This window comes from Tauraco erythrolophus, chromosome 1 (genome assembly GCF_009769465.1).
Source record: "Tauraco erythrolophus isolate bTauEry1 chromosome 1, bTauEry1.pri, whole genome shotgun sequence".
In the NCBI taxonomy this organism is placed as follows: Eukaryota; Metazoa; Chordata; class Aves; order Musophagiformes; family Musophagidae; genus Tauraco; species Tauraco erythrolophus.
In genome coordinates, this window is record NC_141465.1 from 62,571,976 (window position 1) to 62,642,685 (window position 70,710).

A 70,710-nucleotide genomic window follows, 5' to 3' on the forward strand; every position below is an offset into this window, starting at 1 on the left:
GGGGAGCATCTTGTTACTAACATCTTTATGATCTTATATGGAAAATCTATTATTATTGCAACTAAGGAATTACATCTTAGGACATGGGCCTCTGCACAGTATATCCAGTCCAAAAAGAAGTCGTTTTATCTATTTTATGCTTATCTAATCTCTCCTTCTCATGTTCTAAATGACAGGGTGTTAGTTTTACTGGCTAAGATCACATTTCTCAAACGTTTTTGTGATCACCTTCTAAAAAAAATCAGTACGGCAATATGATTGCAAAACAACAACCACTTTCCGATCTTCTGGGATGATGAGATTGATCATCATCTCTCATCTAGGAAAAGTGTAAAAGTGAGCAAATTTAAGTGTCAGTAACTATCAGCAAACAGTACTCACTCATATTAAGGAACTCTAAGTAGAAACTTCGTGCAGTCGTAATAAAATTCTTAGGATTTGACATAGCCCCAGCATGTAGTGAAACGTAAAAAAAAACCCAACCCTTATCTTCATAGATGGATATCGAAACACTGGTATCTGCTGGCATGACTATCTTATTTATTCAGATTAATAGATCAGTCAGGTTTGAAGAGGGGGGAACCCAAACTCTTCCTCTCTTGAGATAGCACAGCATTCTCTCAAGCATATACTCACATAGTTCAGCAAAAAATACAACCAAATCTTAACACCTAAATATAGCTGTTTCCCTTCCTCCAATAAAGTTTCATATTGTTATTTTCTTTCCTTTTTTTTTCAGTTAAAGCAATAAACTTTTAAATATACGCCCTTTAAAATAAAAGCATATTGTCAGTGAAGTCGATGGAACTTGCAGGATTTTGTTTACTGAGATGGGCCATCTCACACAATAATACAAGAGCTGGGAGAGGAAGCTATCTAGACTGATTTCTTCCCACTAAACAACGTTAAGAGTGATGAAAAACCTGTGCAAGCATTTGTGAAATAGATTTAATAAAATTTAGCATTCAGCAGGGAAAAACGGTAATTAAATGAGCATTAAACTTGAACTCTAACTCTACAGATGGTGCGCAGAGTCCTCACAAGTCATTGCGAATATAACATTATAAGTCCTTGAAACAAGAATTCCTAGAAGTAAAAAGAAAATAAATCTAATTTGTTTCATATTCAGTGAATACAGAAATACATTCTGATGTTTCCATGTGCAAAATTTTAAGATTTTGATTCTGAAAGCACTTTCAGTGGGCTTCCCAGTCTCTTGACAGTCAGTCCAGATCATTTGAAGGGTTAGATTTTGTTGTACAAAAGTGCTGTAATGCTTTTTGAAGTGAAAGGCAAGTTTTACACTCCTATCACTTAGGAAAATCAGACAGAAAAGGTCTTTCCCACTAGACAAACCGCAAGGCAGTTTTTCTGCAAGGCAAACTACAAGGCACATCTTTTCATTTTACTGAAACAAGGAGTCTGGTGCAATAAAGACAGAGAGAAAGATGAAAGAATAAGAAAAAGTTACTGTCCGACTTACTTCTGGTATCACCTTCTCAATAAAATAAAAAGGTACTGTCTGCTAAAATAGCACCAAAACACTGGAGAGAGGAAGGGTACTAATGGTGATTCCAGCACCTCTATCTCAGTACACTTCATGTAGTGCAGAATCAGACGTTAGCTGAGGAAGAAGCCTCTCTACCAAAGAGTAGTTGTTTCTACAGTATTTTTTCAACCCCTCGTAACTTGTCTTCAAGCAACTTAAAAATGAAGGAAGGACTATTCTAGTAGTATTCTGCTTTAAATCCAACAGGAACTTACACCTAGATCATGTTCATCAATTCCCCATGTATCTATTTTAAAAGCCTGATTCTGTGATTCTGCTGATGTTACATCCCAACGTTCACATTAATATTCTTGCTTTTTACTCTCAAGCCGTATTATACATTATTTTTTCTTTCATTCTGGTTTCAATTAATTTTTCTTAATCTTTCTATAGTTAGCTGGGAGCGAAATTATTTCATCATTCACGAATATTTCAGACATTTCTACTATTCCATCTTTTTCTTGATATAACTCCTAGTTCTTGACATAAGATTTATCAGAACTTTAGTATTTGGACATTAAAGCACTCACCCGGACAAAGTTAATCAAATGTAAATCACTTATACAAAGCAGTCAGATCCAGATTCAGATCTTCCTCCATCTCAGGAGAGCCTTATCAAACAGGCTATTTTATTCACCACTGTATCACTACACTACACAAACTGATAAATTCTTTCCACTTAAGCTTCTACAACATAACACAGACTGCCAAAGTTACAGGGTTTTTTGCACATTTTTTTTTAATGAAAACAATCCCAAACCATTTAGTAATAAATAAATATGTATGTCTGGAGCAACCCTAGTTCTACCCCACTTAGCCAGAAAAGTATAACAACCAGCTGGATGAGGGAAAAGGTTATGAATTATATTAGTATTGTGAGCAACTCAAAAATGGAAAATAACTGGGCAGGAAAAAAATTGAGTTCATTTGCACTCCAAAACTACATTGATTTAATTGAGAAAGATTTAGCTTAAACTAGCTGAAGATTTTAAGCAAAGTATTTATAACTGGCTCACATATTTCATTTTTAATCCTTACTTAAACTCATTGTTCCCTAGGAATGTGCAAAAGCAGATCTGCCACATAAGGCCAGCCAGGAGAAGAATAACAACCAAAAAAAAAAACGCAAAAACCCACCAAGGAAACAAGAAAGGAGTTGAATTCATAATCTAATTTGTAGAAGATTAGTCTTGATTTGTATTTAGGCCAGAAGTTTACTGATTAGAAAGGAATTTTATCACCTTTAAAGGGAGTGATACCAATAGAGAAAGCACCAACAGTTGTTAGTGTAGTGACTACATGGTCAATCCCTCTTTTTCTTTATACAGTATCAAAACCAGAAGAAAGTGTTATGGTAATTAGAAGTAAATTAAACCGTTCCAAATGATACAATGCTTATTTCAACAAATTTAAGAGCTACGCTCTACTCAGACAAAGGAGGAGTAGACACGGTTTCTATCAGAGGAATGAAGACTCCCTGTACTTGCTATCAAGGACTGGCCATAGCTACAAATCACCATCTTGCACAACTGTGTTTTCCTACTAAGGGCACCAGAACCAGCTCACCAACCCACGGATTCAGTCAGCTCAGTGACTGTCTCCTATTCTTAGGACCTGTGTAGTTAGAGGAGCCTTTGATAACATCGAGTGCCAAAGGTTATAACCTCAGTTAACAAAGTATTAACAAAATCCATCTTAGAAGTACATAACAACCTCAAAAGCAGAAATTAATTTCCTGCAAGTCATGAATTGAGACTTTTTCCCCCTCAACTGGCAATTTATTTTTTTTAAACGTGTGCTGCCATCAGTCTAGGAAAAAGTGTGATGCAACAGGCATGCAGCTACCAAATATGAAGCTAAGATGAGACTGAAATTGAACAGGGGAGTTGCTGCATATTGTGGAGGCTCCATTTCACTGTTAAAGGGAAGCTGGGCTTGCTCCTCCTCAGGAGGAGACAAGAATGCATTGAAGACATTTAGAATGCATTTATGTTTCTTGTATAAAATGCATATATAGAGAGAGTAAAAACTATTCTGAAAAGTACTAGAAAGGCTGATAGTTTAAGAGCTTTTATGTAGGGAAGATGAAAAATATTTACATCTAGACCTGCACAAAAAAGGTGGCAAGTCAAGATTTTCTGTAGCATTATTTCTATTAGTGTTTTAACAATTTATGACTATAGCATCCCGGTGCAAGTAGTTGCTATTAACCATATAGTTTTGATACAGCTCAATAAAACAAAATAAAAGGAGTATCATCAAAAGATTACGGTCTTGAATCTTCTTGTACTTTTCTTAGAGCAATGTAATTCCATGGAATTCAGTCAATAGGTTCAACAAGAAATATCAGAGCTCATCCTTTTATTTTTTTTTTTCTTTTTTCCCCTCAGCGTTTGGAACTTAAATGTTGTTGAACCACTTACCCTTCCAGGGACCAGTCAGAGACCAATCAGGAGATCAATGATGGGAATGTTTCAGCTGATGATATTCTTAATGTAGAGCTTAACTGATACGTGATTGTACGATTCTGGCGTCGAAGCTCCTGTATAGCATGTTCCCTAAATAAACATTAATTAGTGAGACTAACCACTTTCAAAATTGTCAAAATAATCTCATAGTCATTATCATCTTTTTTCCTATTTAAGATTGTCAGCTTTTTTTTTTATTATTTACAAGATGTGGGCATTCATCATATACTTCTCTGAAAGACAGATTACTGACTCACTGTGTAGTACTCCCTTACTCAGACTTAGTTCTACATATCTATTGTCTCTATTTGCCCTAAAAGACAGAAGCTAGCCATGGTTGCTGCAGGTTAAACTCTAGAAATTGTAAAAATCTCCAGGGAGGAAGAGCCTAATTTTAAGGTTATTTCGCAAGCCTATAACATAAGGACGATCACTAAAATTAGCAATGATATTAACGTAAGAACAGCATTGCTTGTGGCATTTTTGTGCTGTTTGAGTTGGCAAGGCCAGTGGACTAGAGTCTACCTGAAGTGCCCTGAAACCGATGGATATTTAAGGGATGCTGGAGTTCCCAGTGGGAAGGCTGTAAAATCGTCGTCTGGTCATTTTGACTGGAGGGGAGCACCGGGAGACAGCGAGTCCTCCACTAGCTAGCAACATCCCACATCCTTGTGCCTGGGAAGGCGTCATACGGCTGTAAAGACTACAGAACCAGACTTATCTACATGGACTTCTGGTCTTACCAGCATTACTGCTTTAAGGGCTTTACTACACACGTCTTTAATGGTCAAGATGTTTGGTGGCAATGGCAGGAGGTTAGAGCACAGCTGCCTGCACGTCTCACAGGTAACATCGCCCTGTGGAACACCAAGTTTAGGTATGAATGTAACAAAACCATGACCAATTGGGAAAAGTAATATGGGCAAGTTTTTTATTTGGGAGGAGAGTAGGGCAGAGAAAGCAAGGTACAAGAGCAGCGAAAGGAGGGTCCAAGAAATAGAAAGAGATTAAAAAAGATATGCAAGTCATGCGAATGGGGCTGTCCCCAGGTACCTGACAGACAGTCCCCATGCTTAGTCACCACAGCCAGACCAGGACAAAAATCAAACCTGCTGTTTCCACTTAAGTTCAAACTGCTTCCGCAGTCAGGAGGATGGGAGGGATGGGGAGGTGCTTTTCCTGACTGGTAAAGAAAAACCCAGACAGATGGATTAGTCCTCCTAATATCACTGTGTTGGTGCTCATTCAAGGCCTGACGGCATTGGCACTTTCCACCTCCTAATTTCAGGCATTATTTCATTCTGCACCAAGGCAGTAAATCAATATGAGTAGCTAAGTCAGTGTTAGAACAAGGATATCATCTTCCCACTTCTTTAAACTGACAACAAAAAAAAACAGTCAATACTCAAGTCTGCTGCTTCCATTATATACTATTATGACTGACATTAATGATACTATTTTTCCTCTCCGGCTAATTTTCTGCTTTTCACTTGCCAGTACCAGAAAAATAGATCGGCTGTAAGAAGCCAACTTGGAGTTTTAATCTCTTTCTCTACAAGCAAGAGAGATACTTGCTCTTGTAAAGCATGACTTTCTGAGGAAAAACAGAAAAAAATAGAATTCTTCTAACTTTGGCAAGACATTGAAGAGACAATGTTTTGATTTTATGAAAAGCAAAAAAAAAAAAAGAAAAAGATCTAGCCTTTCAAAGACAGCTAAATCTAATGTGAGCCTCAGATTTTTGTATAAGACATTTCAGTCTTTGCTAAGATTTCTGCATACTGTTTTTGCAACTGACTTGCAGACTGCATAACAGGACCTAGCTTTGTTCTCTCCAAAACAATTCAGGTAATTATGTTTGTAATTCTCTTGAAGAGAAATTCTCTTTAAGAATGAAAACTCGCAATCTTTACCTCAGCATAGGCTCACCCTAATGTCTGTTTTGCTAACCAATTGTAAACTAAGTGTTGATCTTATTGCAACTATAAACAACTACATAAGTAACAAGTTAACCTTAACTAGGAAAGAGATGAAGTATGGAGGCTGATTAAACTTTCTGACAATTAACTTTAAGAAGAAACACTTGCAGTCCCTACCAGGGAGCAGGAGCACCCATACACCATGAAGATCAAATTTGTTTTAAATAAAGGTACTCCTGTGTTAGCATAAAGCCTGGCTCATTCTATGTAGCTGAAGAAGCACAAATGATGCCACTTTTTAAACTTTCTTGCACATCTAACCCAAAAGTTTAGCAGGTTTTGCCATGACTTCAGGATAAAGAGAATTCAATCTGAAATTGAAACATACACTGAGACGTTTAAGAAATCCATCTTTAAAAGACCTAACTTCACGTATAGAGATGCCCCCTCCAAAACTCTTATCCTTACTTATGAGAGAACAAAGTATCAACAAAGTAATTACTACAATCAAACAAGACACTTGATTCTCAAACCTGTGCTATAATCACATCACTCTGCTGCTTTTAGCTGCCTCTTTTACATACCCAAAATAATGCCTGACACTGTAATATTTTATTCTCAGTATATCCATGAAATAGAGTACAGTTGTTTCACGTATAAGAAAACTATTTAAGACACCAAGACTATGAAGATGAACTAACTCATGAAGCAGGCCAGGGACCGCTCTCTGGTACTGTGGCCAAATCACATGAAACATCTTGTATATATTGTTAAACTTCTTCTGCAGGAAAAAAAAAAAAAAGAAAAAAAATTACTTGGCCATACTGCCATTTGGGAACCACCCCTAGCACCTTCTGTGGCCCAAGCAGTACTTGGAAGTGTGGGTTGGTATGGGCTAAAATCGTTCCAGAGTGTGTACTTAACTGCATGGACAAGTATACAGTTGTGTGGACCCTCAAGTCGATGTTCTGACCTGGTTTAGTTCACCAGTACAGGTGTAGCCAAAAGGCAGCCATTCATACCGCAGAACTAGTAGTCTATAAATCACTTGTCTAGTCACCTAGACTCTCACTACGGATCAAGACAGGCATCACTACAAATAAGTGAAGACAGACGAGCATCTTCAGGAAAGTGATCCATCCCATCCTAAAACAGGCAATTCTAGAGGGCGGTTTATCTTACTGTGACATTCCATTGGCTATAAGGGGAACCTAGACAACTAATTTAGACAGCATATGTAACAGCTACACAGACTGAATTCAGTGACATGAATAGCGTCCGGACACACAAGAGATGTACAGCGGAGCAAAACCAAACTTTGCTGTTTATCCTACTAATTAGCCTAAGTCTTAGCACTATATTGCATTTCACCCTAATTAGATGCAGGAAGTGCAATACAAAAACATATACTTGCCTTTCAAAGCGCTCAGTCCCCAGCTGTCTTTTGGTTATATCCAGTTCCAGCTCTAGCTGAGCTGCTCTATTTCTGAGCTGAGTAAAATCTTGACTCTGCACAGCACTGTAAAGTCCACATATTTTAATTAGCTAGCCACTATAATCCTCCAAGTATGTCACAAAATGCAGTTATCCAAAATGAAAAGGGCAGCTATACCATGCAACTGAGATTAAGAACATTTTTTTTGGAGTAAAATATAGCACACTACATGGAAAAGTCTATTAGGGTATAGCTGAGCAATCAGAAACAAGTTTTTGGTATCTTCTGCTATTAAAGTAACCAAAGTACATTGGTCATTTGAAACTACAGCTAGATATAAAACCATCTGTGTGTATACACACTTGCAAAGAATGAAAATCCTGCAATGTTCTCCTGGTCATTTACTCACAGTTTACTTTCTGCTAAAGAAAGTTGTGCCTTGAAAAACTGAATTTCAGAGTCTTTTTCTTGCTTTTCTATCTGTGACTGAAATTCTTTCTCACAATTGGACGCAAGCAAAGATTCCAGGTTTTTCATAGATGCTCTTTCATTTCCCAGTTGTTTTCTCAGCAGCTCTATTTCAAAATGGGATGACTCACACTCTCTCTGCAGCTAAACAAAGATTTTGAAGTTTCAGGTGTACGTCTGTTAAGCTTACTGGCTATTATGGTAACTTTCTTTTTTTTAAAAAAAAACAACACCACAACAACAGAGAAAAAGGAGAAAGGAAGTCTGGGATCAATGACCAAATTTGCTCTCGCTTCAAGATGGATGTTTAGTGTTATATTTTCCCTCAGTCAAAATCCTATGTCAGATTTATAAATTCATCCAATGTATATATCTGAACATAAATGTACTTGAACAAATGACAAAATGCTATGAAATATATGGATCAAAGGACACAGGCTGCAGACAGAAACATTGAAGAGAAGGAAGCTTTACATTTTGTTGAGGCAAGAAACTACTGATTAACCATTCACATGCAGGAAATGACACCTGATATAACAAATCAATATCTGCATCTCCAGCAGAGTGGGATTACACTTATTTTATTTAAAGGATCATCAAGAATAAATTTGGAGGGAAAGAAAATGAATAAAATCCAAAACAAGTGATTACGCATCTGTATATCTTAGGGGAACCTAAAAAAGAAGAATATCCATAAAACCTAAAAAGGGAACAATGGACACACCTGGAACATAAATACACAAAAAGAAAAAAAAAATCCCAGAGAACAGCGAGTAAGGAAAATCTGTGCTGAGTCTACAGAGACACAGAAAACTGCCTGGTTTAATCTTAGTGTAAGCAAGCTAAATGCTATTTTTCCTTCATCTTTTGTATATGTATTTTATGTCTAGCCGAATCCACTTGGTGCACTGCCAACACTTTTATCTGTAATTTACTCATATCTAGCTTACATTAAGCACAATAACACTCACCCAAAGGTCATGTTAAATCTACGAACTGAGACATCTCAACAAACACCCTACCTCTCTAGCACATTCCTCAATTTTCAAAGGATAAGCACTTGTGTTTTAAACCAGGAAGATACTGAGAGAACTCAGGCCATGGGCCATCAGGTAGAGGGGAAGAAAAAAGGTATTTTTCACTTTCCAAAGCAAAACTCAAATTATTTGGCTTTGCAAAACTCAAATTATTTGCCTTTACAAAACTAAAGTAAAAGGTTTCTTCAGTCTGAAAGATCCAATTTTCCACTAACTGTCAACCAAAAATCTAGTTCCCTTGCCTATAACAGTTTTGATATTCTGCTTTTATTTCAGAACAAAAGAATACTGAAAACTGTACACAGCATAGTTATAGGAAAATAAACAGCATTAGAAACACTGAAAAAACAATATTATTCAGCATCAGGTTTAGTTTCCACTTCTCAATATATACACTGCAATCTAGTAATGCGGATTCCTGCACTGAATACTACGTAAAATAAGAGCCCTATCTGAAGGTTATACATGGCTGATGAAAGACTACTGGTTGAAAGTTTTGAAAAAATTAGTGAAAATGTCCCAACTTCAGACTGTTCTCCTACTCTCCAACTGCATTTCTGCATTTCTCTCCTGAAACTGTTGCGGCTCTCCACAGTCCCAGCAAGCCCCTTCATCGGAAAATTTCACAGAAGGATCCAGGAAGGCTTAGTCATATCAGATCTCACAAAAGCTTCATACGCTGGAAATCTTCCCTATAGAAAGCATCATAGAGGATTCCACAAGCATACAAAAGAGATCACACCCATTTGGCTGGAAAAATAAACAACTGTCAAAGAGCTGTACCCATGGCGTCTGGAAAAGGCACAAAGGTCAAAAGAGAATGCTGGAAGCCTGTAAAGAACAAGAAATTATCTCAGCTGGAGCAGAGAACAGAACATAATATTTCAGTATAATTCTATCAGGACAGTGATAGAATTATACTGAAAATCTGAATAATCTGAATATGTATGAACAATTTTTCAGAGTTTATCCAAGATGAGTTTTTAAAATGTGCCTATCAAACATTGATTTTGTAGGTTTTGTAAAAATCAAGGTCAATAGAAATTGATTTTCAAGAGAAATTAAGGAGAGGTTATTAAAGATATTGATACTTCCTAAAACATTCAAGCATTTTAAAATCCATGTCAAGTTTCTTTGCTAATAAACTACTCCAGCTATTCTGCTTTCTTAGCAACTAGATGTAAAATCCAAGACATCTTTCAAGAATACAACCAGTAGTTTTAAGTCCTGACTTTTCAGTATTCATAGTAAAACCTTGCAAAGCAGTGAGCTTTTCAAATAGCATACAGCATTCACCCTCTGAGGAGTAAGCCCTGAGGACTGCCAAATTAAACATTCAAAAAATTGAAACACTAATCATGATAGGATTATTTGGATCATTCTAGAATCCAAGTAGATTTAGATCCCTAAACTATAATGTTAACATAAACTTGTTTTTCTGATATATTTCACATACCCTTTCTACCTTCTCTGCTGTGTAAGTTAACTGCTGATTAATCATTCTTTGACTGCATCTAGTTTAATGCAAAGTTCTTGTGTGGATGAGATTTGCAAGTATAGAGACTCTCAATTTTTGTTTTCTCTCCTTCCATTTTCACAAGAGACTTGCTTAAGGCAGAAATCTGAGACTTGTATGCTGCTTCTGTTGTTAAATGCTACAGTAAAGCAATATCAGATCATCAAAATTCTACTGTAAAGAAAATTTAAAACGGCTTCCAAAATCATACAAAAATATCTCTGTGTAATTGTGGTGAATTTTAGGCGCAGTCATTTATTCAGGAATAAACTTTACAGTTATTTCTTCAAATAACTCCCAGATATTAAACTAGAAGACTTCTTGCTTCTGACAGCAAATCAGCTACTGACATTTTAAACTCTATTCCTAGAATTCTCCTCTGCAGAGCTAATAAGGTTCAAAATTCTGCCATGGGCCCCATTCCATTTTCAAATTAGATCCTCTTATTTTAGCAATAAAATGTATTCTTGCATGTAGATGATCAGAGAATGCTGAGATACTGTCAGTCATATTTATACTGCTGTCATCTGTAAACTCAGGCATGACTAAGAGATGACAGAAGTCACACTAAAGAGAAGTCCACAAGCCAGCAGCAGCAGTTCTGACTAAAGGCATTCAGAATTTTGTATATTTTAGATGACCATAGCCTAGGTTTTTCCTTTTTGAAAAATGCCTGTACTTTGCCCTGTGACACCTGACTTGTATTTCTGGTCACTTTTAACTCCTTAATTTTCAGTAGGTGGCAGAATGAGCCTGCGAAGTTGTTAACAAAAGCAAAAGGGAGAGAGAAAGCACTGTGGCTTCCTTATAGATTGCTTAGGAATGAGATCAAAAGAGATGATTGTAGGGGGAGCACATCACATGAATTCTAGCTTTGTCTTGCCTAAAAAAAAGCACAAAGAACACAGGGCACTGCTAAGCACGTTAAGGTTTTTGAATAAAAACTTTGTGTTTTAAATTGCCTTACATGTAACTGCTATGAACCGAACACAATATCTATCTGGAATTCTGAATCAATTTGTTGACACAGTTTTCATGAAGAGGCCTGTTTGTTGCAATACTTACTAGCAAGCATGTGGGAAGGAATTAGAAGGATGAAATCTCTATGCATTTGAGGCTGACCGGACAAACTAGGACCATGTATCAGTTTTATTATATTCCAAAAATGTCAAAATCTGCACACAATCTTTCTGTGCTGTTTTGCTACTGTTACATTCTCATCCATTTCCTGAACAGCAGCAGCTCAGTTCCTCCTGAGTATCTAACTCCTCAGTAGCCTATGTGATACTCAGGAAGCAAAGATGATCTGCAACAAAAAACGTAACAACCCAAAACCAGAAGATAGTTTGCATGTTCGTAACATATTTTCAAAGCCATGCTGTGCATGCCCCTTTAAGTTCTCAGATTTCCAAGTGGGAAGAGGATCTTTGGGAAACCTAAAGCAGTGGAAAGAAGGTTGAAAAGCTAGACAAGAAAAGCAGGAACAGGGACGTGACAGGTGACAAAGCTCTAAGTATGTTTCAGGTATGCTGTGGAGTTGTGTGTGACATTACGCCTTCAGTCATTCCAAACATCAGAGTATTTTATAACTTTTTTTTCCTTGAAATATGCTATTATTTTTTAAGTTTTTTTTTTTTCCAGGTGTGACTAGCGGAACTTTAGTCATGTTATTAAATAAACTCAAACTCCATACAGTCCATTGTAGCAAGTATCTCTAAAATATGAGAAGTGGCATCAAGCATAAATTTAAACAGCTGCAGGCTTAAAATACTACCAGACCATTTCAAGGTGAACTATGGAAAGAATGATTTCAACTTACTTGCTCCATCTCTGTTTCAAGGGATTCCATTCTCTCTTTCAACCTGTGGTTCTCAGACTCAGCACTGATCAGTGCCTGTCTAACAGAGCTACAATCTGCTTCTGCTTGATGGCATTTTGCTTCCCAACTTTCTCCTTGTTCACGGGCTTTGTGGTAATTCTCCAAAAGCTCAGAGTTCTCTCTCTCCTAAGACATAAAGCTTGTTTGTTTAATAATTTACAGTAAGCTTCACAAAATAGGGATATCTGTACACCTACAGGTATGACATGGATATTCTATTTCCATGGAAAACTTTGCCATTTAGCCAAAGCATTGAGAGACTTGCCATGAACCAGTGTTTTGTTCAAGATGGCTGTATTTTAATGCTCAAAGATGTCAGGTAAAAATGGCTGAATTAACATCAAAAATACGAGGTACAGCAATATATGCAGAAATATTTTTTTACTATTAATCCCATATGGTAATAAAGACAAAAGAGTCCTAAGCCTCTGTATTATTCACTATCTGAATCCTTTAAGTTTAATAAATACAGACACACACACATATATATAAAAAACAAAGTGAAATGTACTTCCTTCCTTGTGCACTGTAAAAAAAGGTAAGAAAATATGTTCAAACTATTAAAAACATGTTAGTAGAATGCAAATAAGTTTCAGCTAGGAAGAAAATTCTTCCACAGAAATATGTTTAAAATTTCATTTTAGTTAAAACAACAGCTTTTATTAACAGGTTTAATCCATATACTCACTTTAGACTTCAGTACACCCTTCAGCCTGATAATATCTGTGTTCGAATACTGGGCTTTCAACTTCATACCATCAAGTTCATTCCGGTACTTTTCTAGTTTTTTATAGTACCTATTAAGAAAGATTTGTTTCATAAGGTTAAAGTATACTGTTTGTATCTTTACAAAAAAATAGAACTAGTGTGTATCTAGCACCTATTGCTTTATTAACTCTATTTAAAGTCTATATAAAATCTAAAACATGGATATTTCTATCAATAAAATTTGCATGTCAAAAACATTTACCTTCTTTGACTTACAGATAATGCTAAATCTCCTTAAAAAGAAGAAAAATGTCAATAAGAATGTAGCAGCTAAGAAGAAAAGACAGATGGTTTATTTAGCAGCTAAGTGGTCATAACAAAATACCTTGCCCACTTAAGGAGCAGGGCTCAGTCAGTTCCCTTTTTTTTACATACTACAGTCTCTTAAAGGCCAACACTTGAAAAAGCAGAAGAGCTGAAAATGGAATTAACAAATTAAGTTTGTCTTCTAATCAAGAGAAATAAAGTCACAAGCATTAGAGAATGCACACAGTTCTGGCAACTATTGCTTGAGAAACAGAACAGAAAAAGAAAAAAAAACTGTAGTAAGGCTGTTTTGAACTGCCCTGTTCAGAAACACTTCCTTCCTTACAAATTTCTAAGAGAACACTCAGCTGCAAGAACCAGTATGGGGTGGGGAAAGTAGGCCATGGAAACTCCTGTTCCTATTGTGAAAGGCTGTGAATTGCTGAGAAAGGTTCTGTGAACTTTTTCAGTAAGCTCAACTGAAGAAAACAAAATGCTACTGTAAGTACTTTGAATAGCACCTAAATTATGGAAGGCCACAGAGGAACCATTACATATTATAGAAGCAAGCCCTTTAAAAAGTAGGTGATCCTGTGAGGCTAAGATTTTTTGCCAATCCAGGCATGCAAAGGAAACCATGAAGCTTTCAAAAGCAACACAAGGCTTTCCTTTGTACCAGTCTGACCCACATCATATCAACTGTGATTGCGAGAGAAGGGAAAGAACAGTGATCCCTGGAGTAGCACTTTCAGCTCATCCGTTTCCAGTGACACTCCGCTACCTCCCTTTTTGGGGTTAAAGCTACTAGGACCTCAGCTTTTCTAGCCTATTCAAGGAGGTGCTAAAGAGAAGATGAACGTGTTTGAGAGAAGAGTTACTTGGCATGGGAGTTATCTCACCTAATTTTTGCAGCACAGAATTAGGCACCTTTTAAACTAACTATGCTAGCTTCTTCCTCTATAATGGAGAAAGCAGCTAAAACAAATCCCTTTCAAAACTAGGATGGATGAATCTTCTGGAGAACTTTTCTAACTTAAAAGGGAACCTTAATAACTTAAAACTTTTATATAGCTAAAATTAAGTTAAGTTAATCTGCCTCAAAACTGGGTACTGCTTATAGAGGAAGAGAAGCCAGGTGAGCAGAAAGTACTTTCAAGAACAAGATAACTAAGCCAGAAGTAGAATACATCAGGAAGAAAGTATCAGAAAACCTAAATGAAGGCAAGAGTTGAACAAAGAAGAAAAACCAGAACATACAGTTATGATCGTCACTACTACCGTCTTAAGCCTAATTTCTACTGCTTGGAACACATGCATGCATGTGTGTCTGCAGGAGACAACACTTTAAACTATAGAATAAACTAAACACCAGTACCATACATTAATGTGGTATTGTAACCAAATATTATCCATCTTTTATCCCAAAAGTCACTTTAGGAATGTAAATAATACAATACTACTAATAAAGCTTTGAAACTTATTAAAACACCCTACTGTGTTATATTATTAACAAGTTAAATTCATAAGCTTGCAAGTGCTCCGGGCCAGTCGCAGCACAGTATAAGAACAGTCGCTGCCTCCTGCATAGTACTTTTCCATATAAGCAATAGTTATAACTGCCACAGGGTTTTCACACGAAGATCAGAAAAACATTAATTAGCTGTTCCTCAAGATAAACACCAAACCATTATATAAGAATAGCCGGTCCTCTTCATACAAGTGAGCTGAGCAATAAGAGACAATCAGAGTTCGAAGGTGAGCTTAAAAACTAGTTTGCAGATTTACTTCAGCTGAGGGCCAAACAATTCTAAGCATTACTTGAAAAATACAGTTTTCCTTTTTAGTCAAGAGTTCTCTGTACAAATATACCTGATTTTCTTGCTTAATATTAGAAAGACGCTCTTGTAACCTGTCATTCTCGTGAGCTAAAGATTCTCTGCTCTTGTTAGTCTGTGCAAGTTCCTTGTTGGTTTCTTGTAGCTGTTCATGCAAACTGGTGATATCTTTCTCACAGATACAGAGTGCTTCAGCAGATTTTCTATGCAGCAAATAATAAATACTTCAGGTATGACAATACTGCCCAACCTAATACAAACAATAGCTTTTCCAGTGGATAAGTTTACAAGTCATGAAACAAAGCTGTAACATTTTAATATTTAGTAGAGTAAAAAAAAAAAACATTAGCACATCTTATGATTCAATTTTTGAATTAATGCTATAAATTAATCAAATTTAATAGTGATATTGACATTTTATCCTTACTTGGTGGAACGCTCCAACTCAGAAATAAGAATCTTGAAATCTGAAATTACTTTCTCCTTGAAAAGAAATACAAGATTAAAATAACCTCTCACCGCTCCTCAATATAAATGGAAAAATAATTAAATAAGATTATCCGTATTTTCCTTTTATTCAGCTAGCTAATTAATTTAACTATTTAATGCAAAATGGACTGTAGTTTTCCAAGTTTCATCCTGTACTGTTTAGAGCCGAAAATTCTCATAATCTGATTTGGCAAATAAAGGAACAATATTATTATCTTTTGCAGAATATAACTTCAATTACATTTTTTAACTCTTTGTGGTTCTAAAGGTAGCATTTGGTTCATACTCCTAAAACCAAATGAAGTCTTCTGTCTATTAAGTAAGTTATCACAGCTTTTCTACTAAACTACCAGTGTGGTAGTTTGTAACTGATAAAACGAATTACGTCACTGTATTTCCCTAAAGAAGGTAGAACAAAGTATATCACTTTACGCCCTTGTCTTTGGATACAGATATTAAAAGAAGCATAGATAGGCTAAAGAAATGTCTTCCACTGGAGACACAAGTGAGGTAGAGACAGCCATTTCTTCTCTAAAATGGACATCATTTACAATTTATAGTTTTTTTAAAATGCAAAGTCAGTGCTTGTGGCAAGATTATTATAGCCTGTCCTGCAATGTATTTTCGTTAAGATTTTGTTAAAAATCAGTGCAAATTCTTGACTTAATGATCGCAACAGTTAAAAAGTACCTTTTTTAGTTTATCCTAAATCAATATCCAGAACTTAAGCTGAAGTGAAAAACATTTCAGAACTAAGAACTAAGCAGCTTTGTTATATAGTTTGAAATCATAGTGGGCAATAAACTGATGCAATTTTCATAGGTAATCTAGTACCTTAAGGTGAAAATAATATAATCTTTCAAGGACAACAAAGGCAGTATTATTTGGTGCCTGCATCTCTAACATCAGTGGACCCCAAGGAAGAATTTAGGCTAAATTTTATATAAACAAAATATTGGCTAATTTACTCTTCTCCACTTCAGCAAAGTACTTAAAGTCTCCTCTCTTGATAAGCATAAACCATACGAAACACCGAACATGAGATGCTCACATTGCTCAAACCAACTGCTGTTGAAGTCAACATGAGTTTTATTGTTGCCTTGAAATCAGAGCAGAACTAGGTCAGCACTGAGCACTGTTGCAGATATCAATGTAAGATAGCTGTGATGACCCAAAAGATCCTTTCCCTGTTTATCTTTTGTGACTCTGTGACTATTCACATGTTAGAACATACTTTAATTGCCAGGCTTTCCTCAAAAGTAGCAATCTTCTCTCTTGCTTGTTCCACATAGTCTTGCAAAGTTGCCTTCTCTTTATCAAGTTGTGCAATCGTTTCTTTCAAAGCACAGATCTCCTCTTGTTGTACAAGACTTTGTCTTGAAAAGTGATCTGGACACAAGCAGAAAGGTCTCATTTTCATTAACTCAAACCATTTGAAATAAAAATTCTTCTAAAGCATAAAAGCATAAAACAATATGGCAAAAGCTCCCCTTCATGAAAACACTAAAGCGTATACCTTTTGAAATATATAAATGATCTAATACTTACAGAACTGCACTCTTCCATAGATCAAGGCCTTAAGTTACATGTCTCAAAACAAGTCTACCATTAAACAGCAAATGTTTAGACCATTAAAAATAAATAATTAAGGCTAAAACAGAATTACAATAGATAGAAGCAATATGTAGGCTGTAGTGTGTAATAACTGATGAAATAAATAGATTAATATCCTGATATTAGCCAGTTTTTCTGAAATATTTTTTATTCATTTAAATGAACTTTATGTAAAAGTGAATAAGGAGTAATTCATTTATAAAATTCAACACTATTTAAAACCTGCAAAGATAGTAATGAAAAAAGCAATCCACTCACTACAAAATCAAATTTTAAAAGATGTCTCTCCCTGTCTTCATTCAGCTAATAAGGTGTTACACACTACATTTACCTTTAAATGGTCAGAGAATCAATCCTTGTATCATCTACACACATGGCATTCGCAGAGGAGAAACACAGAAACTCTTCTTACAGTGAACCTTACAACTCATAAAACCATGCAGGCTGCAAATTACTCTTTAAATCAGTGTAATTGGTCTTATTCAATGATACTTGTTAACCACTTGGAGATAAAACGTCCAAAGTAAAATGATCTGTAGCTCAGTCTTTCAGGGACATCATAGCATATATTCACATCCTATTTTTTCCACAGAACTTCCCCCTATTTCAAAACACAAGACAAAAGGCGCTCAAATTTCCACCCCATATTTTTGCATGCATTGCTCTGGAACCTGCTAAGACAGTGTCCAAACCTGTCTCTAAAGCAAATTCTGATGGAGCAACTAATTCTGGAAACCATTTCCAGGCACATTAAGGACAAGAAAGTCATCAGTAGTATCCAGCATGGCTTCACCCAGGGAAAATCACGCTTGACCAACCTAACAAACTTCTATGATTAAATGACTGGCCTGGTAAATGAGGGAGAGCAGTGGATGTTGTCCACCTTCAGTTCAATAAGGCCTTCAGCACTCTCATAAGATACTCGTAGAAGGGCTGTTGACATAGGATTGAAAACCATCTGAACAGCCAGGCTGAGGGTGGTGATCAGTGGCGTCAAGTCTAGTCGGAGGCTGGTAACTTGTGGTGTGCCCCAGTGGTTAATATGGCGTCCAGTCCTGGTTTACATCTTCATCAATGATCTGGATGATGGGGCATAGTGTATCCTCGGGAATTTTGCTGATGACACAAAATTGAGAGGAGTGAGTGATACATCAGAGGGTTGTGCTGCCATCCAGAGGGACCTTGACAGGTTGGAGAAGGGGGCTGACAGGAATATCATGAAGTTCAATGAAGGGAAGTGCAAAGTCCTGCACCCAGGGATGAACAACCACAGGCACCAGTACACACTGGAGGCCACCTAGCTGGAAAGCAACTTGGCAGGAAAGCTGGAGGTCCTAGTGGATGCCACATTGAACATGAGCCGCTAAAGTGTCCTTGCTGCAAAGAAGGCCAACAGTATCCCGGCTGCATTAGGGAAAGTATTGCCAGCTAGTTGAAAGAAGTGATCTTTCCCCTCTACTCAGCTCTGATGAGACACATCTGGAGTGCTGGGCTCAGTTCTGGTCTCCCCAGTATGAGAGAGACATAGACGTATTGGAGAGAATCTAGCAAAGGGCCACAAAGATGATGGAGGGACTGGAGCATCTCTCTTATGAGGAAAAGCTGAGAGAGCTGAGATTGCTTAGCCTGGAGAAGAGAAGGCTCAGGGGGGATCTTATAAATTTATGTAAATACTTGAAGGGAGGGTGCAAAGAGAATAGAGCCAGGCTCTTTTCAGTGGTGCCCAGTGACAGGACAGAGGCAATGGGCACAAACTGAAACACAGGAGGTTCCCTCTGAACATCAGGAAACCTTTTTTTTTACTGTGATGGTAACTGACCACTGGAACAGGTTGCCCAGGGAGATTACAGAGTCTTATTCCTTGTAGATATTCGAAAGTTATCTAGACATAGTCCTGGGAAACTGGCTCTAGGTGGCCCTGCTTGAGAAAGGAGGTTAGACAAGATAATCTTTAGAAGTGTCTTCCAGCCTTAACCATTCTGTGATTGTAAGCAAGGGTGTGTTATCACCATTTTACAGAGAAGGAACTGATGCACCAAGACGACTTTAAAATGTTTTCTGATTATTTTGGATGCCTAAACTATGACCTAAATTTTCAGGATAGAAAGTATTACATGTTAAAAAAAAAAAAAAAAAAAAAAAACCCATGATTTATTGTCACAGCTGTGCATGCTCAACATTTCTGAAAATTAACCAAAGTCTCAAATCAGGCACTCTGAAAATAGGACATGTGTATAGTTAGTGAGCAATTCTGAAGAGTTTGGCTGTGCATCACCCCAAAATTCTAACCTACAGACAGCAACAGTATAAAATACTGCATAACAATATCTAACAGTCTAAATAGCACACGCTTTCTCTTTCTGCAATTACCTGCTTTATTGACTGCATTTTCAGCCAAGGAGAACATCTGATCTAGTGAAGCTTGCTTCACTAGACAACACTGATGTACTCCCTACAGAACTCTGCAAAAGTTGGCGCAAAGGCTCCAACAGAAAAACAACACATGATAGTGTAGTTAAAAAGAATACCGTAAGTTAAATAAAAACACAACCTGGGGTTTATTTATTAAGTACTAAAGACAACCTTAGGACTGGCATTCCCAGCTTCCTAGTGTTTGTCTCTGAAATAGGTTACTTAACTTGTGTGAAACACAAAAAGCACAATTTGGATTCCCACCATGTGGCACATGACATAGAAAACAAACCACTGGGGGACTACACTGCTATTCTCTCTGCAAACAGGCACTGGAAAGAGACACTTTGCCAAGTTTACATTATTTTGCTGACAAGAGAAAGTAACACAAGACTTGGAAATCCCAAGTTCCATTTCAGACTCAAAAAATAAAAGGTTTTCTAGTGGGTACACACACTTTCTTCCCATCTTCTTCAATTCTACCTCTCCAAGAAGATACCATTAGCTGCTCACCCTTTCTCTTCACTTTCCTCAGCCTCAAGCCTTGAGGTTTCTCATCCTAGACTCATTCTTTACCAGTCCTAAAACCACATTTTCCATCTCAATCTCCTTTTACTTCCAATCTTTCTTGTGCTTTCAGTTTTATAGTCCAAGTCCAAAATATTCTGTGTGTACAGCTGCTAAGGTTCTACTCACAGCGCATGTCCAATAGCTCCAAGTTCTACCCACAATCGCCAAACTAGTCATCCACTTTTAAGGATCTTTCCAGTCTCTTTAACCACTTCATACTAGCTCTCCCCACACCTACACTGTAGTTCCTCTCCTTCAGCATCTTCCACTGTTATCCCTGTGGTGACAGGATAATAGCACAATACGGACAGTCTCCATTAATTTCAAAATTCTTTGCCTGGACTTGCCTCGCAGTAACGAAAAATTCTAATGAATATAGATTGGATCATACTTCAGTCAGATGATATGAGACCTCAGATGCCAAATTCTGAAAAGTCTCTATTCAGCTTTAATGCACTGATTTTTTTTTCTTTTTTTAAAAGCTTAAAATATGCTTAATTTGGACATATTTCCTGGGAATGATCAAAAGCATGCCACAACACAGATTGATGTGCCTATCAAACATTAAGTCCCTACTTTACTGTAAAAGTGGCATAGGACTTGTAAAACAAAATTATGGATTTTAATGTGGACAAAATATCTTTTTCTCTAGACTACTCAGGAGTGGCTTAAACACTTTAACCAAAGCATTAAAAAAAAAAAAAAATCAAGTTCACTTTGAATGAAATGCTTATCCATTTGAATGACATTATCATCTTGAATGAAATGCTTAAATCCAAATAACCAGAGAGTGAAATTTGTAAGTAACAGAAAAAAAGATATTTTAATAGCATAAGGCAGCTCTAATATTAGATGTCATTAGCTATAGGTTAGCTTTATTTTCTCTTCACAAATTCAGCAGTGCATTTGAGAACAGATTATATCAACTGCACCTACAGAAAATAATAAAAGACTTCTAACACAATACAGTTTTAATTTTGGAAGTGAGAACATATTCCTTGGCACTACAGGAATAATAATTCCTGTATCTACCTACTTTACTCCCACAATATAAAAATGGTGCAACATACATATAGGATATGTACTATATAGGATATTTTCCTGGTTCTATCATTGCCTTATGATGCTGACAGGTGCTACCACCACCTTAGTGGAGCATAAATATAACTAATATGCTTGGACACTGCACACTGGTACTGACACACATTGTTCAGCTGACAGTACATACTGTCACTGAAACTTACTTGCAAGAGCTTTATTACGTAATTTTAAAATGCAAAAACCTTCCAATAATGAAATAAAACAGATGTTTTGCACTTGAAATGTTAGAACTGTCAAAAGTATATTTACTTGCATTCAGCACTTTTTCTTTCAACCCATAAGGGGGAAAAAAAAAAAAGGATAAAAGCAGTGATATAACAATTAACCTATTGACTTTTATTACAAAAACCGTATCTGTCACTCACCAACTTTTTCATCCAAAAGCTTAATTTTCTCTTGGGTAAGTTGCATTTCATATTTTTTCTTAACAAGACTTTGCTGAGTCTCTGAAAGACTCTGTTCTGTCTTTTCATTCAATAAACTGGAAAAGCAGAAACATTAAACCGGAGAATTCAGAAGCTATATATTAATTTTTTCCTTTTTTAAATGTCACTAAAATTGTGAAAGTTAAGAAAAACTGAGATTCTTCTGTACATTTTAGCCTACTTGGGATATTTTATTCATGTTACTCTTAATCTCTGGATATTAAAGTCTGAATACTCCTGTAAAGAATCCTAGAAAAGTAAGAAGCAGTCTTTACAACAGGTGAACGTACAAACTTCTCATAAATTATTAAATTAAAATCATCACTTGGGACACACATGGGAATGCTTAACCTATTTCAAGTTATACACAAGTCATACGTTCAAACCAAGTAATAATACCATTGATTCTCAAACTGTTGAAGAAATGGAAGAGAACTATCAGCCAGGTTTAAGGGAGAGAAAAAGATATTTCAGTAGCAGCAACTTATCTTCAACAACTCAATTTTTACAGTATTCATAAATCTGACAACTTACTATAAAGCAGCAGTAACTCAGGACTGGATTTGAAAAGGAGTTTGTGTCATTTTAGAAATCCTAGTACCCTTAGAAAGGTATTGTGGACTGACACAATACTGCATGCTAGCATCCAGCATTCTCACCAATCAAAATCCAACAAAAACCCTACAACACCCATGCGTCAACTACACCGGTCATTTGTAAGGACACATAGGTTTAGGAGAGCTCTTGCCTAAACTGAATTATATTTAAGAAAATACAAGAGGAAAAAGTCACAGTATCTTCTCCTGCAGTCTGATCACTCTGTAGCCTAATTTAGTCTGTGATCTAGTCCTTCTTATCTCTCCACACGAACTTCACATGTGCTTGATCTTTCCCTCTAGTCAGTAAACTATCCTTTTTTATCTTGCACTCACTGACTTATGCTTTCTTCCCTAAAGGCTTTGATTGAGTCTAGTCCCACTATATGCTTCTGAACATAGTTAGGAACTCCAGCTGAACAGCAGGCCATGAAACCTATGCAAGACTTCAGTTTTATTTCCTCTCATGAAAAAGCTCCAAGACTAAGAAAAGGATGTTTGAAACTAACTACACATGACACTCATTAGTTTATGCACGTTTGCTTACCTCTATAGAAACAATAGTAAAAAAATGAAAAAAATACTTTTTTTAACTCATACACAATTCACCAAAAACCATCAATCCCTGGAGCTTCTAATAGAAAGCTCCTAACTCTAAGTCAGGGTGAATTTTACTTTTTCACTGAAGATGGTTTTCAGCATATCATAATATCAACAAGCCAAGAACACTTACATATAAATAAGCAATGAGGAAAACAATTTTATTCCAAAAAGAAGGATCGCTCAGAAGAAAAACTATCATAAATTCCTTTCTCTTTGAGCTACATAACAGTTATGACAACCAACTAACATAGGCTGATGTTACTCATCAAACTAATGCAATTATATGCTTTTACCTACCTAAGTGAAACATACTCAGTTTCCTGTCGGCTCAGCTCAGTTTCAGAGTCCAGTGCTCTTCTTGCCAATCTTTTTATCTCAGTTTCCAGAGAATCAATGGTGTCTTTCATTAGCGTCACTTTGGACATCTGTTCTAACAGTTCACTATCTAACTGTAAATATAATTAAACATTAAAATCCAAAAGCAGCTGATTTTATACATACAATTTCTCCTATTAATTTAAATTCTACTCTATTTTTAGCGTAGATCTTTTTACTGAAAGAGAAGTGTCCAAGTATCTCATTTACTCAGGGCCTCACTCCAAGTCTACTGAAGGTAGCTGGCAAAGAGGTGGTATGTGATTTTTGCTTCCTTTGAAGGACAATCAATTTCCTGTCTTTCAGATCTCTGGGAATATTTTCATTTATGGGTTGGTAATTATGCCCAAGGGCAAAAATGTTTTCCACTGATCAACATTAAAAGTTTTCAGTGCGAAAAGAACGTAACGGAACACATTATTATGAAGTATCAAAGGAGAAATTACGGTTCAGGATACAACACGACCAATTATGGATTTAGGCCTCTACTAAGTTATATAGCTATGCCAATAACTGGATAGAGAAAACACTGTAAAATATTTGCATAAAGCACTATATGACCAAGTTAGGTTTGGATCTAGAACAAAGAACAGGTCCAGAAACTTGCACAGACTCCAGCAAAGCTAGTTTGAAATCTTCAGTTTACAGAAAACTCCTGTTTCATTATTAAAATGCTTACACTTACCATTTAAAGAACTGTCCTTTCTAAATTATTTGAAACAGCTCCTTTAAGGTAAAAAATTCTCAACTCATCACTCTCCTCATTTACTAATTCTTTCCAGTACTAATTTCTGTGTTACAATAATCAAAGGTCAGACCACTGAAGAGCGAGTCAGTAAGCCTCTGGTATGCAGCAACTTTTCAATACTAGTGCCATAAATCTCATATTGATGTATCACCCTCACAGGGTACCAAATGAACTGAAGAAATAAGATGACGTACCTAAACCAGGACTATTTCCAATATTCACTACACATCATATGTCAAGCATGTGATTAAAGCTAATTTACTACTCAAGAGTACTCAGAGCTATTTAAGCCTACACTACATCCTTCATCACAGATGCACTCAGTTTAATATATAATCCTTGGAACTATATTTATAAGCTTGGTAGGATTTAAAAGGCTGAAGGGGAAAAAAAAAGAACCAGAATTTTTAACCACAAGATCTACAAGAAAGACATGCTACAGAAATCAATACTAATCTAGTAAAACAAAGTTCTACCAAGACTGTAAATATATTTAAGATTTATTCATTTTATTAATGTTTTAATTTTCTATTTTAGCACTATATGTTAGCCAACAATGACACACACAAGTAACTTAAACCATATTAAACAGGACTTGCCAGAACAGTACAATTACATTTGGTTTTGGAGCATCAGGTCTTCATTATATGCAATCATAAGATAATTCACATTGGAATGGACTCCAGGTCTCTAGTCTAAAATCCTCCTCAAAGCAGGGTCAGCTCTGAGGTCAGGTTGTTCAGGACTTTGTCCTGTCCAGTCTTGAAAATTTCCAAGGCTGAAGACTGCTCAACTGTCCTTGTGGGAAAGAAGTATTTCCTTGTATTCAGCCGGAACCCTTCTCATTTCAACTGATGCCCATTGTTGCTCATCCTCCCATCATACACTGTTGTGAAAAGTCTGTTTCTGACTTCTTGATGAGTACTGGCAGGAAGGACTTAGGTCCAACTTAAGCCACCTCTACTCTACGTGGAACAATCCCAGTTCCACCAGTCTCCTCTCATAGGGAAAGTGTTCCAGCCCCAAGGATTGTGGGAGCCCTCCATTAAACTCACTTCAGTTTGGCAATGTCTTTCTTGTACCATGGTGGCAAAAATGAATGTAGTAATCCAGATGTGGTGTAATGAATGCTGAGTAAAAAGGAGACAATCGCTTCCCTCGAGCTACTGGCTGTGTCCTGTTCACACAGCCTAGTACACTCTTGGCCACCTTTGCCACCATGGCACACTGCTGGCTCACGTACAGCTTGCTGTACACCAGGGCCTCCTGGGCCTTTTCAGCAGACCTGGTTCCAAACTCATTGGTCCCCAACTTGTATTGGTGCCAGTGGCTCTTCTTCCCAAATTCAGAATTTGGCATTCATACTTGTTGAACTTTATGAAGTTCCTGCTGTCCATTCTTCTTGCCTGTCTTGGTCCCTGTGGATAAGAGTCTTGCTCTCGAGTATATCATCAGTTTTCCCTAATTTGGTGTCATCTGCAAACTCTATGATCACACATTCTGTTACCTCCTTCAGGTCACTGATAAAGTTGTTAAACAGGACAGGCCTTGGAACAAATCCCTGTGGTGCTCCATGTTAACAAGTCTCCAGGCCGAGTATAACCCATTAACTGCTACCTAATAAGACTGACGATACAATCAAATCTTCCCCATCTAGCTGCCCACCCATCCAGACCATAAGGTCCAAACCCAGATATAAGAATATTGCGGTTAACAGTGCCAAAAGCCTTGCCACAGTCTTGGTAAATAATATCCACTGCTCTCAGCCTGTTGATTCCTGATAGAAAGCAGTCAGGTTGGTCCTGCAGGATTAACTATGAACATCACCTGTATTACAAGTCTGTAAATAATTATTTCTCTTACATTTTGAATAGTAGTTTCTAGCTCTTCAATTCTCTGTTCCAAATGAGCTTTTTCGTTAAATGCAGTCTCTTGAGAAATCTGTATCAAATAACAACAACAAAAAAATCACATATAGAACAAGTCTGAACTCACCACAAACATACAACGCGAGTAACTGTCAGGATTAGAATATAAATCTTTAGCAACTTTAATTACACTACTAAGTAGTTTTCTTGTTAAAATAACCTTGGGAGGGGGTCAGTGGGTGGGCAGAAATCAAACCTTTAACTGCTCCCTGAGGCTATCACGTTCTGTAGTCATCCTTTGGAAATCTGACAATGCTGTATCCCTTTCTATCTCCACATGTCTTAACATAGCTTGAGCTATCACAGTACTTCTAGGAGTCCTGGGGCATTTGATAACTTCCTGATGAAGTCGAAAATCTCTTCTTGTGCCTGTTTTTAAAAACGGCAGCATAACAGAAACATGAAACAGATAATAATATGTTAGTGTGGCATACGGCTGATAATGCAAAGCATCCCAAACCGTGTAATAGCAAAGATGAAGTAATGATTTGCACATATATTCTCTGGTTCAGGAAAGCATTCTTAACTCAGGACAGCACCTACAAACTTATTTAACTGACAGATTTTAATCACAGAACTTCCATAACTTTTTTTTTTTTAACAAATGCTTTGCATTTTTTTCTTTTTTTACACAAACCCAGCATTTTTTTCTTGTCCATCACCTTATTTTAATTAATCATACAAATGTAATAAAATTACCTGTTCATAAAGTCTGACAATTTTGTCTCTCTCAGCTGTTAAAATTTTGACGTTACCCTGAATTTCTGCCACATGGCGCTCATATTTTTTCAGCGTTGACTTAAGTTCTTCGTGTTCTCTCAATATTTTCAAAACTTCTGTATCAGAACTCTTCTTAAAGAATAAAGTGATACAAGGTTAAAGTAGAGAAACAAAACTTGAAATGCTTTCTTATTATCTGGTTTAGAAATTTCTATAAAAGATTTAATAAGCCTTCAACCTACTAAACTCAAGACAGACAAGACTGCACATACATATGTGTATGTGAGAGAGTGACAGACCTGTATGTGAGCCAGTATGAGAGACCGGCTATACACACCATTTTCTAAAATACACATTTATTTTGAGTAGCAAATGTCTACCACAAATGGTACCAACAATCATGTTAATAATTACTTAAAATGTAAGCAGTTGCCAGTAACCATTTAAAGTGACACACATGCATGCAGTGTAAAGCAGCAGTTAAGTTCACATTATTTGCCCATTCCCATCTTATGCATCCTTCTGTTTATAATCAACTAGTTTTTCTTCCCAGTAATTATGGCTTTGGTAGTTTAGCATAACATAAACCAAAATTTTAAAAGATGCATTCCTCTTCCAAAGCGTTTTCCAAGCTCACCTGGATGGATGAAAATTTTTTTGACATGATGCCACAAGTAGAGGTTCGCGTAGGACTTGAAATGCGTTTCTAAATACCTTCAGCAAATTCTCAGTCTTGCTTTTATAGTAGTCTCTGTCGCCCTTCCAATGTCTTAATAAAGGTATCGAGCCTTGAAGGTGACTTTCCTTGCTTTGTTTCAGCTTCTGTGTAATATAACCTGCATGTGCAAAATGAGAGAATTACAGAACTTCTGTATGAATGATACTTCATATAAAATAAATATACTCTCAAAATGAAGATGAAGCTAGATCTAACTAAAATAAATCTTCTTAATACTTTAAAGTAACTTCTCATGTCTGTATTTTTGACTTGTATTATAATACAGAACATTTCTGAATGTCTTTCTAAACAAAATATCTAACAGGACAGAAAAGGACATAAAAAGTAAACGTTAATTAACTTGGAATACATCTGTTCAACTAAGGAGCACAATAAGTAGATTTGTATTGGAACATCTAAGAATTTTTAATATGAAAGAAATTAGGCCACTATATTTCCTTAAGATCCATTAAAGTTAAATTTTTTAAATGGAAATAAAGTAATGTGCAAATAAGTATAGTTGAAATCCAGGAAATCATGTAGAGGCCTAAAACAAATTTTGAAGATGAATTTCAATTCCAAAGTTCAAAATTACACAAATCCCTATCCGTTGCAATCTGTCTGTTGGAAGTACTCAGACTTAGGGAAGGTTAAGCAACTGGGGAATACTAAACTCTGCAAATTTCTTATATTTGTTAAGACGCATGCAGAAGCAGGTCTTTAAATCCCGAAAAACTTGGAAACTAATCACCTAAATCTCTCACTGAATCTAGCTCTCAAAGCCCAAACTTTCTGGCTGAAGGATCAAAATCTTTCTGGGGTAATTGAGCAGTAGGCTCTATGTAGTCAGAATGTCTTTTTTTTCCAGAGGGGGTTCTTTGCAGGATTGTGGAATAACCTCAAACATTTTATACAGGAAAGAAAAAAACAACCTCTCTCCTGAAGGGTTTCTTTCAATTCTGAAATTTCTCTTCCCCTGAAATTTGAGGCAAATCTTGAAATTATAGTAAGAAATTATTATCTTGAATACAAAAAAATTCCCTATCAATTTATACTAGAAGCAAGTGAACGAGTCCACTTAATAAATTCAAATTTAAGTTAGATTTATCATTGGTAAATATTTCTACAATTACAAAATTGTATACATTTCAAAATATTCCAACAGTATCATAAACCCTGAAGGAAGACAGAATATTAAGATAAAAATTTTAAAGAAAAAATATTACTTCTTTCTGTTTTGCAAGTGATTTACGAGGTATTCAAAACAGTTATGTGTAATTTTGTAAAAAAAATATTAAGACTCTCGAAAGCAAATCATTACAGGCTGGTTGCAAAACAGAAACAGATTCCAAATCATCTAGAGACAAAGAATTAAAAATGAAAACAGATATATTTATCCATTCTATAACTTGTCTGTTATCAGTGAAAATAAAGCAAGTGTAATTCACTTGTACAAGCATTAATTTCATGTGGAAATAATCTGATTTCATAGCTACATATATGTTACAGATACATGTTTAACTCACAGATTTTAGTGTTTTCACCATGTGTTCCAGTTTCTTTATCTTGTTCTGCTGGTGTTGAATTTGAATCTACCATAAAAAAAAAATTAAAGCAAGAGATGCATTAATTTTTTATAATCACTAGTGCAAATCCAGCATTTCAGCTCCACTGTTCTTGTCCAAGGAACGTTTTGTACAAGTTTTCTAGCTTGACAAGGCTGAAAACATACTATTTAGTAACAATAAACTTAATCAAGAAGGGAATCAGTTAAAAGTTTTATCTTCAGATGCAGTCCAGGATTAGGAAAAACAGTAACGAGTTACTCTCAGGTGAGTGAACGAAAAAGGAAGCATAAGATACCTTTTCCCTGAACCATGTTTTGAAACTTTTGAAAATAGGAACAGTTTGACTATACCTAGAGGCTAAAGAAATAAGTATGTGATTCTACTAATGGCAAACAAAGAATATCATTTCTCCCATCTGACAATTACTATTAAATCACATAATTCCATGTGCATAGAATGTAATTTTACATTATCCTGTGAAATCAAAAGCCATCTGCACTGAAATTACATTCTTTACAACTGCAAATGGAATTTAATCCTTGAACAATTCTACCCTTGAAAAATATCACAGTGGCCAGAACCTATTCTTCCATCATCCCAGCAAACATACTTGAAAGCAGAGATAAAAACTAGAAATTCCGTCCAAATGTTAAAAAAAAAAATCAGTTCCCCATAATATTAACAACATTAAAATATCACTGTACAACATTAATTCCAATAAGCAGATACCTTTGCTTCCTCAAGCTCCTTATCAGCAGTATTCAACAGCAATTCTTTTTCCAGCTGCTCAGATAGTTTGCCAATTACAGCAAGTTCTTTACACAGATGATCATTTTATAGGTGAACCTATCCACTGGACTTTCAACCACTTGCTTCCTACCAAGCAGTTGTATGACATGTTGCCTTAGCTCATGGTTTATCTTCTTCAGATCATCAATCTATAAGGACAGGAGGAAGAAAGTATTTTACTTAATCTTCAAGGACTTGCAGGGAGAATTTCATAATACAAAGTAATTTACGCTTAACAAAAAAGAGACCAGTATACGTTATTCACAAATGAAGAACATGCACCATTTTAAATAGATTTCCCTGAAATAATGTTGTCTTTAAAAAAAATGTTATACGGTCTTTTTGTAACAAAATGAAGTTGTTAAGTACTTGGGCACTATCAATTTACTTTAACATCTCAGTCTATAGAAGCATTACTGCCTCATAAAGCTTTTCAATTTTCTGAGTCCTCACATTTCTAAAATCTCAGCCTAATCAAGATACGGATACAGTGTGATGCAGAAACTCCGTTGTTTGCGCAGGCTGATCACATAATACATGAGAAATTAGTATCACTGAATAATGAATTCTGTGAGGTTTAATTATTTCTAACAGTCAGAGAGTTTTCTTCACGTACTACTAGCAGTGCACAAAAATACATTTTGATTTATTTAGGAAGATTTGAAAGATGCTTTGTGACAAAAAGCTTTCTGGGTGGGCTCTGTCCTGTGACATTCTGTAATAGTTAATTTTGCCACTTCTTCTGTTCAATGGGTATACAAATATATTAGGAGAGCCAGTGAAAAAAAATATGAATTTATTTGCGTTGTAATTTTATTTTTATATTTTTATCAAGCCCGATCCAGCTAATGCTACTGAATTAATAACAAAGCACAGTTATAAACTGGAAAACATGATAACTATGGATTTTGTTTTTTTTTTAAAAAACCAAAACTAACACACAAAAAAAAACATGACAGAAAGCATCCTCAAAGGGCAGTAGAGACAGTATCTGTACCTCTGTGTTTTGGGCTTCCCACACTTTTATTAAGTTATAAAATTTGGGGACAATACAGCTCTACTATTACTGGAGGAAGTCAGCAACGATGCCTGCTTTACAGGATCCGACCGGAGGGCTAATGAAGGGCAAGGAGGCTAAATCCTGCTCTGCATCTGAATATACAAACAAGACTTAAAATTACAAAATTGAAGTCCTAATCAGGTCTACACCCCCAAACCTCAAGTAACTGACTACACTGAAGGTGGTTTTGTTGCTCCATACAGCCGACGTGTATCGTATCTTAAGGGTCTTTTCCAACCTAGATGATTCTGTGGTTTTCCCTCCTCATCTCCTCTTGGACAACCAAGAAAGTTCTGGCAAGTACTCAGAGATACCATATTTAAACTACAAAATCAAGGTTCTTAATGGAAAATATCATTTTAGCAATTTATTCTCCTTTATACAGACATCAAATAATTTGAGCACCTTAACTAATTACACTTGTGCTCACGATGCTATATGATGAAAGCAATCTGTAAACATATAAAATTACCAAGCACTTAAGGCTTTTTTAGACTCAAAAACCAACACCACACTACCAAAAAATACTCACAGCCATCAAAAAACATAAAGAACAACCTTCACTCCTGCCATGGCATTGCATTCTGCTCTAGCTCATGACAGCTTGTTCCAGCAACACAAATTGGGGCAGAGAACGCTACCATTTAATTTCCTAGGCACAAAAGGATGCAGAAAACCATCTTTTTGGTATTTTAGCTATATGTATAGCTAAATAGAGGAAACACATGATAATAAGAAACATGGACAAACTTCTGAAGTAGCTCCACCTATCAGCATCCTTTCAAATACAGAGGAAGGCCAGAAATATTTGTAAATGTTCAAATTCTGTTCAATTCAGCTGAACACAGGTATCACCTGACAGTCTGCTCTCATCATAACATGGGAGATAGCCCATAGGTCTAACAACAGAATATGAACACTCGATTACCTGCCAGCAGGAGTTATCACCACCAGCATGACCACAACAGTTGTTCTCCGTGCTCAGATTCAAGAGTTTCAAGGAAATTTAGGGCAGCTGGTTCACTGAGTTATTTCCCTACTACATTTGACTTCACCTGAATCGAACCTCTGCCACCAAGTATCAGTCTGACCATCAGCCTCAAGGTGTTCTTAAGCATTAATATAAGTGACAGTTTTGTTTAGGGTGACTTAATTTTGGGTATCCACAAAGAGCTATTTCTAGAAACGGATTCCCATGATCGATTTTGGGCATTCATCCTAAAATTAATCATGCCCTAGGAGCACTTCTGGCAATAAAGACAGCCTAGACATCTCTATTACAGTCATCATCACCGTTGACATATCAAATGAGATGAGGTGAATCCCATACTAATATTCTGTTGTCTCTGAAAGAGTCACTTAACAACCTTGTCCAGTTACAGGCATTGCCTTAGTCTTTCCAGAAAGGGTACAGACCAGAGTAACTTAAAAGCTATAGGTACCTTCAGAACCTCGCTGAGCATCGAGGACTCAAATTTACAGATGAAATACAGAGTGTTTGCTCATTCACAATACTACTTTTATTCAACTTGTGAAAGAGAACCTTTGAAAAATGTGATACTAATTATATATCCTAAAATAACTATTATTTACGCTTGTCAAAAAGCAGTAAAATTTAACTACCGCTGGTGACGCACTTTCACCACCATCCCCTGAACTGCTACAACGCAACCCCCTTGCGACCAGGATGAAACGTCCCCCAGACCATTTTTGGGTTCCAAGCATTTCAGGGATTAATCGTTTAAGATGCTCCTTTCTCCTTGTCCTCCACAGTGTGTGTACACAGTACCCGAAACACCCGCCGCCGCGCCCCGCCCCGCCCCTCTCCACCGGCCACTCGACGCGCACCCACCACCGACCCCGGGCTCACGGGGCAACGGGCGGGGCGCCCAGGCGAGTCCCGCCGGTCTCTACCTTGGGGCGACCCTCCGCTCTACCCCTCTGGTGCCCTGGGGAGCGCCGGGCGCTCATGGCAGCCGCCCGGGCCAGGTGAGGCCCCCGCGGCCGCCGCCACCGCGCCCGCCCTCCGCCCCCGTCCCAACGGGCCCGCCCCGCCCGTCCCGCGGACTGCCGAGGGGCACGACGCCCCGGCGGCTGCAGCCCTCCGCGTTCCCGGGACGCGCGGCAGCGGCGGTCGGGCTGCCGCGCTCTCCCAACCGCCCCTCTCCGCTCAGCCTGCGGCGCGGACTGAGGGAGGCAGGAATCGGCGGACGGCGGGAGAGGGGAGCCCTGCGCCATCACTCGCGCACCCCGCGGCATGCAGGCTGTCTCCTCAGCCCCGCAGACAGCCCGCGGCACCTCCGCGCCCCCTCGCCTTTCCGCGGCGAGGCGAAGCTCTCCACGGCGGGAGCGCACCTTGAGGCGGGAGGAGGGGTTCGTCGTCTTCCCTCAGCTTCTTTCTTCGTAGCTGAGTGAAAGCCTTGGCTAGTCTGGGTGGTTGTGAAGAGCCGTAGGAACTCCGATTCCAGCTCTCCCCCTGAAGAAAAAGCTATCCCTAACCATCACATTCTCAAAGTATTGTCCTTCCCACCGAGGCTGTCCCATTTCCTTGAGCTGGGAATGCTGCAGGACAGAAGACAAGTAGCTGCAATGGACATAACTTCTAGCACAGTACCAGCACAGCAGTTTACCTGAGTAGCTCTGTGTAGCGAGCATCCAGTCTCTGCACTTTTATTCTCTTTAATCTTGCTTCCAAAGATTATCATAATACCTATTGTCCTTAGAGGTGTTTATGACTGAAATGCTTAGAGGCAAACCCAAATGAAAAGTTAGAAATAATCCTTAAAAATTAAAAAAAAAACAAACAACAACAACAACAAACAACTGATGCACTGTAAAATCTTGTACAATATTATATCAGTACAACCCTTTTCCCATCAATTCTGATGTAAATATTTATGAGCACTGCCTTCACAGAAATCTTATTTCTCTCTACTCGCTTTCATCTCGGGAGTTTTTTTTTGAGTACCTCTTCTCTATTAAACTTTCAGATATCAGGTTTATGACTTATAGCATAGTTCCTCAATAAACACTATTAAAGTCAGAAAAGTTGCTCATACTTCTTTTTGGTTTCAAGTACAAATAAATATTAGCGACCAATTGCTGCTCTATCTTTCTGAATGGCTTTTTTGTTGGGGCAGGAGCTAAGCCAAGCCCCTCCTCAAGTGACGTAATGTTCGCTCCAGACCTCAACAGATAAAAAGACGACTTGCTCAAATAACAATAGTTCAATTCTTATAGCTATTTAGGGATGGAGACAGGCAGGTGGGTGGGTATCACACATCAGCATACTCTGACCATACACATAGTATCTGCATTGTTGGTTTGAGAGGAATTCTTTGGTTCTGAAGCACCCTTTGAAGCACTGCCTTTAATTCAAACTTCCCGGGGCCCATCTGCACATACGCAGCATAGGCCTCATCCCTGATTAATCCAAAGCCACAGGGAAAGGCAGCACGAGCAATGCTTACAGGACAGAAGATTTCAGACACAAAGCCAAGCAGCCCAGCCCCTGGAGAGAAGACGGGTAGTCTAAATCTGCCACAGCTGATCATCTGACAGAGAGCTCAGCTGAACACCTCTGCTCTAATTAGGTTCATCTTCTTTCAGAAACCATGTAATATCCAAGGAGACACTTTTACAGACAAAACCTCTTTTTAACACTGGCCATACAATCTCTCTCACTTGACAAGAACAAAACAAGTGTTAGATAAGAAAGATTTAATCTTGCGAAAGTAGCCTTCTTTTAATGAAAGCTACCTTCTATCCAAAACCTATCTAATTTACATATGTATTTGTAAGATATATTTTAACCTTTTAATTAGAGTAGTCACTGAGCTGGTTGATGAGAAGGTCAAGTAGTTCACACTGAATGCAGAATTGCTTTTGAGGTACCTGGTCCATAAGACCTGAAACCATAGCAACAGCATAAGTCTGGCTTATTTACTGGCCCAGAAAAAACAAAGACCTCCAATGGTTACAATGTGCTACGAACTCACAGAAAATGGGGAAAATATCTCTAAAATGAGTTGGGAGAATGCTGTATTTCTGAAGATTTTAAAAATTTTGATGTTTAGACAGCCAGAGCTAAGGTGACCAAAGTACCTCTTACTGTGGCAGTCCAGCTGGCAACTGGGCATTTAAAGTCTAGAGAGGTGTTGTATTAGGTCCACAGGGAACAAGAGGGCATTGTTATGAATTTGTTCAATCTCTCTTTTGCCAACACGAGTCTTCTTCCCCTCTCTTGCCCCAGTCACGTTTTCATGCATAATTCAGCTCCTGCTAGAGCAAATGAAGCGTAGTAAGTCCTCTTTAGGCTGCTGCCTAAGGCTCTGTGAAAATTAACACTGGGTGTGCAGATGGATGTTTGCCTCAGACTTCCATCACAGGAGAGCAGCCCAGTGGTTTTGGGATTCCTGCACGCAGAGATTGAACCCAGAGTTGCATTCCTGAGAGAAATACTGGATTAATTGTCAATAAGGTAGTTTTCACTGGATCCTACCATGCAATGACTCTATATTCTCAGATTTTATGTGTCTCTCAGGATCTTCTGCTGGCTTATAAGGTAACATCATCCTGTTTATAAATTCATACTTTTGCTTATTGCCAGAATATTTCAAATTATCTTGTTGAGTTTGTCTTCAACAATAGCTGCTTTTCAGGAAAGGTATTTATTGCTGCACGTCTTTCTGTCTCTCAGCATATCAGAAACAGACCCACACCATTTTTACCTGTCCACCTCACATTCTGCCACACTTTACATTTTCAGTAATTTCTGGTTCTAATTAAGGGAACAGAGAGTTGCCTTGGTTAGGCTCACAGTTTTCACGTTGAAAAAACGGAGTGTAGCAGCTCACAGTATGTTTTTACTGACACCTCGTGGCAAAATGAAGGAACAGCACATTAGAAATTGGTAAGTTAACTGCCAAATCAGAAACAATGGTTCGGGTTTTGTTTGGGTTTTATTAACATCAAAAGTCCTACAAGATGCATTTCCCTTCTTCTGACCAGCGTTACAGTGTCCAGGTTCACTTTTGGATTCTGCTAACTGCCTCAAAAGCTGATCTTCCAATATTTGGAACACTAAAGCAGCACATTTTTATGGACAATTTCCACATGCCTTTTACCCTATGCATACAGAATAGTTCACCCCAGTGAAAAGTTATCACCAGTCTAGTTTAGCAACAAGTTATGCCCATTTCAAACTGCTTAAAATTAAAAAATAATAATTAAAAAAAATGGTAATTATGTGACAATACAACCTTACAAGTGCTGGGGCACATACCATGTCAGGCTCCTTCTAGTGTGTTTCTTCCACTAATCACCACCAACACAAGTGGTGATTGTTACTTTTTCCTCACCCTACTACACCCACACATTTCTTTGAAGAGTTTGGTAAGGAACTGTCATGCTCTTAATGATCCAGTTTTTCAGTAGGAAACAACCCCAAGGTAATATGTTTAATCTCTGAAGCCTTTCACCCTTTATCATAGAATGGTTCGGGTTGGAAGGGACCTTAAAGATCATCTAGTTCCAACCCCCCTGCCATGGGCAGAGAAATCCTCCACTACACCAGGCTGCCCAAAGCCTCATCCAACCTGGCCTTGAACACTTCCAGGGATGGGGCATCCACCTTCTTTTCTCCTACACCTTTCAGCGAATATAGCTGTTCTAGCACTGTTTCTTCAATCAGAAGGTAAAGGTAATTCAGGCCCCATCATAACAGTTTTCTTCATTGGTAAAGCAAACGTATGAACACCTACACCCAAAGCCAAACTGCTTCCTCAAATAACATCACTGTTTCTCCTGAATAAAGATATTGACTTGATGTTTCTTCCTACACCTTCCTAGAACTGGAAAGAAGAAAAATTACCTGCAACTGTTCCTCTTCAAGAGGAATCATCTATTTGAATTATCACAACCACTGTCCCCACCCTTTTCCTCTACAATTCCTTCATGTCTTGGGACCCAATAGTGAGGAGGAATAAGAAAACAAAGCATGGAATGTATCCTTTATGAGTACATGTACACCAGGAAAAGGTATATTTTGGCTGTATAGATACCACCGTGGATAAAAACTTCAACTAGTAGTGCTGAGCATTGGCCCACAGTGTAAATTTAATACAACAGCTCTTGAAGAAGAGTTATAGCTAAGGTCTGGTAGACTTTAAGAACAGCTCAAATCATTGCAAATCTGAAGACAATCTTCTACATGCAATACATCTTTAATTATCTAGTCTTTGTTCATTTCTGGCTTGTTAATGAATTATGGTATCAATGTTTAGTTTCTGTATGTTCAGGAATGCCATGGATAGTTTCCACGTATTTGACAAGCCTCTGTGCATCTCCCTCATGTTGTTCAGTCTCCCTTTGAACTCGCGAAAGCCTCTAGCATCCCCAGCATCCTGCGGTTGAGCCTTGCACGAAGAACCATCCATTTATCCGTTGTGCATCCGCCTCCTGCTGGCACGACCCGGTGCTTCGCAGTGACCGTGTTGGGAGGGGCAGCACAGACCAACACCGACCGACTTTCTTGAACGCCGCTCACCGTTTTACAGTCTCTCACCACAGGAGATTTATTTTGTGTTTGGTTTTTTTGGGTTTTTTTTTGTTTGTTTTGGTTTTTTTTTTGCCAGGGCCTGAACTTTCCCAGCTGCACAGCTGCTGATCGTTATTCTCGCTTTTTCTCAGCGGTACGACGTCCCGGCTGCGCTGAGAAGCGGTGCCCGCACGCACCGCTCGCCGCGGGGCCACCTGCGCCCCTCAGCTCCCGCCCGAGCGGCAAAAGCCGCTTACAGCCCCCGACCATCAAGGGCACCGGATTTCCTGCCTCCCGGCTTCCCCCCGGGCGGCAGGGTCGCGTACCGCGGAGAACTCCCGCCGGCCGGGGGCCCGCCCCCACCACCTCTAACCCCGGGAACCGGAAGTCGTTCCCGAACGCGCTCAGGGACCGGGACGGCTCGAATGGGCCTGCGCGCGCGCGACCGCCGTCTCGCTCCCTCCCGCCGTGAGTACCGACTGGCGCCCCGCGCGCGCGGGGTCGGGCGTCGCGGGGGTGCGGGCGGTGACGGGGGAACGGTGCCTGCTGCCGCTCGGGCTGCCGTGCGGTGAGGGGCGGCCGCCGAGAGGCGTCGCTGTGGCTCTGCCTCTCGGGAGGAGCCGCCGTGGCTGAGGGAGCGCCTGCCCCGAGAGCGAAATGGCGCCCGGGACGGCGGCGGGTGGTGCCGGCGCTCCGGTGACTCCGCGGGGCTCGCCTCGCCTTTCGGTAGGGCGTTGCAGGCTCCGGGGCAGAGAGCCTTGCGCCGGGCTGGCTCGTCGCTGACCCAACAAGCTCGTGCGCTTGTTGGTCCTCTTTTTTTCTTACCAGATCAATCAAAAAATATTAATAAAACTAGACTGCTAAAATAAAGTTTAGCAAAATACGCAAAGCAAAATTGCATTAGCAAGACTGTACTGAGTGAGGGGAAAATACACAGTTTAATTCAGTTTCTTCCTTTGGTCTTTTAGGCACCAAGGACTGCGAGGAGAAGCTTCTCGGACAGCTCCAGCTTTTACGTTAAGCACATGTCAGGGTTTGAACGGCATCATTAACTTCAAGAGGAGAAATGCTTTGTAACTCACATCAGTTCAGGAGCATTGCCACTTGGGGAAATGCATGACTGCCACTAGCATTTCATTCCTGTCACAACAGCAGGTTGTGCACTTGCCATGTCAGCTTTCCCAGATCAGGCATTCCTTCCATCAACTGTCCAGTTATTAAAAGCATGGTACTCCAGTCATCATTAAAGAACTGCCTGCAGCGATCCTGCATCCTCAGGACTCCAAAAGCTGGCTTCAGAAGCACGACTAGTGGAGGCCTCATTATCCAGTCTGTTTCTAATGATGTTTACCAAAATCTAGCTGTAGAAGACTGGATCCATGACCACATGAATTTAGAGAACCGACAGGTCCTTTTCCTTTGGAGAAATTCACCTGCTGTGGTAATAGGGAGACATCAGAATCCCTGGCAGGAATGCAACCTCAGGCTGCTGCGGCAAAAAAATATAAAACTAGCCAGGAGAAGAAGCGGAGGAGGGACAGTTTACCATGACTTAGGCAATATCAATTTGACTTTCTTTACAACCAGAAAAAAATACGAACGAATGGAAAACCTGAAACTAGTTGTGAACGCACTGAAGGCCTTGCGCCCCCAGTTAGATGTACATGTTACTGACAGATATGACATCTTGCTAGACAGGCAATACAAATCTCAGGTACTGCTGCAAAGCTGGGAAGGACAACTGCTTATCACCACTGTACTTTACTCTGTAACGCAGATAAGTTTGTTTTATCTTCTGTGCTAAGAAGTCCTTATAAAGGGCTAAGAGCAATGCCACTCCTAGTGTGCCTGCCTCAGTGAAAATCTCTTTGAAGAGGATCCCAGTTTAACTTGTGAGATGCTCCTGGATGCCATTGCTGAAGAATATGCTACACAACATCAAATAGATCATCATATCACCTTAATAAATCCAGCTGACGAGACTGCACTTCCTGGAATTAATAATAAAACTAAAGAACTACAAACCTGGGAATGGTGTATGGAAAGACACCGAAGTTCAGCGTTAGCACTTGTTTTAATATGGTCTATAAAGATTCTGTTCTTGACGTTAAAGTGGAAATGGATGTAAAGCATGGAAGGATTGAAGTCTGTAACATTGATCTGCCGGAGCAGTGGCTGCCACCAGTACTGTGCAGTGAACTGGTGAAGAGCCTTACTGGTAGTAAGTTTTGCCCAAATGAAACCGCTGCACTAGTGACAACATTAGTAAGAGTGTGTCCACAAGATGATGAGTTGCACAGCAAGTGGAATTTGCTATGTGAGAATATGATAATGTTAATGTGACTTGCATTTTGAAAATGTAAGTTAAACTTCTGCTGCTTTTTTAACGAGAACAAAACAGTAATTTCTACTTGCTGAATTTTTTCTCTTATTAGTCATTAAAACTATTTAATCTTGCACTTTTGCTTAATGTTACCTACTAGCAATTAGATTTCACACTGCCTGTACCCAAGGTTTGCAAAACTGTAGGATGTAAGCCACTACGACAGGCTGCAGCCCTGTTTCGCTCCATGCTGACAGACATCATCGCTGCTTAAACCAGGGAAAAACGGTGGTGGCATCCCAAACGGGTGCTGTAGCAGAGAAGGTACAAATGGCTGACACAGATGGGATGGGGTAGATGGAAAACTGCCACTGTGCTGATGCACTGGAACCCCCAGCCTGCATCCACTGCTTGCAGATAATAGCTCAGAGGCCATGCCTCAGCCCCTGGGCTGTGTGGAGAGAGATGTCTCCCTGGTTTCTGGTTAAAAGTCTTTTAAAAAATCCTTTCTTGCAGAGTTCTGGTGACCCTCTCCCTCCCTACAAGTGTGGTAGTAAGCTAAGCGCCTTGCTGTGTAGTGAATCAGTCCAGCGGTTCCACCCTGGATAGGGCTTTTGCCCATGCATGTGCAAAAGCAGAGGAAGGAGTAGGAAGTTCCGTGTGAGGGTTTGCATGATAAAGGCAGGAGAGGCTAACTGGGACGGAGGCCATATGTGCCTCATTTGTACCTGCACTGTCTGGCACTAAGATAAATGTGGAAATACTTTACATTAGGAAATACACTTGTAAATAGAGACCTTAGTTTCCTTATGTTACCACCTAGGAGAAAATTTGCTAATGAAAGGCAATAGTGAACTGAAATGACAGTTTTCATGTTAAATAAAAATAATAGCTCATTATAAAGTAACATTATGAAAGAAAGGCTTAAGATTAATTTCACTGTTGTTGCCGAATAAGCAGAGCACAATTTTGATCAGGTCAGAACAGAAGCAGTTTATTGCTATAGCTGTAGGAGGGAACCCAGCGCAGCAGTGACAGACTCTGCTGATGTGACCTCTGCCCAAATGAGGCAATTAACAGTTTATATACCTTTATATAAACCTTTATATATACCTTTATATACCTTTATATACCTTTATACTGCTTTTTCTTCACCAAACTGCCCTTGAGTAGTAGAGTTAGTTACAGTTGAAGTGGGAGGTTCATCAAGCAAAAAACCCGTAAATTCACTGCCAAGGTGTGAGCACATAAAGGTAAATCCCATTCAGGGCACAATGTGTGACACAACTCAATTTACGTAAGAGTCTTTTCTCAGAAGGTTAACTGGGGCAGGAGGACTTAAAAGGAAGGCATAGTATCCAGAAATGAGGTGGATAGTTACAGGCAAAGGACTTGTTACCGGATGACATATGGGTGGGTAGTCCTGAAACACCAACAGTGTTTACTGCTGGAGATAAGAGAACTGCAGGAAAATCAGAGGCACATAAAGTGGATTGAGAAACGCCAATATCAATTAGGCAGGAAACAATATTGCTGTTAATAGGGCAAGATAAATGAGGACCAGTCTGGCCTAAAGAAAGTAAAGGAGCAATGATGTTTATGTCCTTGGGGCTGTCCTAATCATGTTTCTGACGCTGTGGCATGAAGGAAGAGTTGGGTAGAAAGTTGGGGTAACTGAATCATTCTGGACTTAAAAGAATTAGGTCTGTAAGGACATTGTGAGTTCCAGCGTCCTTCTTTCTTGTCCATACAGACACCCCTCAGTTGAAGCTCCCATAGGGATTTCAAAAGGTCCCTTACCTTTCTAAGTGGCACCAAGGGGGGTTCAGCAGGGATCAGTCTGCAGTCCTCCCAGGCGAAGCAGGATGTGTGAATCCAAGTCATGGCACCAAATTCTGTTGCGGAATAACTGGAATGCAATTTTGATCAGGTTAGAAGAGCAGCAATTTATTGCTGTAGGAGACAGACTCTGCTGATATGAACTGTGTCTGAGTGCGGCAGCTACAGAGTTTATCTACTGCTAGGTTATACAATTCATTCTTCACTAAACTGTTAGGATGTGGTAAGTATCAGCAGCGACTGAAATTCCTCAAATAAGGACAGATTAGGAAGCCCAAGGCAGTATATCCTTTTATGAATACTTCCCTCCCTTGTTAATTAAATCAGGCTGACCAGATGAGACTGTTAGCTGCAAATGTTCTTAACAATTGAGGCCTGCGAGGTGTTACTGTTACTTCCAAACTGTCATCTTTAAAAGATGACTGGTTGACCAGCACTCGGTAGGAGGAAATTATGGCAGAAGCATCCTACTTTTAGCTAAGGAGCACAGTCAATGGGGGCGAATCCAGCTCTCAGCTAGTACTGGCAGGCACACTGTAGAACTGAACAGCACTCAGCAGACTCCAGCTGGGAAGGTGGCTTAAGCTCACCTCCACAGATGATGCCAGGAGGAACAGTCCTAGCTGCACAATCCAGGTGAAGACCTGACTACGTTAAGTGTGAGTGGCAGCACAGAATAACATGCCCTGGAGTCAGTAAAATGATTGTGGAACGGTACTCTTAGATTGCTCTCATAATTATTTTTTTTCCATTCATTGATGCCCATTCCTTTTCATACCTGGTGTTCCTACTGACAGTGAAAGGAACTATTCAGAGATAAAGAGCTTACAGGTAAAAATTGCAGTGCAGCACCAACTGGTATGTCACTAAAGGGTTACTTGCACATATGTACAGATATTGCATATCCATGGGATCTGCAAGGAAATCTGTAGTCTTAGCTAGTGAATTATAGTCTAATTAGCAAAAAGAGAAGAAGTTCTAGCAATGAACAGGCAAGAGAGGAAAGACCATGCTTTCCTCTTGAGGTATTAGTAGAGCACCACATCAAATGGGCTTACTGCTAGAAAAGAGAGGCATATTGTATTACAAGATGCAGAAAGGACAAAGATTTTTACTTTGATTTCTAATTAAGTACTAAAAGTTTATCTGAAATATTTAAGGTGGCTTTTTATTTTGCCCCAGTATGTTTAAAATTGCTGAACTAGGTTAAAAGATAGCTTTGCATTTGGGAAGCTTACTGTATTTAGGTGAACCTTCTCCCAAACATGTCTGTAAGGCATTACCCAGCTTCCTTGAATTACTCTATGTAGTGCAAAGAATTCAAACAGATGACTAAAACTACAAATAATAAAAAATAACCTTTATTCTCATTAAAAATAGGCGTATATTATACACAATTGAATAAAGTTGACAAGAGTGACTAGAAACCTAGTATCACAGCAGCAAGCCAGGGAGCTTCTGTGGAATGTTTGGGGGGATGGACCGGTAGCGTACAGCTTCTGTAGCATGTATGTTACTCTTTGCTGATGGAACACTGAAAAGCTGAGACATTTTTATGCAAGATGATAAAGAAGGCTGACCACTGGCAAATAGTGACTCAGAGAACAAGGCAAAGACCAGCTCTGTTTCTTCTTGATAGCTGTGGAATAGATTTGTTGCATTAGAGGCAAAAGTAAAAGAATAGCAGCATTAGATGACAGAAGGTGAAAGAAGAATAAAGCAAACTAAAAAAGGATAATGGACTACACCAGCCATCAGGAAGAAGAAACATAGGAGAGACAAAAAGTTCTAGCAATGAACATGCTACTAGAATATAGAGGCATATTGTATCACACAATGCAAAAAGCATAAGGCACCTATCAGTCCTGAGGCTGAAAAGATTTTGATGGGACCTGGAAAAGAGGCCACTGCCTGTTCTTCATATCATAATATAGGACTTTGCCAGATTCTTGCTGACAGTGATCAAGAACTCTTGTATAAGAAGCAGCAGCAGCTCAGGTGATACCTTCCAGTTTTCACAGGATGAAGAAAAGACAAGCAAAGACTTTGTCTTTTTTTCCAATTAGCATATTCCTTAGAATCATTGTTAACAATAAAGTTTCAGTGTATCCAACTTCTGGAAGAATTTGAAAATCAGTTACTACTTTTTTAGGGGACTATCTTCATAGCAGGGAAATAGCTTACTGCAGTTGAGACTGGCATGACTAGCTGGAAGGACATTAAACTTGCAAGTCAGGGAAAAAGACTGAAAGAGGATCATACAACCTTTCCACATCTAATACAAAGGATGGAAATCAGGTATATGACCATACATCATGGAATAAAGAACACATAGGAATGACAGGGAAAAGAATACAGCTGTTTGCATCCTTTCCATCCCAAAATCCATCATGCAGAGACACATAAGACAACCCTAAAATGTCTATATACTTAACATTACAATGTTTGTATGCAAGGAGCTTGGAAAACGGAATGTTAGGTTTGGGGTCGCTAGTGAAGTCTGTGAAATCAGGTATTATGGGAGTGACCAAAACACAACAGAACAGTAGTCATTACCAGAATACAGGAATTACAGGAAATAATAAGGCTGCTTATAAAAGAGGACATGTGACAGTGCAGCTTCAAATGTTTGTGAGGTGATCAATTAAAGATACAAAAAACAATTTGCTCAAGACAAAATTAATAGTAAAAATAGAAATGACAGTAAAGAGGCTTTGAGAGACAGTATTGAGGGTCTGTTATGAATCAAGATCAAATTTAGACATGGATTGTATTAATTAAGATTACAGGAGAAGTACAGTGGAGGAATTGTACAGTTGTGTTTTCTCAGACTGAAAAATCTCAAATAATCTATAGATTATAAAAGCTGCGCTGGACTAAGTACTTAGAAGAGTTGGTTCCGAGGGTGGACAGCTGGACTCAAGCTGCATCTTCCAGTCTTACATTTTTATGCTTAAAAAACACTCACTAAAAGCAGTCATATCTGATCATATTTTCTTTGTATGTTTAGTATGAAAGACATCCACTGTTGTTTCGTGACAAGGTCGCAAGTCAAAGTCACAGTATCCAATGCTGAAACGACCCTGCAGAAATTAACAGAATTGACATGGTGAGCATAGAATGAGCTCTTCTACACTATAAGTTAATTAAAGAGGTCAAAGCATTCTTACCTGTGGTTTCTTAAAATAATCAAGACCCCTTCCAATCTTAATCATCCATCCATTGTTGAATCTGTTTTAAAAATTCACAAATTCGAATACTATGAGGATGCTGAATAAAATAATAGTTGTATCTACATGATGCACAAGCTCCTTGTTTCAATCACAGTTATTTCCTAGTGTAGCTGATACCTGTATGAACCATGGAAAACACGGTTCTGGATAAGAGACATCTACTATTATGTTCACAGTTGGAACACACAAAACTATGGGAGGCTGATTTTATCCAGCGAGAGCCACTGCCTTCCACTTTGTTAACCAGAGGTGTAATTAGAAATTGTCTCAAAAGATGGGTTAAGTATATACTGGCAGTCACTGGTTCTTTATATCACTTACCTAATTTCTCGATCATGTATTGAAGATGAAAATGCAATATTCAGTGTTACTCCATAATTCCTCAATGATTGTTGTATTTCTTCCAAGCTACTTATCTGCTGACTCCTCCCACTACCCTGTTAAAAGTAAAAATAATGTGGTGGGGTTTTTTTTAACCGTATGTTCTACTTCTGGTCACCTGTTCCTAACTCACAAAAAAACCCTCTTTAGTACTAACTTAAACCAAAAAAAGTAACTTGGATGAAGGCAGATTTGCAGTTTCAAAGACAGGATAAAAAGCAAACAGATTACAGGTATGCTTGCTAAGGGACGTGGAGGAGGAGCTCTCTCTCAGCCCTTTGAAAGTAGATATGAATTACTATTTGACCCAAAATAAATGTAGTGATAGTTTAAGAGGTTTTAGCTCATCAAGGCCTCCGAAATGACAACTATATATAGCTGTTGGAAGAGGAAAAAAAAAAAAAAAGCCATATCTCAATAGATGCTTTGGTTTGATGACATTTCCACAAAAAAACTTTCACAAAAATATCTTTTCCATTTAAGATTCTGCTTACTGAGAATTTAAGAGTTACCAGAAAACTCTGAACTTAGAAAATTACTTACATTCAACTATCACATTTTTATTTTTATCTTAATCTGTGTTTTTTGCAGAAGGCATCAGAGCCTCAGTCTAACAAGTACTGGTAAGTAAGAACAAATCTATATTTAAAAATAAATATTTATATATATATATTTGCATGTGTTATCATCTGAGTACGAGGATATAGAAACCAAAATCTAGCCACTTACTTCATCATAGGAAGTGAGGAGGTGGATTGTTTTCACTTTGCACGGCCCCTTAACTAGCATCTCGCAGAATCGTAAGAAGTTATACAACTGTAAAAGTTTTATTTAATTTAGCAACTTGGCATTTTTTAGTAGTTACATCTCTATCAGTTACACTGAATATCTACTTGCCTGATGAACATGCCTAATGTACGGGTCCTCCACCCAAACTTCAGAAACAATCTCAGTAAGGTACTCTTGGAAAAGCTTTTCGTAGCCGAAACCTGTTGCGTTTTCTTCTATCCTGATTTGCTTATGGTATTTGCCCTCTGAAAAGAAAAGAAGTCTCTTTTTCAGTAAAGATCATGACATAATTCCCGTGTTAACCACCTTACCCATAAAACGTTCACAGAACAACAGGCATTTAAACGCGAACAGGTACATGGCAGCTCCATACCTTGTTTCTCTTTTTCAATGTGTTTTTTAATGTCTTCAGCTCTGGTCATGTACTCGGATATTTTCTGCCGGTAGCGGTGCTTTTTTGCCTCATCCTTCGTGGCTGTGAATCAAAAGCACACAGGCCGGTTCTCCTCCAGGCCGGGGACGCGCGGGGAGCTGCGCCCTGCCCGGCCCCGGGTCCCCCGGCGAGAGACCGCCGGCTTTCCTCTCCCTCACCGGGAGGCGACGGGGCACCGCGGCCGGCCCTCGGCGCCAAACACGGCTCGTGTCTCTCAAAAGGACGCCCGGCCGGCGGCCTCTGACAGAGCCGGGCTGCGTGTAACGATTAACCGCCGCCACGGCTGTAGTTAAACATCGGCTGAACCGCCCCTCGCCCGGTACCTTTCACCACCTGCAGCAGGAGGTCGATGCCCTCCTGGTAGCACACCAGCGACTCCTGGAACCGAGACGCCAGGTCCAGCTCCACCGCCCGCTTCACCGTCTCCGCCCCAGCCCGCTCCAGTGCGGCGGTGCCATCACCCCCCGCCCGCGACATGGGCGCCGCCGCGGGTCCCGCACCGGGGCAGGCGGGCAGCGCCGCGCATGCGCGCCGCCTCCCCCGCCGCCTGGGGAATCGAAACCGCGGCGGAGGAGGAGGTGGAGGGGTTGTGTCTCGCCGTTGTCCTTCCGCCGGCGCGGAACGGAAGTGCCGTGGCACGGGTGCCCGGCCGGAGGGCTGCGCACCGACATGGCGGCCGTTGGGGGTCGAGCCGGCCTGGGGCACGCATCCCCTTGGAAGGTGGTGGCTCCGGCAGCGGTTTGGTTCGGGCGCGACGCGGCACCGGCGCTGCTCCTCTGGCTGCACGCGCTCCGCCTGCGGCGGCGGGGGGACCTGCCCCGTGAAACGGCGAGGGGCGGCGGGGAACGGCCCTATGGGGGGGCCCCCCTGAGAAGGGGGAAGGAGAGAGGGAGGCGGTTCCGGGTCGGGCGAGGGGCCAGGTTTCGCGCTGCTGCGGGCTTCGCCCCTTCGGGGCGCCGCCGCCGCGGGCCCGGGCGGTTCCTCGCCGGAGAGGCCGCTGGAAAGGCCGAGGAGCCCGTGGGCGCCCGGTGTTGGCACAGTCTGTTCTTCAGTCACCGCGAGCTGTAAATAAAGGCGGGATGTGTGCTCAACCGGTCTGAGTTTGAGTGGCTGCTAGCGAGTGTGAAGAGCTAGAAGGAAGATGCAGGCAAGTCATGTCCTGCTCTCTTTGCAGATGCTGGGGAAGAGGATGGAGGGGATGGTGTCCGCAGCCTGGGTTCGTTGTCTCTTTACCAGGTCAAGAATTCCGGACTGGGTATGTGTTTCGATAGTTGAGAAACTGAAAAATAGGTATTAGCCTGCTTAATTCTGTGCTTTTTTTCTAGAGACTCTGAGATGAGCAGGTACGCAGTCCTCTGAGTGAAGAACTGGCTGAAGGGCAGAGCTCAAAGGGTTGTAGTGAATGAAGCTACATCTGGCTGGCGACTGGTCACCAGGGTGTTCCTCAGGGTTCAATTCCAGGGCCAGTTCTCTCCAATATCTTTGTCAATGATCTGGATGCAGTTGAAGACACTATTAAGAAGTTTGCTGAAAATACCAAACTGGGAGGTGCTGTTGACTCTCTTAAGGGACAAGAGGCCTTGCAGAGGGATCTAGAGAGACTGGAACATCATGCAATCATCAATGAGATGAAATTTAACAAGAACAAATGCTAGATTTCTGCACCTGGGATGGAGTAACACCGAGCACAAGTATAAGTGGGGGAGAGGAGTGGCAGGAGAGCAGCCCTGCAGAAAGGGATCTGGAGGTGTTGGTCCATAGCAGGCTCAGTGTGAGTCAGCAGTGTGCCCTGGCAGCCAGGAGAGCAAACCGCGCCCTAGGGTGCATCAAACACAGCGTAACCAGCTGGTCAAAAGAGGTGGTTATCCCGCTGTATTCAGTGTTGGTGCAGCCTCACCGTGAATACTGTGTGCAGTTTAGGGCCCCACAACTTAAGAAGGATATGAAGATCCTTGAATGTGTCCAGAGGAGGGCAACAAAGCTGGTGAAAGGGCTGGAAGGCATGTCCTGTGAGGAGAGGCTAAGGACTCTGGGTTTGTGTAGTTTGGAGAAAAGGAGGCTGAGGGGCGACCTCATTGCTCTCCACAGCTTCCTGAGGAGATGAAGTGGAAAGGGAGGTGCTGATCTCTTCTCTCTGAGATCCAGTGACAGGACGTGTGGGAATTATTCAAAGATGCACCTTTGAACAGGCTTGGACCGGACATTAGGAAGCATTTCTTTACCAAGAGGGTGGTCAAACACTGGAACAGGCTTCCTAGAGAGGTGGTCGATGCCCCGACGCTGCCAGTGCTCAGATGACATCTGGACAATGCCCTTAATAACATGCTTTAGTTTAGTTAGCCCTGAGGTGGTCAGGCAGTTGGACTAGATGATTGTTGTAGGTCCCTTCCAACTGAAATATTCTATTCCGTTCATTAAGCAACTAAAACCAAAAAGATGGGAAGTTTGACTGACATTGTACATTTTTACATTTACAGTTTTAGCTTATCTTTTTGCAAGATACTGACTAGTATCAATTAACTCTTCCTTAAAATCATTCTTAAAGCCTTAAACCATTCAGAGGCTAAGCAGACGTTCTTCAATGAGATGCGTGTGAATTAAGTGCTGGGCTGGTATAGAGTGCTGTCCGTGTATTTCTATGCAGTTTTATGGCCAAACTCGGGAATTAATATATTCGTCAGCAAACTGTTATAAAAATATGTTTGACTTAATGTTATAAAAGCTAAATTTGAGGTCACTTGTTGGTGCTTTGACCTTCTGAAAAGAAAGATAGTTAAACATGTAGGAATTTTTACCAAGGCTGAATTACATTTTAGAGAGTTATTTTGTTAACTATAATAATAATAATTCAGATACTTAGGAGAAAAAAAAACACCAACTCTGTTTTTGTGAACTTCTTATTCTAGGTATTTCAGCCGCGGCCTGGTGATCATGAAAAGTATGGAGGTGACCCTGAGCAGCCCCACAAAATCCACATTGTTACTAGAATAAAATGTGTAGTTGGTCGCCCGTATTGGGAAAAGAAGATAGTACATGATCTTGGACTGGATAAAGTATGATTGTTGTTCTTTATACTTACTGTTTATTCCAGAAATGTAGAAACATAAGGTAGAATTAAGATGGTGGGTTTTTTTTTCAAAGACCTTAATTTTGCAGTCACAAAACTTGAATTGCTTTACAGCTGCTATAAATGAAATTGAGAAATCGTTAATGTGTTTAAGAGCTGAGAGGAAGATTAGTGGCAAATGCGCTTTTAGTGGGAATTCAGAATATCACTGTATGGTATTGCACTGTATGGCATTGCTCTGCATGCCTGAGGAGATCTTTATCTTGAGAATTCTGCTAAAATAATAAAAACAGATTTGTAAATACTTTGAATTCAGTTTTCTCTGTGGGTCGTACTATTCAGATATTGCAGGTAGGCAAATAAGACTCATTTATTAATGAAAAGACTTCCAAATCCAAGACTCTAAGAGTTTGTGTCAAAAATGTGTTTATCCAAAGTTTTTAGTCCAGCTGCACGTTGTGCAAAGATTCATCTAGTGAGTGTTATATTACAGAGAAAAAAATGCATGCTTGATAAATTCAAGATCTAACTGAAGCAACAAGTCTTACCCCTAAACTCCTGTATTTCTAACAATTGGAAGAAATTTTAATATCTTGATAATGTAACGGGAATAATGCTGAACTTGTAATTTTATGGGAATCAAATTTGATCAGGCTTTGATTTCATGTTTTTTTGTATGTTCTCGATGCATGACATTTCTCTAAATCTTGTACTTGCAAATGTGGTTTATGTTTTGACTGATATTGTGAAAAGTTCAGTGAATTGAGATTTGCATTTTGGCAATGCATTTGTAAAACCTCTTCTGTCCTTTACATAGGCACATCAGCCGAGACTGCACAAAAATATCCCTTCCGTGAATTCCAAACTGAAAGTTATTAAACATCTGATAAGGTTTGTTAACTCTTTGTTTAATTCAGAACGCTTAATCTAACTCTTGTAGTCATAGGACTTCACTAAGCAAACTCTTTTTGCCTGTAGAATACAGCCACTGAAACTACCTTACGGATTGCCAACAGAAGAGGAAATGTCAGACACCTTTCTTACAAGCAAGGGAGAGCTTGTCATTAGGCGGCGTCTGAAACCTGTGGAGCAGAAAGAAATTAAGTCATGAGGGGTGCTGGTTGGATGTACATTTTATAAAATAAATGATTTAACTCCTGAGCTAAGAGTTTGTGTATGAAATGTGAGCTGCTTACTGTGTGTGTGACAGACGTGATCCTGATGCTTAAAGAAACATTACATGTGTACAAATATAAAATTCAATATTGCTAATGTTTGCCTCAAATACTAAATGAACGAGAGGCTTTCTTTCCTTGTATTTTAACTTTGTGGTAGATTACCGCAGTTTATGACTAGTTATTGGAGAACTTTATTTATGAAGTCGGATAAGCAGAGAGGTGAGTAGAATAGATCTAACTAATGATGAGGAGGACATTTCCAAGCTAACAGTAAAGATTTACAATGATGGTGCATGACTTCACTTTCACTGCTTAAAGGAAGGTATTAGAATTGAAAAGCTCTTGTTTACCAGTTACCTGAGAATCGACTAGCTGTCCACTGAGAGTTTCATTTGATTGAGGCAGGTGTTTGGGTGACTTACCTTGGTCATCCAGGTCTCACACTTGTTCCTTAGCAAACAGTCTGACATGTGGCCTCCTGTGTAGCTTGAAAAGTACCTGAACTCCCCATTTGGGAGTAGCACAAGGAGTGATTCACGTTTTAGTAGGTTGTATTATTTATGCTCCAGGAAACATTCTATCTCACTTCATATGTATTTCTTGATCCTGAATGTTTAATATTAGTAGCCTAAGAGCTGAAGTCTGTGTAGAAGTTGATGCTTTTCCTGTTCTAAAATTGCACACTTTAGAAATCTGGAGACCCTGAAGCATTCCTCTTTGATGCAAGTTAGTAATTGTGGGCTGCAAGCTTATAAAATAACACCTTTTACTGAAGGATCTTAAACAGTACTGTGTGCATATTTTTATTTCCTTTATTTACTTTTTATAATATATTTACTATATTTAAATATATAAATTTATATATAGTCTTATATATTTATACTATATTTACTTTATATACTTTTATTTACTTTTGTGGCCAAAGTTAGGAAGCTGCTGGTTTATCAAATAAAAAAGTAGTTTTCATTCCCGTGAGCATAAATTCCATAATTTACCACACTGTGAGCCTCTCCCACACTAGACATGCTCTAGAGGAGTTAATCTTAATGACTTTATGTTGTGAGAAGATCAGAGGGTTGCAGTGGCTGAAAATGAATGTTTATCATTTTTGCATGCTTGCAGAGAGAACACCAGTAGGAGTTCAAAGGAATAGACGTATCAGTAGAGGGACAGAAAAGCTGGAGACACTGTGTGCAGGAGAAAGAAAAAGAAGGATAGGCTATGGCAGTGGCGTTGAAGAGTGTAATGGCTCCTACAGACAGGCTGAAGGCAGAAATGTGAAACTGAGCTGAAAAAACTCAATTTCTCAACAAACTACAGGCTGTAGTTGGAAGGACACAGAAAATACTGGTGTCAGTCTAAAGTACATAGAATAGCAAGGAAGAAGTGAAACAGATGAATGAATGTTGCTTTTCTTCCCTCCTTCCTTCCTTCCAGTATCTGCATAGCATCATGTACTGCAGTGTGTTATAACTGCAGTCTCTGTGTGGTGTTGACTGTGTTCCCACAGGGACGTACTTAGTAAAGCTGAATTTTCAGCCCTTTTGAAGGGCTTGTGTAGTGCATCCAAGGTACAGGGCTTGCTTGAAAGAGATGCTGTCACGATAAAATACAATGCTGGGTCTATAGAGGACAGAGAAGGGGACTACCTGGAGCCCTTTTCAATTAGACCAGCCTGCCCGTTTCCCAAGAAAAACGAGACCCTTGTATCTGGCCTGCTTGCTACACCCTGTTTAAGGAGAAGGGAGATTATCTCGAACCCTTTGCAATTTGACCAGCCTATCAGGCTTAATGCTGACAGCGTCACTGGGATAAATCCCTCTGGACAGCCTACAAGGTCGGAGGGTGGTTGCCTAATCTATTCAGGGACTGTCACGATCGGTGACACTGGGACAAATCCAGTGATTCCAGTTATTGAAGTTTCTGGAAACTCATAGATAAACTGATTTTGTTATATATGTTTGTTACAGGAATCAGGTTCAAGGATAGCCAGTGATAAGATACTGTCTGCGCAACCAGATTTGGAACAACATGCAAACAGAACTGATCAGTGATGTTTTTAAATAGCCAGCAAGATGTTAGTGACTAAGTGCACGTAACACAGAGCTCTTACCCTATAGGTGTCCCTATGCAGGGGAGAAGAGAGGTGCAGCCTGTCGATTGATCCTAGACGTTCCAATGGAGGTCTTCCCCCAACATCCCCTTCTCTTAAGCCATTTTTATACTGTTTTTTACTTTCAGGTGGACCTTGAGTGACTCTAGTCATATATGTCTTTGTTAGGATTGGTGTAAATTTTCCTCACTTTGGTTTTAAGGTATAGACTAGAAGAGTTTCAGAGTGCGTGCTCGGTGAGAGGTGGTTGCAGCCTGGAGGTGGGTAGCTTTTGAGATGGAGGTGTGTTTTGGTATTATAATGACATTATAGTGAGCAAAGTTCAGCTTCAGGACACGATTTCACCATCACTGCTGAGGCAGCAGTTGCGATCTGTCTTCCTTGATGGTAGCTATGTGGTTTTCTTTACCAGAGATATCTTTATCTTTTTATGAGCCATGGTACCTCTGTACCACTCTACTCCCCATTCCAAGGATATTGTACAGGCCTTGTTGGTTCCAACTGCATTCTGTTCCTGGGAGCAGCAACTGTGTCTCACCTCAAAACTGCTTGAATATTACAGCTTATGTTAAAACATAAGCTGAACCTTGGGGAGCAGTGTTCTTCCATTCCCCCCCAGTTTCTGTTATTTTTCCACAGATGGCACAAGTACTAGGGCCCAGAAAATTAGGCAAATGGGTCTTGTTGCTGAGGGATAGCAAATTTAAGTCTTGTACCAGACTTAGTGGCCCAGAGCACCAAAGCCAGAATCGCTCAGCCTTACAAAGCACGTTCAGGTTTTGTGTCCGTGGCACTGCAGCCTGGTGAGGGAGCCTCCAACAGAGGGAGCGCTGGCAGTTCTGTCATACGCCGTATGTGTATGAGTATGGATCTTCTATTCGTTACACTGTACAGATGCTACAGCCTTCTAAAGTACTGCAATGTAAGTAAGCAGGAAAGAATCTGTTAATGAACAAGCTTGTGTGATACTGTGCACAACTTTAAAAGTGTGTGATAAACTACCTAAGTTAGAGCAGAGCTAACATCTGCTTCCCAAGTACAGAGAAGGGAAAAGGCTTTAGATAGTACCTGTTATTTCTGAGTAAGATTTAGCTACGAGAGATGTTTACAGCTGTCTTTAGTTGATAAGATGTCAGTTTTAAAGAAAAAGGAAATTGTATTTTCCTACATTTCTTTTTTTGTATGTGTAAGTTTGAGTGTTTCTGAAATAGTATTTCCTCCAAGGTCACAACTGTTGTACAGTCAATCTGCTGTCCCAAACCTTCTCTACATAAGCATACGTTCTCTAAAGATTTGCCCCGAAGTCTAAAACCTGAACCAACAGGGTACACACATCCACACAACAGTGTGTGTCCACACACATCCTTTCATTAATGGAGCATTGTAAATGCTTCATGTGAATCTCCATGAAGCACAGCTAAGAGACGCTGCCTTTTTGTGCAGGGAACAAACAGACTGGCTTAAGATGATGGCAAAATTCAGGTTGGAAGGTACCTACAGGTCTCTAGTCCAGCCTCCTGCTCAACGCAGAGCCGGCGCTGAGGTCAGACCAGGTTGCTCAGGACTTTGTCTAACCAGGTCTTGAAACCCTCTGAGGACAGAGACAGCTCAGCCTTTTTGGGGAGCCCGCTCTGATGTCTGGATGTCCTCATGGGGAAAGGTTATGTGCAGAATACAGTCTTGTATCCAGTCTGAACTTCTCTTCTTTCAGCTTATGCCTGTTGTCACTTCTCTTCCCACCTTACGTTACCAGGAGGAGCCAGCCTGGCTCCATCTGCTCAATTATCCCTCCCAGGTAAGTACTGTGGGGCTGCTCTTAGATTCACCTGAAGCGCTCCCTTCTCACAGGGCAAGTGCTCCAGCTCCAACTGCCTTGATGGCTCTCTGCTGACCTTGTTCTGCTTAACTGGTCCTTCCTGTGTCAGAGGGCCCCAAACTGGACGCCACTCTAGATATGGTCTAACAAGTGCTTAGTAGAGGTGTGTAATCCCTTCCCTTGGTCAAGCTGTGCTTCTGTTCCTCCAGCCCAGGGTACCCATAGAGGCCTTTGCTGCTTGGGCACACAGCTGGTTCATGTCGAGCTTGCTTCTTGGGTAGGAACCATTTGCCATGTCTACCTGCTTTAGCATTTAAAGTATATTCAAACAAATCTTTGGTGCAATATGTGATAGCAATGTAGAAATGTACTGTTTAAGGAATAAATTTCTATTTCTGTGCTATTGCTCTGTTGCAGGTTCACTTACTGTTTCAGATTTGGTAATTAATACTGTGGTGTATGTAGATCAATACAATTTTAATAATAGCATCAGGATACTTTTAATCACAGGTAAAAAATACTAGCTATAACAATGCACCATATTTAAAACAAACCTACAACCCTCCCATGCTCTTTGCTATTTCTCCTTTAGCGCCTAGTGATAATGCTTGAGGATTTTTTTTTTACCACTCTAAACCACTTGCTTTTCTCCCCTGTGTCTTGAAACAGCTGAATGAACCCAACAACTCTGAAGCTAAGGCTTCCCAAAAACTTTACGGTATGATTGATTAAAAGAATCTGTTTATTGTGCGTGACCTTGCATCAGATTTTGTAAATTACATGCCATTTTAAAAACATGATGCAATGTGCATATTCTTACTGCATTGAATGACTCGCATTGAAGCTTAATGTATAGCTTCAATAAAAGTATTCATTACAGCAGCTTGAGTTTTACAGATTATTTGCAACTGTAAAGGCTAAAATGAAGTAGTATCAAGGGCAAAAAAAGTTAAGGATAGCTTAATATTTTCCCTCCTATCACAAGAAACAACCACTTTGGGGTGACACCGAAGTTGAGAGCAATTATTCTGAAAGGATATGATACACTGTGATATACTCTTCTGGTAGATTAAACATATACGGTATTTATTGCAAATATTCAATTCCAAAATTGCAAATTGTTAAAAACCAATTTTGTACTGCTGTTAGACACATATATTCCTTCCCTATTCCTTCCCTAGTACGGCCCTCAGACTATTACCCCCTTTTGTTGTTTCAGGTAGGCAGTGATGAATTAGGAACAACCACTCCAAGGACAAAGAAGGACTTCAGAGCCTTGGGGCGCCTGGTCAAGGGATCAGGAGCACAGGTCATGTTCTCCTCTATCCCTCCAGCTGTGGGCAAAGATGAGGGATTAGGCAGGAAGTACCAGCAGATTAATACCTGGCTCCGAGCCTGGTGTGTCGGCAGGGGTTTGGGTTTTTTGACAGCAGCTGGATCTACAAGAGGCCAGGTCTGTTAGAAATGCATGGTAATAGCCTGTCCCACAGAGGAGAAGAGTTTTGAGAAGGGAGTTGACAGGGCTCATAGACAGAGCTTTAAACAATATGAAAGGTGGTGGGGGTGAAATCAGGATCACTGGAAGGGAGCCGGAATGCAGTATGCCAGTGCTTGTGGGGGAGGAATGCACTAGCAAGATCGTGCAGTCTTGTGAATTAGAAAGGGATCAAGGTGTCATGCCAGGTTGTGGACAGAGCACAGGGGTTGTTGAGGGGTTGGTTACTGTGGAAACATTTGAGCATCTTCAGGGGGCTCCAGGTGCCTCATCAGGGACCCAACTCAAATGCCTCTATATGAATGCCTGCAGCTTGGGCAATAAACAAGAGGAGCTGGAGACGCTTGTGACCCTGCAGCGCTATGACCTGATCAGCATCACAGAGACATGGTGGAATGACTCCTGCAATTGGTGTGTTGGACTAGAGAGGTATAAGCTGTTCAGGAAGGACAGGCAGGGGAGATGAGGAGGGGGTGTTGCCCTCTATGTCAACGAACGGCTGGAATGCATGGAGCTCCACCTGTCAAGAGATGACGAAAGAATCGAGTGCCTGTGGGCCAGGGTGAAAGGAAGGATAGGAGACTTTACAGTGGGGTGTGCTACAGACCACCCAATCAGGAGGACCAAGTGGATGAGGTCCTACATAGGCAGATAGGAGTTGCTGCTCATTCACAAGCCCTGGTCCTCATGAGAGATTTTAACCACCCCGACATCAGTTGGAAAAACAACACGGCGCAGAACTAGCAATCCAGGGGATTCCTGGAATGCATTAACGATAACTCCCTTATCCAAGTGATAGAGGAACCAACGAGGAGAGATGCCATGTCAGACCTTGTTCTCGTCAATAAGGAAGGGCTGGTAGGTAATGTTGAACTCGTGGGTAGCCTTGGCTGCAGTGACCATGAGATGGTGGAGTTTGAGATCCTAAGGGCAGCTAAGAGGGGGAAGCTCAGCAAGCTTGAAACTCTTGATTTCAGAAGAGCTGACTTTCGCCACTTCAGGAACCTCCTTTGTAGTGTGCCATGGGATAAAGCCCTGGAGGGACTGGGAGCCCAAGATTGCTGGTTGACTTTCAAGGATCATCTCCTCCAAGTTCAAAGGCATTGCATCCCTAAAAGGAAGAAATCAGGCAAAAACACCAGGAGACCTGTATGGATAAACAAAGAACTCCTGGCTAAAATCAAATACAAAAGGGGATTACACAAAGCATGGAAGCAGGGACTGGTAACCTGGGATGATTACAAGGAAGTTGCTCGTGTACTCAGAGACCAGGTTAGAAAAGCTAAGGCCCTGACAGAGTCAAATCTGGCCAGCGATATTAGAAATAACAGAAAAGGATTTTATAGGTATGTGAGAGAAAAAAGAAAAACGAGAGAGAATGTGGGGCCTCTCCAGAAGGATACAGGTGACCTGGTTACTGAGGACGTGGAGAAGGCTGAAATATTCAACAACTTTTTGCCTCAGTCTTCACTGGCAACCACTCGAACCACACCACCCAAATCACAGAGGATGTTGGCTGGGTCTGGGAGAGTGAAGAACCACCCAGGGTAGGAGCAGATCAGGTCCGGCAACACCTAGAGAACCTGAAGGTGCACAAGTCCATGGGACCTGATAAGATACATCCACGGGTCCTGAAGGAACTGATGGCTGAAGTTGCAAGGCCACTAGCCATCATATTTGAGAGGTCCTGGCAGTCTGGTGAGGTTCCTAGAGATTGGAAAAGGGCGAACATAACCCCCATCTTTATAAAAGGGACCAAGGACAACCCGGGAAACTACAGACCAGTCAGCCTTACCTCTGTGCCAGGTAAAATCGTGGAACAGATTCTCCTGGTAGCTGTACTAAGGCACATAAAAAATAACCAAGTGGTTGGTGACAGCCAACATGGCTTCACTAGGGGCAAGTCGTGCCTGACTAGTTTAGTGGCCTTCTACGACAAAGCTACAGCGCTGGTTGACATGGGTAAAGCAACGGATGTCATTTTCCTGGACTTGTGCAAGGCGTTTGACACTGTCCCACATGACATCCTTGTCTCTGAAATGGAGAGACACAGATTTGACAGATGGACCACTCGGTGGATAAAGAACTGGCGGGATGATCACACTCAAAGAGTTGTGGTCAATGGCGCAATGTCTACATGGAGACCCGTGTCAAGTGGTGTTCCTCAGGGGTCTGTTCTGGGTCCAGTGCTGTTCAACATCTTTGTCAGCAACATGGATGACAGCATTGAGTGCACCCTCAGTAAGTTTGCCGACGACACCAAGCTGTGTGGTGCTGTGGACTTACTTGAGGGAAGAGATGCCATCCAGAGGGGCCTTGATAGGCTTGAGAAATGGGCCAGTGTTAACTGCATGAGCTTCAACAAGTCAAAATGCAAGGTCCTTCACCTGGGTTGGGCCAATCCTAGGCACAAATACAAACTGGGCACAGAGTGGGTTGAGAGTAGCCCTGAAGAGAAGGATTTGAGGGTGTTTATAGATGAGAAGCTCAACATGAGCCGGCAGTGCGTTCATGCGGCCCAGAAGGCCAACCGCATCCTGGGATGTATTAAGAGAAGCGTGGTCAGCAGGTCAAGAGAGGTGATTCTCCCCCTTTATTCTGCTCTTGTGAGATCCCACCTCGAATACTGCGTCCAGTTCTGGTGTCCCCACCATAAGAGAGACATAGATCTGTTGGAGCATGTTCAGAGGAGGGCCACAAAGATGGTCCAGGGGCTAGAGCACCTCTGCTATGAGGACAGGTTGCTGGAGCTGGGACTGTTCAGCCTTGAAAAGAGAAGACTTTGGGGGGACCTAATAGCTGCCTTCCAATACCTGAAGGGAGCTTACAGGAAGGCTGGGGAGGGACTTTTTACAAGAGTGTCCATTGATAGGACAAGGGGAAATGGGTTTAAGTTGAAGGAGAACAGATTTAGATTAGATTTTAGGAATAAATTCTTCAGTGCGAGGGTTGTAAGACTTTGGAATAAATTGCCCAGAGAAGTTGTGGATGCCCCCTCCCTGGAGGTGTTCAAGGCCAGGTTGGACAGAGCCTTGAGTAGCCTGATGTAGTTGAGAGGCGTCCCTGCCATGACAGGGAGGTTGGATTAGATGATCTCTAAGGTCCCTTCCAGCCTATGCCATTCTATGATTCTATGTATTGACAGATAAAATCTAAGGCAGATAAAATCTTGTTAAGCAGCATTTCAACTTTCTTGCAGCAATAATCAGCTGCTTAAGAAACTGCAAGCACAGATGAAAACTCTGAATCTTCTGGTGAAGCGAGATTAAAAATAAATGACAACAGATAGGTTACAGTTTAGATTATTAGAAGTGTTATCTTTTAAAGTGATTTTATTTTAGCATTAGAGGAAAAAAAATCATTGAAAGCTTGCAGTTGTTTCTGGCTTCATTGCCCTCCCCCATTCTTATTTTTGCTGCAGGAAAAATCCAGGATTTTTTTAAGTAGAAGCAAAATATGTGATCAGTGACTCAAATCAGATCATTACTCAGATATCTCAGTATCCGTTTCTCTTAAAAAGCTTGGCTCTTGCAACCACATCATTGGCATAGTCGTTGTGTGTTGTGCCAATATCCATTCTGTCATAGCTCCGGACATTGTTAGGTCCCGCATTATAGGCTGAAATCCCACCTGAAATGAGAATGAAAGAAACACATAAACAGAGGTGACACTTCATCAATAAATAAGCAAGCAAATAAAAATCACAACTTCAATGTGTTCTTTAGTTTGTAGCTCTCTTTTCACCGGTATCGTTGGCCAGTGTATTACCATTTCCAGCTATTTTTGCTGCTATGGTGTTCCTTTTGTGTTGTGGCTTTGTGAAGAAATAATAATTTCATCCTCTACATCCAGACTTGGTGATCATAGTCTCCTCACTGTATTTGGCTAATGTAACATCTTCAGTTGTATGACTGCTTCCTTTTGTGCATATTCCTTCATGCCTACCTGCATTAATAACCTCAGACATATTTGTATTGTAGTTGGAATAAAGGGACCCAGCCATAACAATGGCTTCAGCTGTAATCAGTGCTCAAGAATATAACCATGTTTCCTTCATCAAGGACCATACATTTTCAAAATTAATATGTTCTTTCTTTGAAGTTGCGTGGATAGTAGCTTTTTGTAGGTGGGTGTAGAAACACAAAAGAAATGAGGGAAGTGGGGAGGGAAACTCACCCTTACTCTTTGCAACTGAAAAATGTTGTGATATTTGCCAAGTTTTCCAAAAGCCTGCTAGAAAGCTAGCTACATCTCTTATTCCTCTATTCCTTCTAGTGAGTGTCAAGGAGCATTGTTCCACACCTCAACGAAATGAACAGAGGAACTGAGATGTGTTTAGTTTTCTAAAGTGCTCAGTTTTACAGCATTATCATGCTTGACTTTTACGTGTGAAGCATTTTAAAGCTGACAAAATTCTACCTTTGAGCTGCTGTTCCTTTGTCCATGTTGGGAATTTCTTCTGGATTTCCTTTATCATGTCACATAAAATCTGTGTGCCTTGCGCTAAGTGTTCTTCACTGTCCCATGACCCGACAATCTTATGGTAACGTTTGTCAACCTGAAAGTGAAACAGCAATATCAGCATGCCAGAAACCTCATTCTTTATCTTTATTGCTTACAGGCTGCTTGTATTCATTTTGATCTTTAATCTCATGGTTTACCTCTTTCATAATTACATAGAGAGGAAGCACACTTAGCTCAAAGCTTAGGCGAAGCCAGCAGATGAGTGAATAGTAGACTATCAGGGCACTGAAGAGGAATGCCTGCTTCACCTCCTTGTCTGCCAGAGCCTTAAAAAAACAACACAGCTGCTGCTGTGAGGATGACAGGGTGCAGAAAGTGGGCTTACTGCTGCTTGAGCCTTTCCAGCTGCAAGGTGACTGCTCCTCTCTTCCCCAGCTGCATCAAGCATGGGAAACACCCTGTTTCCTCCAGGGATCTCCCCTCAATCTCAGTCCCAGTTCTGCTTTTCTCCTTCTCCTCTTCCTCCTCCTGAGGGGGCTGGAGCTGTTACAAAAGCGCATCTCCATGCACGCAGCAAATGTTTAGAGGTTGTACAGATAAGCGGACAACTTGGCAAACAAGTGAGGCGTGAACGTAGGCATGAATAATGGAGCAGGGTCCCCTGCTAGCCGGGCCCCTGTGGTGCATAAAGGGTAATTAACCTGACTATATGAAGCTGCAGCCTACAGGCTTCCATGCTTAGCTGAAAAAAAAACCAAACGCTTTTTGAAACAAGATTTCTTATCTAAAGTATGAAATAGGAACAATTAATCTCTTCATTCCCAAGAGAGCACTGGGAAGCAAGCAGCGGTTTCACAGTGCAAAAGCAGTCCGCTCATGCCCCGACACTCACCGGGGTCCTTCGTAGTGCTAGGAGCTGACAGCAGATCGATGTCAGCTTTATTCTGGCCAGAGAGTTGGCTGAGAAGGTTTAGGGGGTTGCCTTTCAACAAGGCCCCTGCTGCTCTTCTGACTTTTCTGCTTCAAAAGAAAGATGAGGTTTGTGTTTTTAAGAAGGTTGATCATACCTGCATTAAACCGAATGCATTTCCGTAGTCACCCCAGCCATCCTCTAGCACTGTCCCAGCGTGTGACTCTCGAGAGATAATACCAGCAATCACAGCTGGATCAACACACTTGCTGTTGCCAACTCTTCTAATCTTGGCTTGGTATTTCTCCATATTCTTCAAATCCTTTTCTGCAATCTTCTCTGAGGCAGCAACTCCTACAACACAACATGCACTACTTTTTCTTTTGTTTTTAGAATCAGAAACAAGTTGTTCTAACAGTCAGTATGACTGAGCTGAGATTTTGAATCCTTCTGAATCTATTTAGAGAGCAGCAATGATAGAATTGACCAATTTTGCTGAAGGGTAAGTGCCCTAGAAATCAATACATAAATGATATAAAAGATGTTTTTTCAAATACAGGGGGGAGTTCTCTAGCATGCAGACTATAAGGCGGGTCTTCTTTTAAATCTAAGCCTTTGGGTGGATTAGTCCCAGATTTAGTTCCTTTTTCATTTAGGACAATAATGGGGAAATGTTTAGAAACTTAGATCATGAGGGAAACCCTCTTAAGAGAGAGAGAAAAGCAGGCTCAATGGGATTGGATGCACCCAGCAGACCTTGCATTTTGTCTATGGTGGTCTTGAATATAATCTCAAAGGCAACTCTATTCCCAACATAAATTTATGTGCCCAAGTAGGATCTTTGTTGGTTGTGGAAACATCTGCTTGCATGGCAATGACTGGCAGCCAGAGACTGGGATCTGTAATAGTCATGAGTTTGGGTGCCTTCGGATGTAAGGGGAGATGAACAATTGAATTAGTGCCTACCTGCATAGCTCAGGCCTTCCGGTCTCGCAGTTGCCTCTGAAGCTCCAGTTGTGTCAACATTCAGTATATTCCCGTAACGATCTGAACAGCCTAAAAGCAGTATTTACAACCAAACATCAGGCCAGTGCAGTGTGTATACTTTCACATACACTCTGAAAAGGTTCATCTCTCAGCTGTGCTAGCGTAAAGCCACAGTGTAGGCTGCCAGGCGAACTAGTTTGACTTGCCTAAAACTTAACTGTCTAGTCTAAGCTTGTGACTTGAGCTGCCTGCATAGCCAATGGCGAAAGGCATCCCCAAAAGGTGGGATTTCTATTCCAAAATAAAAAAAAAAATCTATGACAGTCAAAAGAAATCCTACACTACATACTAGCTCCAGCTTGCTTTTCCATAGCTAATGCCAAAAGGAAAAATCGAAGAGAAACATCCTTCAATTACATCCATTACAATTTATCTGACTTGCAGCTTGTTTGACTTGCACTGTGTCTGCATTTATCTGTTGCCTAAACTCCCCGTTGCAGAAGGGAAAACAGACAAACAGTAAATAAGAGGAACAATGCTAACCCGAGCCCAGCAGTTAATTGAAAACAGACTTTGCTACAGTGAATTATTTACAAGAATATTAGACAAACATCACAGACCTGACATGTTTGCTGCAGGATGTCTCTCTACCTTCTCGCTGCACTTCCTGGAGACAAACGGGCTTTTTATCTCCTGGCGGCATTTTGAAGTGACTGATTCAGTGCACTTCCCATAAGCCGCTGGTATTACGGGAAACAGAAATAAATGCCTAATGACTTGTGCATCCACCCAAACACAACAGGGTTTCTGATTGACAGCACGAACACAATTACAATTTTAAAAATGAAATACCTTTCAATTTAATTTGATTTAAAACCCTGTTGCTAACATTTTGGATCTAGGAGGAGCCTCATCTCTGACCCCCCTGCAGTTGTTGGGAGCAATAATGTGCTGACAATGGGAAAAGAGGAGCCTGTGCTTTTGGAAGTAGCAAAGTATTTGCAGGCAAAGACCTGGCAGCATCCCATGACACAGAGCTGCAACCATGAAGAATTTGGTTATGCAGAGTCTATGCCAGGTCCCTGTTGTTATCCCCTCTCATACAGAGACAACAAAAGCAAAGGCACAAACCCAAATTAGCAGGTGGTGGGGATGAAAGCCACTGTAGCTGTTCAGCAGTAAGGAAAAAAGCCACTGGATGGCAGACCTCCCTGTCAGTGCTGATCCATCCTGATATCTGTGTCCCCCCCGGTAAATTTTGTGAGGGTGTAATGCTGTTTTGCTCTTTCATCAGCTCTTTCACATTTTAAGCCAGGGAATTCATCTGATGTCATTGTGTCGAACGATTCATTTCTGTAAGTTTTTCCTGTGTGGTTGATACCTCCCATTGAGAACCGGTTGCAAAAAGTCACAGCAACTTGTGCATGGAGCAATTTGTGTTCACGATTACAAGTGAGTTTAAAGAGGATTGAAACAAAGGGAAATACCTCTGGCAGGAAGGAAAATAAACCAGATATGGCTCGTGCAGGAGTGACATTAAAATATATTGAAAATCCAAAACACCACTGAAGATGATTAACAAACCAGTAATCTCCAACTGGCCTGTGCTCCCTTATTGCTGAGGGATAATCGTAAAGGATGTACTAGTTTGCTTCTTCTGCATCACATTAATTGAGGCAGACAAGTAGATCTTGCATGGAGATCTATATGCATGCATGGAGTCTCATATGTTCTGGGAAGTGTTTTCCTCAACAAAACTATATTCAGACTACTGGGGTGGAATGGAGTGTCTGCACGCCGGTTCATGACAACAGTCCTGTCACCTGTGCGATGTCGAGCCGGCTGCAGGTCGCAGGCTCCAGTGAGAGCTCGGGAGCTGCTGCAGGCTCTAGGCTCCAGGGACAGAGAACCGGTTACGGCTTTTGCCAGCACTCCTTGCAGCATCTCCCACTTGTCTCATCACTTGCTTGCCACAGAGGAAGTGGTAAGTAAGCCATACCCCATTGCTATGGCACTAATCATTCTTATCCAGCTGGACTGAGTTGAGATAATGAACTACTAATGAACTAATTAACTACTCAACTCAAGGTACCTATCCTGCCCACAAGAGGCAGGCCATTTCCTTCTGGCTGCGGAAGATGCAACAGCGTCCCTGGTGCCGCAGCCCAGGCTGGTGAGCAACAACTGGTGACCCCGACGTGATACATCGATGAGACCCTGGAAAGCCCTGGGGAGCCCCGACTCCCTCGCCGAGCCGAGAGCCCGAGCCTAAGGAGCCCGAGCCAAAAGAGACGGAGCCAGCGCCGGAGCCGGGAGCTCGAGCGAGAGTCCTTCGGAGAAGAAGGTAAAGCCGCAAGCCCCGACGTGGTATTCGCGGAAGGGAAGCGTGCTGGAGTTGGATGAATGGGCCGGGTCTCTGCTCACCATAAAGCCTTTGTGAAAACAGAAAAAATGGTAAAACAAAAAGGGGGAATTATGGCACTAATCATTCTTATCCAGCTGGACTGAGTTGAGATAATGAGCTACTAATGAACTAATTAACTACTCAACTCAAGGTACCTATCCTGCCCACAAGAGGCAGGCCATTTCTTCCTGGCTGCGGAAGATGCAACAGCGTCCCTGGTGCCACAGCCCAGGCCGGTGAGCAACACATTGCAAGCTCTCCTGCTATGGAGGCTTTGGGTTGCCTCAAAAGTGCTCCAAATAGTGGTTTATGTCCTGGATTCCCATTGTACTCACTGTTAGTTGAGACATTCAGCAACCTCCAATTCAGATCCGGCTGATCCTAGTTTTCTTCATCTTTCAGAAATGCTACAAAAAGCCTGTCAGAGTGTGGTTCTGCCGTGAAACTTGGTCTCTTGTGTTGACCTCACCACGGAGTGCCATGAGCCGGTGCCGTGGGCTGCGGGTTGCCCTACTGCACTGCGGCGCCAGGGGCCAGTGCTTCTTCCCTTCACTGAAACCTCTACTGAGTTCAGTCCATTTCCTCTGTGCCACCACATCAAAGGCAAGGGCATAATCTTAAGGTAGCGGGGATATACACATATATGACCAAAGGAATAAATTGACTTGTTGATTGTCTATCAGGAGGGGGAAAGCCTGAAAGAAAGACTAGAAAGAGAGGAAGAGAGCAAGTCAGTTAAATCTGTTTTCCATGAGTGAGAGATTTATCAAGACAGAAACTTACTTATAAACTGAAAATGTTTGGTGTACTAACTGAGATAATAGCTGTGGAGGCAGGCCCTGGCATTTTTCAGAAGTAAATTTTGAATTAATTGGAAGGGATTCGGAGAGACGTTTCTTAGTGTGGGAGCGAATATTGGCTCATCCACAACAGCTTCATCTGAGGAATACCTGTGTTAAGCTCCTGAGAGAGCAGGTGATACCACACAGCCTGAGACAGAGCGGCTAGGAAATGTTTTCAATTAAAGGCAAAGCAACAACTAGAGTGCTTTTTTTCTTTTAACATCATGCTGCAGAGATGAATGAGCTTAGTCTATTTTTAATTAGTATTTAAATATTTTATATTTAGCTCATTTTTATCTGTATTTAGAAGTTTTGTAACTGTAGGAGAGTGATTTGACTCGTTTCTACCGGATTAACTTTTGCTTACGTTGTCCTTATGTGAGTCCTGTCTGGCTTTGCAGCATTTTTATTGGCCAGAGAAACAGTGAAATAGTGATCCTTCCTGAGCCAGAGGTGAAAATTGCGCAACCCTGCTGAGGAATGTTTAAACAACGTGTGAAGGCAGTTGTGATTTATGTTTTATGTCCTTTTATCTCTTCATCTTCAGTAATGAGTAGTAAGATAATAAAATAAAACAAATCTCTCTTCCATTCTGGTAAACCATATATTTAACGGAAGTTCCCTCTGTAAAGGAGAGAGACCCAAGGAGGCCAAACAAGCACATCTGATACAAAACAATGTTTAAGGCAGCACAAAGCAAATTAAGAACATGCTTTTAGGCCTTTTGTGCATTTCATAAAGAATTACACGAGCTCAATTGTATTAAAAATTTTGAGCAGGTTATTCTTTGCATGTTTTGCTGCTGCAGACTTGTTTTAAAACCATCCATGGCTTCTTGGTGTTGGATGTGAGATTAAATTAACTCAGACCAAATGGAACTTCTTTTCTTTTTCCCATGTAATTTTTAGGTAGTGTAGTCCCATTGGTAAACTATACCATTCATGATACATGATTCTCAGTTACTGCTCTGGTAATTTTTTTATTTTCTGTAACAACGGTTCATTTTTAAGAAATTAACTTAAGACACCAGGGTAGCAAAGCTCAGTTTTATAGTTTAGCATTTAAGTGATCAAAAAGATGTTAATCCTGATAGTGCAGATCCAACAGAGTACTGAAAGGATGGACACAGTGGCTGTGGCTGTCACAGAGTGCTGTCATTTAACCCAGCAGGCAGCTACACACCATACAGCCGTTTGCTCCCTCCCCACCCTCCTCCAGTGGGATGGAATAGAAAATTGGAAAAAAGGTAAAACTCATGGATTGAGATAAAGACAGTTTAATAGGACAGAAAAAGAAGGGGAAATAATAGTAATAATAATAATAATAATGATAAAAGAATATACTAAACAAGTGATGCACAATGCAATTGCTCACCACCTGCTGACTGATGCCCAGCCAGTCCCTGAGCCGCTGCCACTGCCCCACAGCCAACTTCCCCCCAGTGTTATTGTTCAGCATGACATCATATAGTATGGAATATCCCTTTGGCAGTTTGGGTCAGCTGTCCTGGCCGCGTTCCTTCCCAGCTTCTTGTGCGCCCCCAGCCTCCTCACTGGCAGGGCAGTATGAGAAGCTGAAAAGTCCCTGACTTAGTATGGGCATTGCTCAGCAACATCGGTGTGTTAACATTATTCTCATTCTAAATCCAAAAACATAGCACTATACCAGCTACTAGGAAGATAATTAACTCTATCCCAGCAGAAAACAGGACATGAGTACAAGCTGCACCATATGTTTCAAAACGCTGCTGTTTTTATTTATTGGTTTGGTTTCAAAAGTCCCTGGTAGTTTTTACAGAAGTCCTACTAGTCACACCAGCAGACGTAAAGCCCCGAGCTGGAGAATACAAACAGGACTGAGACATGAAATGTACACAGATTGCGCAAATTTCAGTATCTTTTGTAATAAGTTCAATTTTGCAAGCCTTGAGTTTTGCAAAGCTGAGCTGAGACTCTAGATGAATTCTCAAGTATCTTGGATGTCTTGTTCATAACTCCACAAAGTACAGCAAAGGCTGTTCTTGTTATAAGTTAAATACTAAAAAGCAATACTTAAACACTTTGTATTCATTGCTGATTAAAAATGAAAGCCAAAAAAGGGAAACTACATGTATTTCTGCATTTATATGTGCATACCTGCTCCTACTCTGTCCACACAGACGTGGCAAACCTATCTACTTCTTTCCCTTTCCTGACTGGCTGTTACGTAGTTATAGACACATATACCTGTCCTTAGCATGTTTTTCCTTCTCTAAGCCATCCCAGTTCTGCAGTCTTTTCAGGTCACATCTTCACTTCCGGTCATGGTTGTTGCCACGGTTTTGAGGTTGTGCAGTTGGTCCTCATCTTCACTGAACTGTAGCTACCCAAAAAGAACAGAGTCCTTAGCTGAGGCTTTTTCTGGTGCTGATTAGCACAAAGACTTCACGTGTCTTGCAGAGGGTACGCTATGTTGTGCTTCCCAGTGTGGCAATTGTCTTTGCACCACAGCAGGACACTCCTGCTCTCCCATCTCCCACCCTGCTGCCTTGCTCTGGCCCTGGGCTAGGGACGCTGGCAGTGTCAGTCCCTGGGCCAGACGGCAGAGGATGGTGGGTGTTGGAGACTACATCCCCTCTATAGCTGTGGGAAGCAAATCCTATAGGTGTGTGGAGTGCAGCCTACCTCGGCAGCATGGATGGGGAGAAGGGGAAGTCATCACACACCCATACGGAGGGATGTCTGCAGAGAATGTCTGCTGTGAGGTTTGCAGACATCTCTGTGTGTACGTTAGGAGGACCTTGAGCATATATATATATTAAGCCAATTAGGTCTTCGCTAAGCCAAATTACAAAGCTTTGGAGTGTTTTTTTTTCTGAATAAGAAACAAAGAGGCAGGATGTCCAACCCATGGCAGGCGGGTTGGAACTAGATGATCTTTGAGGTACCTTCCAACCCTAACCATTCTATGATTCTATGTTTTTTACACATACTTCTTATATGACTACTGGAAAACTCAGCTGCATCAACTGCCAGGAGGTAAAAAGTCCCGAGGTGCTCATGTTTTAACTGTTATTAAATGCACAGCGGCCCTGACATTGGCTGCATATTCTCTGTGAGAGTTAGTATGGAGACAGCAGGGCTAAGACCTTGCCTTCAGATATACTACCGAGCAATTTGGAACAAGGTAAGACAAGAGACGGTAGCTTTAAAATGTGTTTGTTGAGCACAAGTAATTTCATAGCAGCTTTAGCTAAGTGTCAGCAGGTGCCTTCCAGCTAATGGAGTCCGTAGGCCAGTGAGCCCTGGGAGAGAGACATCCCTCTGTGCTGGTCCTGGGAACTAGTGGCATGAGGCATCTGCGGAAGCAATTAATTGCAGTCAATCTGCAGGACTAACAGGTCAATCTAAAAGTTGAATAGTGAACAGCGTTTGTTACCTCTGGGTGATTTGTGCGGCCTGTGTTTGAAAGAATCAAGTGAATCACCGGGGTTTCCAAGCATATGCTGTCAGCCAGCCACTTCTCTAGGGTGGCAACACAGGAGACACCTCCCAGTCTCCCTTCCTGTGCAAACTGCTCACAGCAGCACATGGGCTGTGGTGATGGCAGGCAAGGTCTTTCCAAGTTGAGGTGACAAGTTAGGACACATCCACAGTTACAGAACAAGTTCAAGAGCAAGCCAGGCAGGAAAGTCAGTGGGGCAAAATCAGGATCAGTAGGTTACAAAGACAGGTTCTGAGTGAATTCCAGTGCAGCTCAGGTCAGGACCCAGGGCGAGGCTGTGAGTTTCAATGCAGTTCCTGAACTATCAGGCAGAAGGTGAATGGGAGGGGAGAACAGATGAGTCTCGTCATAGTGCAGTATCAGAGCTGACCTTCAACAGAGGTAGCCAGACCCTTGGGAGAGAGGGGGAAGAGGCTGCAGAGCCTGTCAGTGCACTCAGGACCCAGATAGCATGGTCATCCAAAGCTGACTTTTCTCCTGGCTGAGCAGATGCAGCTCCTTCAGTTCACTCAGCCTCTCCTTGCGTGTCCTTGTGGTCAAGCCTGTGACCAGCTTGGTGGCCTCTGCTGGACTCACCCCAGCATGTCAGTGTCCTTTGTGTATCAGGGAGCCCCAAACTGGATACAATGCTCCAGGTATGGTTTCACAAGCACAAAATAGAGGGAAATGATCGTTTCCCTCAGCCTGCTGGCTAAGCTTCTGCTAATGCAGCTCAGGGTGCTCTTAGTCTACATCTCTGCAAGGGCCTATGGTGTCCCCTGGACCCTCATGTCTCTTTTTACACAGCTTCTTCTCTAGACATGAGGCCATAGCCCATACTGGCACATGGGGTTATTCTGTCCCAGCTGTAGGGCTTTGCCTTTATCTTAATCAATCATGATGGGGTTACCATCAGCCCATTTCTCCAGCCTCTCCAGTAGCCACCATTTGGTATCACCATCTGTGAGCTTGCTGGGAATTCTCTCTGTTCGTAGTCCGAAATCCTGCTGAAGACACAAAGCAGTACTGGCTGCAGGATCCTTCCCTGTGGGATGCCACTAGCAACTGGCCACCAGATGGACCCTGTGACCCTGACCATCAAGCTTCGAGCCTGGTAACTTTCTAGCCAATTTTCTACCCACCTATCAGGTCCGTGTCTCACCAGTTTGGCTATAAGGATAGTACAGCAGGCTGGGGCAAAGACCTTGCTAGATCAACGTATACCGTGTCTGCTCCTCTCCCCTTTTCCATAAAGCCGGTCATCTCATCGCAGGAGGCAAACAGGTTGGCTGGGCACTATGTACCCTGTTAAAATCTGTATGGTGGATATTTGTAGCATGGTCTCTAATTGCTTCTGGGAGGATGTGTATCATAGCTCTGTGCACTGTTAATGGCTCTGGATTGCATTTTCCTATCCATTTAAGATGCTTGCAGCCAGTGGTTTTTCTAATTATTTTGACATACAATTATTCCCAGTGCCAGAAGGTGTGCTCATCATGGAAGAATAAAGGAAATTCCCTCAGCATGCAAGCAGATGCTGGTGGGAAAGGCCCAGCTTGCACTGCTTGCTGCCAGACCAAAGCTAACTCTTCCTTTCGTC

General features: G+C 40.7%; 5 protein-coding genes across 6 annotated transcripts; 2 read left to right on the forward strand and 3 right to left on the reverse strand.

Moving 5' to 3' along the window:
* Positions 1-3,998: 3,998 nt before the first annotated feature.
* Positions 3,999-33,074, reverse strand: TSGA10 (testis specific 10). The gene is given in 20 exon segments (XM_086615763.1): positions 3,999-4,107; positions 7,351-7,455; positions 7,781-7,983; positions 10,333-10,376; positions 10,379-10,441; positions 10,444-10,531; positions 12,212-12,397; positions 12,960-13,068; positions 15,147-15,323; positions 15,548-15,603; positions 16,844-16,998; positions 21,672-21,787; positions 23,228-23,379; positions 25,917-25,994; positions 26,178-26,335; positions 26,338-26,350; positions 26,681-26,833; positions 27,416-27,537; positions 29,868-29,925; positions 32,751-33,074. Coding segments are annotated over 20 exon segments (2,469 nt in total).
* Positions 33,075-38,374: 5,300 nt separating this feature from the next.
* LIPT1 (lipoyltransferase 1) lies at positions 38,375-39,743 on the forward strand. The gene is given in 5 exon segments (XM_009983154.2): positions 38,375-39,080; positions 39,083-39,199; positions 39,202-39,222; positions 39,225-39,407; positions 39,410-39,743. Coding segments are annotated over 5 exon segments (1,110 nt in total). The 5' UTR covers positions 38,375-38,599; the 3' UTR covers positions 39,718-39,743.
* Positions 39,744-42,875: 3,132 nt separating this feature from the next.
* Positions 42,876-46,849, reverse strand: MITD1 (microtubule interacting and trafficking domain containing 1). Its single transcript, XM_086609962.1, has 7 exons — positions 46,696-46,849; positions 46,313-46,414; positions 46,048-46,184; positions 45,880-45,966; positions 45,091-45,206; positions 44,707-44,767; positions 42,876-44,619 (listed from the first exon to the last, which is right to left on the reverse strand). Exons 1-7 carry the CDS (start codon positions 46,847-46,849, stop codon positions 44,524-44,526), a joined length of 753 nt encoding a protein of 250 aa, XP_086466088.1. The 3' UTR covers positions 42,876-44,523.
* A 177-nt stretch (positions 46,850-47,026) lies between these two features.
* On the forward strand, positions 47,027-50,607 carry MRPL30 (mitochondrial ribosomal protein L30). Its single transcript, XM_086609974.1, has 5 exons — positions 47,027-47,092; positions 47,547-47,627; positions 49,279-49,425; positions 50,257-50,330; positions 50,418-50,607. Exons 1-5 carry the CDS (start codon positions 47,042-47,044, stop codon positions 50,548-50,550), a joined length of 486 nt encoding a protein of 161 aa, XP_086466100.1. The 5' UTR covers positions 47,027-47,041; the 3' UTR covers positions 50,551-50,607.
* Positions 50,608-59,527: 8,920 nt separating this feature from the next.
* LOC104376708 (lysozyme g) lies at positions 59,528-63,044 on the reverse strand. Of its 2 annotated transcripts, none has more exons than XM_086609985.1 (5): positions 63,023-63,044; positions 62,382-62,471; positions 61,573-61,769; positions 60,461-60,599; positions 59,528-59,671 (listed from the first exon to the last, which is right to left on the reverse strand). In XM_086609985.1, exons 1-5 carry the CDS (start codon positions 63,027-63,029, stop codon positions 59,538-59,540), a joined length of 567 nt encoding a protein of 188 aa, XP_086466111.1. In that variant the 5' UTR covers positions 63,030-63,044; the 3' UTR covers positions 59,528-59,537. The 2 variants fall into 2 exon arrangements, with proteins under 2 accessions (XP_086466111.1, XP_086466117.1); XM_086609991.1 differs by lacking the exon at positions 63,023-63,044 and adding an exon at positions 62,752-62,773.
* Positions 63,045-70,710: the final 7,666 nt, after the last annotated feature.

Bases quoted from the DNA above. Each gene is read 5' to 3' on its own strand.
- LOC104376708 (XM_086609991.1), bottom strand. From the start codon at position 62,773: ATGGAAAAGCAAGCTGGAGCTA. The intron at 62,472-62,751 runs GTATGTAGTGTA...TACTGCTTTTAG, and splicing joins GGAAAAGCAAGCTGGAGCTA to GCTGTTCAGATCGTTACGGG. The intron at 61,770-62,381 runs GTAGGCACTAAT...GTTGTGTTGTAG, and splicing joins GGAAGGCCTGAGCTATGCAG to GAGTTGCTGCCTCAGAGAAG.
- MITD1 (XM_086609962.1), bottom strand. From the start codon at position 46,849: ATGTCGCGGGCGGGGGGTGATGGCACCGCCGCACTGGAGCGGGCTGGG. The intron at 46,185-46,312 runs GTATGGAGCTGC...TTTTCTTTTCAG, and splicing joins CATTGAAAAAGAGAAACAAG to AGGGCAAATACCATAAGCAA. The intron at 44,620-44,706 runs GTAAGAATGCTT...TAATTTCTGCAG, and splicing joins ATTATTTTAAGAAACCACAG to GGTCGTTTCAGCATTGGATA.
- MRPL30 (XM_086609974.1), top strand. From the start codon at position 47,042: ATGGCGGCCGTTGGGGGTCGAGCCGGCCTGGGGCACGCATCCCCTTGG. The intron at 47,093-47,546 runs GTGGTGGCTCCG...CTCTCTTTGCAG, and splicing joins GGCACGCATCCCCTTGGAAG to ATGCTGGGGAAGAGGATGGA. The intron at 50,331-50,417 runs GTTTGTTAACTC...TTTTGCCTGTAG, and splicing joins GTTATTAAACATCTGATAAG to AATACAGCCACTGAAACTAC.